Raw genomic sequence first — 72,089 nt, 5'->3', positions numbered from 1 at the left:
TTTTAACCCAATCTCTGCAGACAGAAAAGGTTTCCTTGTATGTTGAATATTACATTGTCTATGCTGAGTGACAGCTGGACACATACATCAGCCCCATGAGAGAGAAAAAGAGAATTTCAGGGCTAGATAAAACCCCTTGTTGTGTCACTTTAAGTAGGCGAAACTAATAATTTGGGAGGATTTCAGATCTACAGTGGACTAATTTCCAACTTTTTGGAAATACAGAAGGGTCTATAAAAGTCTAAAATATTAAGAATGAATATGGTATTTTTTTAGAGTAATATTGTTTTACTGATGAAAATGGGTGTTATCACAGAATATTTTCCTTTCTACAGAAATGTGCTGGTTTTCATTGAAACAGAAACCCTAACTATTCTCAATTTTCAATTAAAAGATCAATTATAAGAAAATAATTTACTAAGAACATAGTTTTTAACAATTCCTTTACTGTGTGAATTTACTTTTGAGTTGATTTACTAAATAAAATGCATTTAACAACATAAGTTCCAAAATTTCATCTGAAATAGATTTGAATGTTTAGATTAACCTAAGCAAGGATAGCTTTTACTGCTTCTTTTGCAGTATTGATTGCTTAAATTTACTCATCTGCAGCAAAATATTAAAGATATAATACTTCCCTCTCTGGGAAAAGGGTAGGATGTTGCTGGCTGCTGTATCTACAAACCATGTAGCCTCCTAATCCTCTAAACCTTCTGGTGGACCTTACTTAATTTTGAGTAGAGAAGTAGATGACTATGTACTGTTTTAAAGACAAGGTACAAAAGCACAGACATCAGCACAGCTACCATGGAAGGCACACACCAATAATGAAAAAAAACTATTGTCCATGCTTGCTTGATATAAAACAGGGAACCTGTGGGAGAAGGAAATAAGTCATTTCCCACGCCACAGGACTGCTGGCTGGGCTGACAGCTTTGATCTGTTCGTGAATGGTGTGGGCAAATGTTTCTTTATATTGAACCTCAGTAAGTGAAAGTAAATGTGGCACCTCTTTGGGCTGGGCTCCGCTTCTCGGCAATCTTATTCTGCTTTTTAATGTTCTTCAAGATGTTTTTTCAGAACCCGCGAACCACTGCTTCTTTTTGTACAAAGATGAGCAGAATTCTTTTTTTAACTAGGAATGACCATAAACTAGCACAGTGAGGTAACTGAATTAGTTCACTATCATTGACATGATTTCACAGTTTTCTCAAAAGTAAATCATCCTCTCCTGCCTAATACTGTTCCAAAGCACAACAAAACAGAGGGGTCTTATAGCTTGCTTTGGAGCTTATCAGGCAACATTCCCCCAAAGCATCAATCTGAAATTGAGAAAGCTCCCCCCATAGTTTGCTCAACCTCCGGTTGGGGATACAACCCTCTAGATCTCTGGAAGAGAGATGCCGTATAAATCTTGACTTTGTAAATCTATCTTCTCCCTATCAGTGCTGGATTGAAGGTCATGACAAAACCATAAAGCTGTGTGTGAACTGTCAGAAGTCTGTTTTCTTTTCCTGACCCTGAATTGATAGAATTATTATCACGATGTCAAGAGTGCCTGGAAATATGTCAGGGTCCTTGCACAGCACTCCCTCAAAATTTTGTGGTCTATATGTGCAAGAAGGACAAATGTAGAATCATTAAACAGTTTGCATTGGAAGGGACCTCTAAAGAACATCTAGCCCAATCTCCCTGCCATTGGCAGGGACATCTTCAACTAGATCAGATTGATCAGAGCCGTGTCTAACATGGCCTTGAATGTTTCCAGGGATGGGACATCCACAATTTCTTTCTTATATCTAGTCCAAATCTACCAATTTAGTTTACCCCTTGTCCTATCACTAAAGGCCCTGCTAAAAATTCTGTCCCCATCTTTCTTGTAAGCCCCATTTAGGTACTGGATGGCTGCAGTAAGGGTCTCCCCAGACCCTTCTCTTCTTCAGGCTGAACAGCCCAGCTGTCAGCCTGTCTTCATAGGAGAGGTGTTCCAGCCCTCTGATCATCTGTATGGCCTCCTCAGGACTCACTCCAACATGTCCATGTCCTTCTTGTGTTGGGGGCCCAGAGGTGGATGCAGCACTCCAGGTCGGGCCTCAGGAGAGTGGAGTAGAGGGGGAGAATCCCCTTCCCTGACCTGCTGGCCATGCTTCCTCTTATGCAGCCTGGGAATGTAGGCAGAGAAATGGAGAAATCGTTTGTCTGGGGCTACACAACAGTTTAAATGGCAAAGGTGGGAATTCCTACACAACCCTTCTACAAGGAACTAGCAAAAAGTGCAAGATGGGGAGTAAGGGGAGTGCTGTAACTGTAGTGTCTCCTAAATGGGCAGCAAGAATGGCTGCATATAAAATTTCCCACTATTGACTGCTGAGGTTATAGGACAGGGCTCAGGCACACACTGCTACAGGAAGATATATACAAACACACGTGTATATATATGCTTGTGACTTTATTGTTACTCTATGGACTCTTTCACATACTTTATTTACTTCATTTTAAAATTCTAGCTTATATGTTTCTCAGAGCAGGGATTTATTGTATATTTATAATAGTAAAAATAAGTTTTTCTCTGCAGCCACAAATTATTTTCCTATTTTGGTGCCTTGCCAGAGGTCGTCTCATCTTTTACCACCTATTGGTTGACAGTAGCTGTCAAACTGATTTTTGCAACTTAGTGTGAAATAAATTAAAAATGCTGGGCTTCTAAAATTTACCTGGCACTGCAAAATAAAGCTTGAATCTGATTTAGCTTCAATATCTCCAAGATGCAGAGTGCTTGCTGTCAGATGCAAATGAATGCACTTTGTCTAATGTGCAAGCTTTTCTTGAATGCAAATTTGATTGAAGAGATGGTTAAATTCTTGATTAAAAGACTAGAAGGACCATTAAAAAACCCTATAAAAGCAATGAAATGCACACATATTCATCACTGAGCTCTTAGGAATTTATTTAAGCTATTTTTCAGCAGCAGGAAGGAAACAATGGTTTGTGGAGTGGGATTCTATATACACTTGGGGATTTGCAGGTTGTAATTGAAATTACAAAGCATGTTACAAGAGCCAATTTATTCCTTCAGTAATTTAAGAAACCTCTTTGTGCTGTTGCCTTGCATTTAACAGTTTGGCATCTAAGAGAATGCCAATGAAATACTCTTTAAACTTACCAGAGAATGAATCTCTGACATATAAAGAGAGACCTTATAGTGTCTATTCTTCTATGGCATTATCTTTCCTCTCAGGAAATGAATTGAGCTACAGTTATAAACTTTCATTGTAGTGATTTTCAAATCACATACCTTGAGAATTCTTGGTGTTGTGCAGCTGTATGTCTCCTGGGTTATTAAATTTTACAGAGACTATATACTACCCATTCATGTAGACTGTTAATTTAAATTCATCATGACACAAGAAGCCTAACAGAACACGGGTCATAAGTCTTGATTGGGACTCCTCTATACAACAAACAGTGGCAAGAAAAACTGTAACTGCTGCAGAAGAGTCTGAAGCCAACTGGATCACAGATAGAATCATAGAGTCATGTAGATTGAAAAGAACCTCTAAGATCATCGAGTCCAACTTTAGCCTGCCAAGTACACCACTAAACCATGTCCCTACGTACCACATCTGCATGTGTTTCAAATACCTTAAGGGATGGTGAGTCAACCACTTCCCTGGGCAGCCTGTTCCAGTGCTTGACAGCCCTCTTGGTGAGTAAATTTTTCCCAATTTCCAATCTAAACCTCCCATGGAGCAACTTGAGGCCATTTCCTCTTGTCCTGTCATTTGTTACTTGATAGGTCATTGTAGAAAGTAAGAAGGTCCCCCCGAGCCTCTTTTTCTCCAGGCTAAACACCCCCAGCTTCCTCAGGTACTCCTCTTAAGACTTGTGCTCCAGACACTTCACCAGCTCTGTTGCCTTTCTCTGGACACGCTCCAGCACCTCAATGTCTTTCTTGGAGTGAGGGTCCCAAAACTGAACACAGGATTCGAGGTGCGGCCTTACCAGTGTTCAGTAAAGAGGGACAATCACTGCCCTGCTCCTTCTGGGATTTGAAGGCACCATAGGGATGATTGTGCCAGCTTTCCCCATTATACACTTGATGTTTAATCTACAAGGATTCACAAAAGTCTGTTCCAGACGCAGCAGACCCAGAACCCTTTTGTTCACCTCTAACAAGACCTAAGGTTACAGACAGAATGCCACAGATGATCGCATGCTACAATAAAATCGCATATCCCTGCAATGGGAGAACAATCCTCCCTGGTGTTAAAAATCTTTATTACTGCAGCCTGTCCCACACAGCAAAGCTCAAATGTGTTTTTTAAAATATAAGTAGAGGTAATGCCATTGTGCTAATTCCATATTTTCTCATACACATTACAGATGGACAGATATGCAGAGGGTTCTTGTTCATGGTCATATAGACAGTGATGGAGCTGGGAACAGGGTCTGTATGTCCTGGCTGTCCGTCCCTTGCTTACTCTGTCATCTATCACTAGGCTGCCTTTGTCACAGTTAACTTCCTTGACATGCTTTCACATTGTTATTCTTCAGCAGTGAGAGACTTCACTGTTATCCAGACAAAAACCATCTGCAGCTGTGCAATTGAAGCCTTAATCAGATCTCTGGACCTCTTTTCTGGCTTTGGCTAGTTTTAAGTGGTAATGATGATGGTTTATACTTTCACCTCTTAAAATGAAAAATGAGGATGGAGATAAACACACTTCAGTCAATAAATTCTCCTGTCCTCTCTAATATAAAAGCTGTCTTTTAGTTTTTGAGGTTGTTTTCCTCCCATCTTATTACAGATATCCTAATTAGTACATTAACCCTGTAGCGCACGTGCATGATCCTCACTGTCCAAAGTCTGGAAGTGACATGGGCAGAACGGCAAAGACAATGCATTGTTTAACACCTTAATTTATACTGAAGAGAATCAATTTATAGTGATACACAAGCATATAATGTTCATATAATTTTATTTTTTTCATAGGCATAGGCTTTTAGCTTCCTCCCATAGAAGGCAGCATAGGTCTTACAGTTGGCTTCAATAGGACTTAAATACTGCTATAGTCCAGATATAAATTTGAGTTATATTCTCATTTTAAATGAGAAAATAGTTCTATATACAGAGCAAGAGTACATTTTTACATCTAGCATGATAATACTATTTTTGAGTAGCATCATACATATCTAAACAGAAGGTTCTGAAATCAAAAAAGAGGTGGCTAATCTTTTCCCTTTGAAGTCAGTTTGTTATCTGAAGAAGAAAAACTGACCTTCCAAAAAAAAAAAAAAAAGCATGCTTTGTGGTATAAAAGCAGTCAAGGAGGTGATCAAAGACTCAGCCACATGAACAAGAGCTGTTATACAAGTTATTGAGGGGTAAAATTACTGATCCACCCATGCACATCCTCACTCACTGCTGCTGTGAAGGCAGTTTGAGGTGGGTTAACTACAAGTGAAAGTACACTGCAGTGATCTATGTTACCTTCAGCCTGACTGAGGCAAGCGTACAGACAGTTGGGTTAACCTGCTTCTGAATAGCTCACATTTGTCATGGCATGGGGATATGTACATGGACAGCTGATATGCAGGAAGTTTAACAATTCATGGCCACTAAAGTTTAAGAGTCCTTCCTGGCTTTAAAGCACTAAAATATTTATCTTCATAAGAGAGTTTGGTCAGAGGAGGTTTAAACAGCGACTTGCTACCACAAAAGTGAGCATAACAAGTTTCTGAATAATCTTTTTTGATTGTGCAAAATTGCAATTAGCATTTGATCAATTCAATAGTTTCAGACTAATATAAGGAAAACATTTTTTCTGATTAGGGTGGTGAAACACAGAACAGGTTATCCAGAAAGGTGGTGGATGCCCCATCCCTGGAAGCATTCAAGGTCAGTTTGGACACATCTCTGAGGAACCTGATCTAGTTGAAGATGCCCCTGATCACTGCAGAAGGGTTGGACTAGATGGCCTTTGAAGGTTTCTTCCAATCCAAACTGTTCTATGATTCTATGATTCTAATTATTTTAGGTCATGTTTTGACATTCCTAAGTCTTCTAGGGCAGTACAAATCAATATGATGAAAGGACAAAACAGTGTGAGAAACTTTTAATGAGAGATGATAATTTATACATCATAAACATATTCATTTGCTTTTTTTGACAATGTGATTTTTAAATTTGTGACTTTGACAACGTGATTTTTACTTGTGTGTGTGTAAAGGTGAGGTTTAAAAAAAGCTGGTTTTCAACATTGCAAGATGAGAAAACAATACCAGGCTGTACATAAGTGAACATTGTGAAAATGCCTGCAGAGCCAGGTAAACCTGGATATGGTAAAAGAGTAAATATCATGAAGAAGCCTGTATGGTGGAATGCAAAGTACTTCTTCACTCTTTTGTACAACAAAGCAGTTGTCATCCCTTCATTTTTGGAGTCTCATTCCTAGAAGACAAGTCTTACTAATGTTAGGTGGAGCACTCTCCAAGTGCTATATTTATGTATTAATCTTTATACTCAACCCTATCCCAAAGGATGTCTTCCTCATTCGGCAAGTCTCCAGTATGAAATGTAGTAAGACTAAGGACTGGGAGAATTCACCCATTGAAGATTTCTCAGGCTCTTAGAGAAACCGGTGCTGGTATTTCTTAGAAATCTGCTTTAACTTGACTGGCCTCTGTATAATTGTGTTAGCTCTACCAGTAACAATCAAGAGCTGGCAATCATGGCCACCTGGTACAATTATCTAATTAGTGCTTTATCCAAAAGCATGCCTCCTTTAAACTCTTTGGGAAAGGGAAAACACCAGCACAAAATTTCTGAGTGATAACCAGTTCACAGAGGGCAGGAGCCTCTTAGTGACCTCTGCTGTGCATTCAGTTACACATGACAGAGCTCTTCAGACATCTATTGATGAAATACAGGACTGATAAGGAAAGTAAACAACTGAAAGTGAGAAGTAGCTTGAAAGGTCGGTTGCACCACCGCTGAACAGGTACGGATGTGCTCAGCTGCTGGCACACTCTTGTACCTGGAGCAGAGCTCTCTGTCTTGCTGCCATTTAGAAAAATGTTTGTAAAGTCAGCATAAATGTTTTGCAGAGTCCTGTGCAATTATAAAATAAATTTAAAAAAATGAGAGGCTTCTAAATCATGTGGCATAAAAGCCTACTATTTACATAAGTAGAGCAGAAATGTTTGCTGGTTTTCTCATTAAGTGCTATTTTTTGGCAATACAAAAGTTAGCAAAAAAAAAAAAATCTGTTTATCAAGTCTTCAATCAATTCTATAACCTTCAAAACAATCTTCCCAAAAGCCTTTGAGTCTGATTTTAGGAGACTTTAAGACTCTTATGCATCTTAAAATAAATGAGGACTAACATTTTTGAAGTCAATGGGCCTATATTTTTGACTGATATAAATCATCATAGTCTTTTTGACATCAGTGTTTCTCTTATTTATACACCAGCAGAAGCTTAGCAGCCTTGTATTACTAACTTGGTCACTTCATTCCAAACACAGCATTTTTCCTGAGTGCTTGTAGTTAAAAATACGTATTTATTGTGGAGGCAAGAAAATCACAAAAATAGGAAATGAACACTTCAAAAGGCCATTTAATAAAAGTACAGGAAAACTTGCACTGCTAAAAGTCAATTAATCTATATAGTTGGCTGAGAAATCTCTCTCAGATACTATAGTCATACAATAGTTTAGGTAATACAGTTTATGTCATGGAACCTGCATGCATGGGACAACTGTAGAAATTTTAATCAATATGTTCATTTTCTAATCACAGCTGTTGCCTATCATTAAAAATCATGGCCTGCCAAGCTCCAGCTGAAGCTCAGCTTTGCACTGAGGCTGCTGGGAACTGGGCAGATACGTGCTTCTGCTGACTCCGCTCTGAGAAATTAACTTTTGGCAAAGGAGGTGGATAGCAGCTGGCTCTGCTGATGTTGTAAACTTCTGCAGCACAAGTTGCCAGCCCTATGTGTCAGGGAGACTTTTTTGTTGGTTTTTGTTTCTTTGTTTTTAAGGCGGGGGGGGGGGAGAAAACAGCAATCATAACACTGACCCAGGCAGAAATGAGTTTGTGTTGGGGTTTTTTTGCAAATAGGCATTCTTTAGGTCACAGTGGGGAATTCTGACATTGCAAAGGGGATGAAAAAATTAGCAAGCAAAGTAAGAACAGTCTCTACTTGTAGCTGTAATGTGCAAACGCTGCCAGTGCATCCATATAGGCTACTGGATACATGCAGAAGTCTAGGAGGCTTCCAAAAGCTTTTTAGTCCATAGAAAATGCCACATGTGAAAGTTCATGCTTTATGAATTGCCATATACAACAAGGGGAAAACATAGATTATTGTAATGGTGAACTGTGCAAAATGGCTAATTTATGCCATAATGAATCTTAAATGATAAACTACTTTGTGTTACTTCTAGATTAGGAGGGAAGAAAGCCATAGGCCCATCCCTAGGGAGCTCAGACTAACTCTACTAACACCTATTGGCATGTGCAATGCTGATGAATAAGCTCATTCTCCAGGGCTGAGTGGAGACAATCCATCACTGATAGACAGAAATCTGCAAGCAGCAGAGATTGCAGTGAGCCATTCTTAAATGAGGAATCACTTGCCTGGAATCACAAAAAGCAATCTGATAACAAAATAACTTCGTGTCCAAAACTCATATCAAAATCAATGTAAAACTCTATATCTGTATCCCAACATCACTACAGAGAGCAATGGAAAGAATAGGAGGAGAGAAAGGTAGAGACATTCCAGGTTCAAAGTGAACTGACAAATTATAGATAATCTCTAAAATCTGAAGACTGTTAAAATCAAAACATTTCCCCAGGATACATCCTGCATCTAGCAGCAGTATGTGGGTGGACAGTATGCAGTAGTGAATATTTCACTGAAATGGAGCTGTGAATGTCAACATGGCCAACTCCTAAGTACCCTCCTCTCCTTCGACATTTGATTAGCAGAATATATAAGAGTTCAGCACAGGGAGCAACTGAGGGTTGGTGTAACAGATTCTCAAAACTGAACCGCCATAATAAAACTGAGGAAATTGATATCACCTCTTTATCACAAGGCAAACTATCACTTGCTTAAGTGTAAAATTGCCAATGTGGTATAATAAAAAAATGTATAACATAACAAAATGAATGAAGGATCTTTGAAGCCCAGAATCATACAAAATGCTCCTAAGAGATTAGATATTGCCAGACTGCTGAAAACAGGATGGATAATCTAAGACAGGTCAGCAGAGTCTAATCTTGAGTCTAGTCTTGAGCAAGCAAAGGTGTTTCCAGAGGCTACTTTCTCCCACCCTAAGTGAAGGGTAGAGTGGGCTGTGAATCGCCAGCTGGGAAGTGCCTGACTCTTCTCATCTTAAAGAATGGAGGTGTATCTTCAAGCTACTGTCTAATATTTAAACAGGCAAAATAAATTAACCCTTAGAGACCACCTGTGACAAGTCTGGTTTGTGTGCCTTGTTCACTACAGTTTATACACTGAGTTACAGCAACAATTATTTTCCTCTTGCTAAAGCTGGCTGCCTCTGTTATTAAGTATCCACATCAGTATTCCCTGGGAAAAGCTAAGCTTTTTCTGCCATGAGAGAAAGGTCTCTGCTGACAGCTAGCTCCTGGTTGGATGCTGTATCTCTATCAGAGAGATCTTGATAACTGAAAGACTAAATCTGAAAAAGAAGGTCTACGTATGTGCTGGAAGGAGGGTGGAAGAGAAGACGAAGTACAGAAGCAAAATTCCTTTGGAGTACTGAATGTGCTGGAGCCTCTGGTATGACAGTCTGTGTACCAACATCCATAACTAAAGAGCAGCCGTATCCTTGCAGCCTGCCAGGTTTCTCCCCTGTTCCAGTACACAAGAGATCTTCCCCTTCCCACTCACATTTTCTAAAACCTGGACACTTATTGACACTTGGCTGCATTTCAGAGCCTATGTGAGTCATTGAACAAGAGTTTATTACTCATTGCTGAGCAATAGCTCAGGAATTAGGAGCTCTGGGGTTCATGTGTTGGTGGTCACTGTATACATGATATTAAATAGGGTAGGTTTGTCTGGGAACCCTCCGAGTCATCACTCTCTTCCTTTTATTTATTTATTTAGTTTTCAACAGGGTTCAGGGACAGGGTGTTCCTGCTTTCTGGGTTATTTTGTTACCCTAGAGTGAACAAGCAGACAAACTGTGCAAGAAAATGGATTTTATTCATTGTGGGAAAGTAGTGTATACAGGGGAAAAAAATGTGTTCTACATTCTCTCCACATGATGAATTTAAGATTCATGTGGAGATAAACCAAAAATACCCATGAAAGGGTTTTGGTTTTTGCATTTCATTTCCACAGGAGATTCCCAGAGTTGTTTGTTTGAAATAAACAATATAAAAGACCCTCTGCCCACTCTCTGATGCGAAGTAATTAATAGCTGGATCAGCATTTCCACTCTTAATTCTTCTTTTCATATGGTTTGTTTTAAAAATTTGCTCCAGTCATGAACTTAACATGTAATAATACTTTTTGTTTAGAAAAGTCTTTCATCTGAGCAGCACAAAGTGCTTTGAAAATATTAGTCAATTAGGATTCACAATAGCATGTGAAATGAGAAATACAGGCTTTTTTTTCAAAGAGAAAGGGAGGCATTCAGGGTGAGACACCCGGTGACATTTTGCCTGGTGATATGACAGTATTAAAAACCCAGATTTCTGTTCATTAATTCTGATAATCACTTGAACCCATCACTGTTTCTGTGACCTACTTAAAAATGGTCTTTTTATTTTTTCACACTGAGAAGAAATGTGAAACAGTTACTTCAGTAATTTTTTTCTACATAGCTAGATGCACCTTTAGGATATGAGATATTAATAAAAATTAGATTTTAATAAATATAAACATTAGTATAATTATGATTTATAAATATAAATGTATAATCATCATGAATTATAATTATAAGACCTCACTAATGAAACAGGGATTCACCTGCTGCTGATCTGCAGTCATCTTTTGGGTGTTGATCATCAAATATTAACACACATTATATCTGCACTGCAGCTGAGCTTAAAACTGATAATGTAGAAGGGATGAGGAACTATAAATTATACTTACCTGAGATGGAATTGCCCTTCAGTCTCATACTCACTGAGTGCATGGATGGGATTTAGTCTGGGTAATTTAGGCAACTGACTTACTCTAAATTTCCAAAACTGAGTGTAACAGTTCTTGTCCATTATAGGCTGGTTGTCCTGTATAGTTCAACTGCTGTTGAAGACTGCCAGAGTGAAATCCCTATTAGGCTTTCCAGCTTAGGAAAAATTGCAAGTTTAGATGACAATTAATTTCCAAAGGTACTGGAGGTTTCCAAAGGCACTTCCCTCTTTTCATTGACTGCACAGAGCATGTGGGTTCTGACTTTTAAAAGATTGCTTCTTAGATGGATACCACTAAGGTGCTTCCATTAGGTAGATTGGATGCATGTCTCTTTCTGAGGTTCTGCAAAAATTGCAATGGAGTCTACGATGTTCAAGTGTCCCCCACTGCCCACGGCATCATTTCAGCACTCACTGCAGCATTTAGGGCTTGCTTAAGGATCTCTCAGTCCAGTATTTGGAGTTGACCTTCTCCATGAGAACATGTAAGTTCACAACACAATACAGCCAAACTACAGGTGAAAATCTTATTTTTTACAGCACAAGAAGCAAATCTAAAAGTCTTAATTTTTTTTGTTCTTGCTTGTTTTGCTTAGGTAGAACAGCTGCTAAGATGCTTTGCACTGTGGCAGGGAAGATTACCCAATCCTACTCTGCATGAGGTGATATCCAGCCTTAGCCTGTGGGTGCTCTGGGTATTATGGGAATGATCTATGGAGAACCAAGTCAGAAATTATCCTTGCCCCCTTCCAACCTTGTGCCCTGACTTACGGAAGCTTGCAGAAAGTGGTTGTATCATGCAATCAGAAGGAAGAGAAGAAAGAAAAGAGATTTTATAGGAGTCCACAGGACTACATAGCTCTAATGAATGCACAATCAAGCAGTTTCAAGTCAAATAGTTACGAAAGAGTGAATTACATGAAGTAGGCATAAAATCAATGAAAAGGAGATGAGATGCCTCTCCTGACCATCTGCCCAGCTGCAAGCTTGAACAGCTTGGCACAAAAAGTAGTGGCAGGTGTGGGAAAGCTAATAGACACACTGGAGGAGCTGGAGCTGAACTATTAAGGTCCTAATAATCTCTTGAGTCACAGAATTCACAAAATTAAGCCAGTGTGGACAGTGGTGCTCTGATATCATACTTGGTTTGTGACATTCAATTTGCCCTCCATATCCTATTTTGGAACAAGACAATTCTTCGTTGAGAAACTAGAGCCCTGGAAAGGAAACCACGGGAGGCTCCATTTGTGGTACTGCAAAGAGAACCATGGAGGGACGATGTAAGTCCTCATTAGTCCTGTTTATCTCTATTTCTCTTTTTGAACACGTTTTTTTTCCCATCAATTACAATAATCGATCAAATGTCAGTAGTCAAACGTCACCACATCTGCTCCTTTCATGGTCTAATCTCCAATGCAGAGATTAATTACCCATGACAATACACTTAATGGCATAACTATTAGTATATTAGTAAGTTTCCCTCCAAACAAATAAATTTAAATTTGTATTAACCATAGAACCATAAAATATCAGGTTGGCAGGGACCTCAAGTATCATCTGGTCCAATCTGTTCAAATCCTCTGAAAAGTCTGCATATGAACTGGTTCCCTGACCTTTATCAGGAGAAAATGTATTTCACCTTTAACTCTGTAGAGACAAGAATAAGGAACATATGTGATTGCTAGTAAGCTATGCAGCACATAACATGCTGGAAAGATTGCAGAGTCGTGCATTACCCTAATGACTCTGAGAGGGAGTGACAATCTTGCTCCACAGTATATTGATCACTAGAGGAACTGCCAAACAAAACATCAGTGAAATATTAAATATACCTTGAACTTGTCCCTTTTTCACAGTATCTTGTTCCAGGGTTTGTAATTGAACAACTTGCAGGCATGAAATGGTCCTGTTTGCATTAGCTGTGTATTCCTTCTGGGGAGCTCTCTCTAACTATGGTGTCAAAATCCTTCCCCTCTTCAGCCTGGTAGTTCTTGCTCCAGCCTCCTGTGATTCCCATTTTTCAGCAAGTGACCTGCACCATACCTGAACAGGGACTTTTTTAGGATTACATGGAAGTCTGTGTCAAAACAGAGGAGTTTCACCTGTCCAGCACAGTGTCCTAAGAGCAAAGCCATCTTCCCCACCCACATTTTTAATCTGTTCTGAGGTATAATCCTTTTTTCCGCCAAGCTGTTACAATGCTGAGTGCCATAGGTCTTCTGATTGCAAGTGCAGGAGATACAAATAGAAATAATCCTTTCCCACTAAACAAGAAGTTGGGGGAAATTGCACACAGTAACAAGAGGTGACTCTAACCTGATGTATAGCACAGAGCATGGTAGCAGCAAGGGGACTGATGTATGGATTGCAAACAAGAAGATACATCCCTGCAGCATGCAGGGTTTAGACTTTGGTTTGTGAGGAAGCTTGTGATGTTGCAGCTTCTTTTTCTTCTTCCTTTTTTTTTTTTAATTATTATTATTAATCTAGAGCCATTGTTGGTGGTATAAAACCCTTTTAGCAGAGTGCTTAGGGCATGGCCCACTGTGGTCAAGGGCAGCACATTCAGTCCCCGTCATTAAACAGTGCTGCCTTCAATGCCCGGAGGTGAATGACGTTATGTCTTTTTACAATGTGGCAAATGCATCTGGCAATGTTCAGATATGGGCTATGAGAAAGTGTTTTTTACAGGCACACATGCAAACATATAAAGCTGTTCTGAGCAAGGTGAGAATAATTCACAATACATATTTTGGCTCAGCTTGAAGATCATCTGCAAAACCTGCATACCAAAAATAGCAGGCAAGACTAATAAAAAAATTAATAGTTTATTATGATTTGGTTTAATAGCCCTTTCATCTGCTCTTTCCTCATGCCAAAAAATGTTGGTCATTACCTGCCCATGAACCTTTGTTTAACTTGACATGAACCACACCTCAGGGAAGACACTACAAAAAAGCTGGAGAGGAACTTTCTAAAAAGGCATGTAGTGATAGGACAAGGGGGAATGGCTTTAAACTGAAAGAGGGCAGGTTTAGATTAGATATTGGGAAGAAAGTCTTTATTGTGAGGGTGGTGAGTCACTGGCACAGGCTGCTTAGAGAAGTTGTGGATGCCCCATCCCTGGAAGTGTTCAAGGCCAGGTTGGATGGGGCTTTGAACAACCTGGTCTAGTGGACGGTGTCCCTGCTCATGTGTAAAGACTTAAAGAGCACAGTTGCCTGACTCAAACACTGTTAAGGCCACAGAAGGATTTTGGCATGAGATAAGCACAGAAGGGAGTGACGATATGGCACTAAATCCGGGCCTGGCAGAGGAGAGATCTGGTTAACACATCCTGAGTAACGCAAAAGATCACCCCAAGTTATGGGACAGATGGCATCTGTGACTACCAAAGACCACCAAAGCCTTCCCAAAATTTGTCTCCATGGATACCTGGAACTTGGACTGCAAGTTAAGCCACCACAGCAGGAACTTGAGATGAAATAAAGATGGTACCCTTGTCTGGGCATTACCTCAGACCTAGGAGGATGTTAACAAAGCTGGGGGAGAAGAATATGTCACTGATAATGGACACAAGGAACTTTGGTGTATGGTCTCATTTGCACCTTAATTTGGGCAGAGGCATTTCTCACTAATTGGATCTTAAACACCATGGCAGAGAGGTTGGAGCTAGATGATCTTTAAGATCCCAACCCAAAACCATTGTATGATTCTATATGGGAAACATGTTTATGTAGGCATTCAATGGGGTGGAAGGACCAAAGCCAGATCTGCTATTTTATGTCCACACCCAGAACAATTACATTGGAGTCACTTCTCTATGTCAAAAGTTAGTTTCAAAATACAGTTTTGTTTATAAACTATTCCTTTTTAAGGCTAATTACAGAACATTAGATGCCTTTGGATTGTTTTACCTATTATTCAAGGTTATTTTGTTTCTCTGATAAAAGTCCTGCTTGAATATTTGAGATTTATCCCGGAGAGCACAATAACAGGATATGGTCACAACAACAACTGACTGGGAGGTTCACTAGCCGTGAACTTATAAAACCTCAGCTATTTTGTGGAAACATCCCTTTGCATGCTTCATCCCCAGGTGCCAGGGAACAAGCTCCCTGGATCATGTCACATTTACCATGGAGTATGCTCCAGCAGTTACCGGGATGCTCCAGCAGTTACTGGATGCTCTGTGAACTCACACCCAACTAACCCCTCAACAACATCTTCATGGGCCTAAGCCCAAGACACTTTCTGCTGCAACATACAATAACAGGGACTTTTTAGCAGCAGATAGAGAATATTCTTGTCATGTGAACGATTTTGGATGTTAACAGAGGGTGGGAGCAACTGCTTTGCCAATGAGTGAGTTTTGAGACAAGCTTTGAAGGAAAAGAAGGGAGGATTCTTGGAGTGCAGAAAGCCTGAAAAGCTAGATTTTTTTTTTCCCCTCCAAATAAGCTGTGACTACAGAGTCTGCCCATCCTGAGTCCTTGGGATACTGGACGGAGATGATGAGTGATTAGAAACAGCTGAAATATTGCTTTAAACCTCTATTAATTAATCCTGTAGCAATCTCACTGTCTTCAGGACTTCCTTCAACAGGAAATTTTCCTTCCACTGTCTGAATGCTGAAGACCATTCTTTTCTTATTATTATATGTGAAAAACTTGTTTTGGAATGAGTTTGTCAGATTGCCCTTAGTGATGCTGTACCTACCAAATTACCCTGCAAACGTGAAAAGCCACCACAAAGCACTAAACAACTCGCTCCATCTATAGGAAACAGCCTGTAGTGCATAATCATCCCCCTGGGCACGATCACATCTGCATTCCCAGGGCCAGGTATCCAGCTTGGCAGGACAATAATGTTACGCTTCTGAAAAGAAACCTGCGACTGCAGCAGGAGGTAGTCACTGGCCTCTCTCACAACCAGTTTTAGCTGCCTTCCGAAGTTGGGGCTGGGAAGCAGCCTTTGAAGAGGTGCCAACAAGGAGAATGGTCCTAACTAAAGAGCAAGTCTGCACCTCAGGATGTGTGTGTTTATGGATCCTATTAGTACCAGTGCACAGGTAGGATACCCAGGAATGTGAGTGCTGAAAACCCCAACAATTCAAAACCCTCATCTGCAAGATAAGGAGACAGGAACACACATGAATAGGTGTTAATCGTGTTGTTCTTGTTCTGCACAACACTGACTCATTCCTTCCATTTTGACAAGCTATATCCGGAAAAACAACACTGGTGGTGGCTGGTGCTGCCTGCAATCCTGGCAGAGATACAGCAAGACAGATCACACCTCTTTTTATAGGTGTAAAAAGGCCAATGGCGAGAAACAAGATGGAAGAAGGCATTTTTGTTTACTTCTCAAAGCTGTTTGAGAAGGGGATACATGCCATCCTGTCCTCTCCATCTTTTTGTCTGTGTCACTTTGTCACTGGGACAGGTTCTCATCTCCCCTACATGGAGATAAAAACCTGGGGTCAGTGTAAGTAACCTAGTCTTGCATCTGTGAGCTCAGCTTGCACTGAGCTTGCTTTGCTCCTGAGTGTCTCTTAAGTGTGTGTCATCTGGGAGAGCCAGTGGATTTCTTTGAGGCTCTGACACAAAACTCACATGGGAATAATTCCTTAAAGCAGAGCCACATCCTCTTAAGAGACCTCTACGTAGAGAGGAGAGGAGTGGTGGGAAGGTTTAGAAGTGCTGAGATCAGGAGCAGTAACTGAAGGATGTAGCTGCTAACAGGAGAAGGGAGGAAGGTCCCAAGAAGCTTGAGAAAGTGAACCTCAGCTACCAAAAGAACTTGCTGCTGTCCCATTTTGAGGATAACCGAGATCAAATGCCTGAGATAAGACTGGCAGTTAAGCTTGGTGCTGCAAAAAAATATGTTGCAAGGTCCTCTGAAAGCTTATGGGGTATAAAGAGAAACAGGCAGTGTGTGGGAGAAGGATGCTTCCCTTCCCATTATACAGTGATTCACCCATGAGCATGTAGGAAGCTGTGGCAGAGCAGGACCTTGCACACGGGTTTGTGGAGCCCCAACAGTTGCTGCTGGTTGCTGATGTTGCTTTTCTCTCATTAACTGAACAAAGCCTGAATGCCACAAATGTCCAAAAGGCAAGTGTGCTAAACTGGTATTATCTTATGTAAGGAAACAAAAAGAAGCACAAGCACAGAATCATCCAAATCCACAGGATTATGAGCATTTATAAGAAAATGAAAATAACCCAAACCCATGAACATACTCAGTCCACTCAGTCCTAACTCCCTCTGGAGCGTGGAACAATGTGTTCACCTTTACCCACAGGGAAGGGATGGGAGAACAAATACCAAATGCCAGATGTTCTATACATTGCATAATGTATTACTGGAAAATAGTATAGGGATGAACAAATAAATCAAGGGTGAATAATACAAAATAAGTAATAACAAAATTCACTCTCATGCAAGAAGCACTACTAGGCTGAGAAAGTGTTATCTGTAGGAACCAGAGGAGACTCCATCCCTTGTCAGAGTTTCAGCTAGACTTGGCAGAGCAATAAAATACACTGATCAGGAATATTCCTGGGAAACTGGCAAATCATATTATCAATCACTTTCCCATCTCTAGAAAAATATCAGACTATAGAAAATTCTGGTTTAATACATTCAATGGAAAGAGGGCATATAATGATAGTCCCAATTATATATTTTCACATACAAATGGGCTGTTTTTTTACCTGGTAAGATAACTTGTCAGAAGCAGACTTGTTCTTTATTCCCTTGAAGATTTTCCTATGTTAGGTACGAATTAAGAAAAGATCTCTTTTACCTCATTCAGGAAAAAAATATTTACTCCAATAGTGACTGCTCCCCTTCTTCCAAACACTGGAACTCCTTGTAAAACAGGACTATGATTAATGTAAAGCTACACACGTTTGCCCAGGCCACCAACTCCTACCAGATGGAACCTGAACTCTGAGTCACACAGTTCCATGATACCAACAGCTACCAGGGACTCTCCTGTATTTCAGTGTCTGCTTTCTCTGGGGTACAGCTCTGAGCTACATGTTCATTCATGCAGTGAAATTCTAAGTAACTATAGCTTGAAGGCAACATCTGTTCTAAGAGACTTGAGAGTAAAGGGACCAGCAGGTACTGAGATTGTGTTTCAACAGATGGTTTCCTAGGTTCATATGCCACTTACCTCAAAGAAGCAAGGTGCAATGCATGCTTTAAACCCTAAGATATGATTTACACAAAGGCAAATAGCTTGGTCCAGCATTTGGCAGAACTGTTGAAAGCCACTGGTAGTCTTCCTTTACTTTTCTCCATGCCTTTCTTCTTTTTACTGTTTCCTGGCTCCAACATGACTATTTGAATACACAGTGAAACAACACACTGAGCCTGAGCCTATTTGCTAGAGAAATGCTTGTGATACCTACTGAGAAAGGGTACAGCAACAAGAGGATGGTGACAGATGTCAAGAAGAAGGCATGGAGAGGGAAAAAAAGAAAGGTAAGTGTACAGAAAGTAAGTTTCTATATATTGCCCTGATAAATCCAGTAGAAACACCTAAAAAAGGAGTAGGGCATTGAAAGTGATGATATAGAGCCAGCACAAGCAAGCGGATGAAGACCAGTCAATTGTCATATATCAAGCAGCTTCATCCTAATGCTAGGGAAAGAGCAGGGAAAGGGAAGGACAAATTTAGACAATGGTATTACTAAGGGCTCTATCATCTGGGCATCCTTGCACAGAGGCTAAAATCCATGGTTTCACACTAGAACAGAACTGAAGAATTGAACTTTAGGGTTTGTGAGGGAACATGGGGCTGCCATTTCACGCATTTCCAACCAAGAGTGTAGGAATGCAAGAAGAGGGCTGCGTTGCTGCAGCTTAATGAATGTCCATCAGCTCTACACAGCTGATGTAACATAAAACAACTTCATCTGTCATACCTGCAAGCCAAAATGTGTGAACTGGACCTAACATGAGGGTGGATTCCTTCCAAGGCACGATGAGAGTAGTTTCAGAAAATGCATGTTGATTGCTATTCAGACAGACAAACCTGAGTTGCATTTTATCAGACAGATGGCAAAGTCACAGTAACCACATTGCTTGTATTTAGATAGTCATATAAATTACCGTGGTTTTGGCACTGATAGTCTACAGTCAGTTTTTCCCCCATACATTCCATGGATTTTCCTTATAAGACACACTGAAAAACTGCCCAAAGTAACTTTTCCTTTCTTGAATCCTGTGTTTGTAAGAAATATGAATATTATGAAACTGCCGTGGGAACAAGAGAAAGGATTGAGTTTCATACCAATAGCTACAGCCTTTTGGTTTAACCCAAGCCCAGATCACAAGGCATCCCTTGTGTGATATAAAACACACCATGTAAATAAATCATAAGCCTCTTAAGTGGAGGAGGAGTCAGGGACTGCTAACCTTTCCCTTTAAGGTCTGTGCTCTGAGTAGTTTAGAAACTTCCCTTTTTCCATTGGTCCAGGCATATATTTGAGTTCAGCTAAGCCATTCCAGCAGATGTTTCCTAACATTCATGTATCTCATGGATACCCTTCATCCCAAGCAAGCAGTCATCAGCATTGCTGGTGTATGGTGAGATCACTCACCCACTCTTAGTAAGGGACTAGTAAAAGTGTGTGGGATCTTACTGAGCCAGGAATGCAGCTGAGTGGCACTAGGCCTTTTTTTAACCTGTTCATCCAGATTATGATGGAGAGATATTTTAAAAATCATCATTGCATTGTTCCTCAATTTAGGGAAGCACCAAAGCTGCAGTATACCCAGTAGTAATACTTCTTATGGGTAAATCAAAGTTTGGGTTTACACAGCATTTTCTGGTGTGAAAAAGGCTCTGTCATTCTGTTTTCTACTTTTAAGCAGTTTGATCCTCACATATTCAAATACCAGTGGGTTCCAGTTCAAACCGGACTGTTGGATACAAAAGTAAATATGGCCAAATGCAATAGAGGACACGTAAACACTACACACACAAACACGCTCACAGATGTGTGGGAAATGTACATGTAAATAGTGCATCTGAGGCATATGTATCCTTAAATAGTGTGTTCATGTGCCCTGAATACTGTACCCTTGGATGAACTTTCTCTCAGAGTAAAAGTGTAGTTTTTCATCTTGTGCTCATAATTTTTTCCCCATAAAAATATTTTAATGATTTGAGTCCCACAAGCCCAAGAGCTCCAGATGCATAGTTTAGTTATTTGTCATAAGAACTATCCAACACAAAAAATGACCACCCTTTTAGCCAGAATGAGTTTGCAAAACGTTTAAAGTGAGCTAGAAGAGTTTTTCATTATAGTGAAAAAAATTCTTATAAAATTTTCATTTGTGAAGCTTTAAAAACCAGCAATGGTAAATTCAGATTTTTAATTTTTTTTTTTTTCATCTGAAATGCTTTAAAAGGAAATAGGTCTATAGAAGGTGAATTCCAGTTCTTGTCAAAGGCAGCAATAACCTTCCAATTGATTTCAGTGGTGCTCAGGTTTTACACAGAGATACAGCTTTTAGCTTTTTCACTTTTTGACTTTCTGGAACCTTGAATTATTACCGTCCACTACTGGTAATTCTTTTGGGAAGAATTGTGTACCTATCATATTAACCAAACTCTTCTGCAAGGGTGAGTTAATAAAAGTCATACATATTTTTTTAAGCCATCCTAATAGATTAATGAAATGAAGCACTGATTTTCCAGAGGACCACACAAACACATTGCTCACCTGCCTGTGACTGTTGCTAAATCAAGGCAAGGCACAGACCTATCTATTTGGCTTCATATTTCTTCTCCTCAGAGCATCCATCCACTTTGTCAGGGCTTGGATGTGGATGCAGCAGAGGAACCAAACAGAATTGCATGTATGGATGGAAATAGATGCATGTGCTTCAGAGTAAGCTGGAATTGCACTGATTTCAGGAGGCAAAATTCACTATCATCTCCCAAGGAACGGTATTTGGATGCATCCCTTAGGGTCTTTTCTTCCAAACATGCCTATCTCTACATTTTGGTGGAAAGTGCTTGCAGAGGGATGTGCCAGAGGGAGCAGTCTGTTTCAAGTTAACATGGTTAATCAACTATCCACTTCTCATCTCCATATAAGACAGCGTCATTAGTTTTCCAATTCTTTTTCAAACTGCCTACTTTTCACTCTTGGTTAATGATTTTCCCATAAGCAACACTATTTGTTTCTGGAATTATTTGGGTGATGCCCACTTAATTGCCCTCTGCTCTTTTCACCTTGGGATGAACTCAGATTTACCTGAAAGGGAAAGTTCTTGCAGTCTTCAGTTAAATATTTACCTAATGCCTTTTTTTTTGTTTGCCTTGTCTTTGGTATTCCCAAGTCCTCTGAGACATCAGTATCAATTCCTGCTGCCCCTATAGACACTCCTCTCCTCAAGCAGGATTACTCAATACTCTTTTGGATGCATTTTCTACTATTTAACTTGACTGCAAATATTTTCATATTTGTGTCACAAAGGTCAACAGTGACCTTGTGGACAGTTTCCTCCTGTTCTTAGAAAAATACATGCAAGTGTGGTTAGGATACAGACATTTCAAACTGAGTTCAGAGTGGACTGCAGGACCAGACTGCATAACCTATATAACTCAGAGTGATTAAGAAATTACTGAGCAAAAGACTTATGTAGCCCTTCCCTCACCAAAGCATTTTTACTGAATAACAGTAAAATGCATACCAGTGCTGAGGTACTTTGAAACATATTGGCTTGTCATAAGATAATGCAACAGACATGTACTGGAAACTAGGGGAATATCATGAGGACAAAAACCGAAAAAAATTAAGATTAGATTCAAGATAGATGTGGCTCAGCATTTATGAAGCTATTCCTCATACTCCTAGTAGCAGCATTTATTTACTAGACTGCCCTTTTCTGAATAGGGAGCATTTTGAGGCTGTGAGAAGGAAGAAGGTAGTACGTTGAATGGGGAATGTGGTTTAATCCCCTGTGGTTGAATGTACGTTGAATCCCCTGTGGTTTGGGGATTCCCTTGACATCTGCTATGTTTTTATTCAAAGAACAATCTCCTCACAGCAGGGACTTGCTCTCCAGCTGCCGTTACCTTTGGTGACTTGCTGAGTATCATCTATGTTGTTATTAAACTGGTAATAAGCTCACTTACTTCCCATATTTTATTAAGTAAAAAAATATTGTTAAGGTCAGATAGAATTGTTTGAGCCAATGTAGAGTACGATAAGTTGTACAAAGTGGAAGTCGCTACAAAAGTCTGGAGCGATTGAAGGAAGCCCCTGCCCCAAGGACACCACTCACCTGGAATTTGAATGAATTCAGACAAAGAGTTTAAACAGGAGCTTCTCCCCTGCCCCAGCTGAGTGATGCTGAAGCGCTACATGTAAGGGGCCTCACATGTGAAACAGAGGCATTTCCCATATGTCTTGTCCTGTCCAGTTTTCATACTAGACAAAGAAGTAGATATGCTCTGAGCCCTGGGAAGAAGAGAGGAACGTTCACCCTAAGGAGCCTACCAGAACTTTGTCTTTAGTAAAGACCCTGAGCAATGGGGTGGTGACAGCCTGTTGAAAGCTTTATTCATATACAAAATATTTCCTCTTAAGCATTAATGAGGACTTTTCCTTTAGTATTATGCAGCTGCTGACATGCCTCCCAGGCTGCCAGTGGTATCCTGGCATGATGGACTTGTTTACCTAAATTTTGGTGGTTGAAGTCCATTATGAACCTGGACTTTAAAGTCTGCACTCCAGAAAACCAATTTTTGCATACTCCTAACTAAACAGAGAAGCTTTTCCGTGTTTCCCACTCTTTCCTAACAAGGATCCCTCCCTTTCCAGTCAGTTGTAGTGGACACTCAGGACCTCTGCATGGGCTGGAGTTCAGTAGGAACTGGTCGCTCAGTCAGCTTTCTGCCAGGGACTTCGCCTCCCTAGAACATTTAGCGTTACCAGAATTCCTCATTGGGAAGGGTAACACCCCTGCTTTCTGAAATGCAATGTGCATAAATTCTGCTTGTCCCTTGTCTAGAACTGACATTTATATGGCAAACACACAACATTGAAACAAAACAGAAATATTACAGAGTTGTTTCTAAGACATTTATGAACTTTCTCCTGTGTATTAAGTACTGCATTTCTACCAAACTCAGCCATGGATGTTTTTATCTCAGTATTTGATTTTACAAACCACAGTGATGCTAGTTTGCCTTTTTTCCTCTTACTGACTGACCATTGACCCTGAGGTGTCCTTCTGCCCAGTCTGTACCCACAGATTTCCAGTTTCAGTGGCCTTCAACAGCTGAAACAAGAGAGAATAAAGAGTACTGGCAAGAACCAGAGTCCTCAAGTCAAGGCTTTCCAGCAGCCAAATTCTTTATACAAGTGGCACTCAAGAGCAAAGAAGTTTTCCTTGCCTCTGTGAAAATATCTGTGTGCTGTCAGTCTGAAGACTTGTTCAGGATGTTCAGGGTGGTGGCTGGCTGAGGCAATCCAAACCCTCCCATTTTGTTACTCACATAAAAGCACCTCAGGTTAGAAGGTTTTTGTGTTTATCTTGAAGATGACTGATCAGATTCAAGCCAATATGTCTTGAACAAGCCTTGAACATGCCCACAGGGATGGAAGGTATTTGGGAGGGACAGTGCTAAGCCTTCTTTGTGAATGCTTAATCTTAGCTGCTGATAAGGTTTGAATAGTGTGTCAAAAACCTCATTGCACAGTATGTACTTTGACACAGTACCAAGTCCTTGGTGGAAATGTTGTTTTCTTCCCCTGACGGGGATCAGACTACTATCTACATATTATGTGCTTCCTTCAAAGGTGCCTGGTGATGCTTTCCACAGTTTGCTTAACTGGTCCATGGAGCTTGTTATTAAAAAATCCCACTGTCTGCAGCTGTACTACTAAATGCAACAGACCAGTGACTGTTGCCTGGCATGAAGCCAAAGGGCATGTTATGATTCATACTCACATGACTAAACTCTTTTCCCCCTAAAAACAGGGTGGCCACACCCAGCCTACTTATTGGGAATGGTCCCAAGAATGTGCTGTTCTCTACACTGTGCTAACAGGTATTGTCTGCTAGCTGATGCTAATCCATGTCAAGGGACCGTGAAACAACATAGACAAGTGTGGAGCAGTGTTAGAACTGGTGTCATGGCCCTGTTTATTTTACTGGTCTAGACACAGCCATTAATATCAAGAGTTTAGCAGGATTCTTGAAAGGGCCAGTGCATTTTTTACGACCAGTGAGAATATCCAGAGGAACAGGAAAAATATTTCAAAAGCAAAGAAAACCCCAGATCAGGTATTTTTGAACTGATAAAGTATTAAGTTCCTCTGGGATCAGATTGCACAGAGTTTCTGGTATTCCCCTGGCAACATCTGGTGCTGCAGGTTTTTGAGAAGAGGATGCTGGACAAGACAGCCCTCTGTCCTATTTATGGCAGTCCTGGTGCTAATTGCCATGCAATATTACACTTCTGGTAAAATCTATGGAAAAACTGTGAAAATACCTCTCAGGATCTCTGATTTCCTCGGCTCATTCTCTGATCTAAACAGAGAAAAGCCTGCAGTTGGAAGCTGGCAGCTGGCTTCTGCCCATTACAGCACTGAGATTGGCTGGCCTGAGTATATTGGCCACAAAGCTGCCAAGTGAAGCTGTTCTGCTTCACACCTGGGATGGTACATTGAAACAAATGTGGATTTAGTTTGTAAGGCAGTTTTACTGCCTGATATCTTTATACTTGTGGGAAATATGTCTAAGCTGTGTCTGTCATGATCTTTGCACTGAATTCTTCAGCTGATCCCCAGCTTAAGCTTTTTCTCATGTTTTCTTATTTAAACCTAACTAAACAAAGACATTTAGTCTCTCCCATGCACACATACCATGGCTTGCCTCCTGTGTCCCTTCTCTTACCTCCAGGATTCATCTCGTTATCTTGTTCCAAACATACCTGTGGTGTGATGAGTTGGGGAGTTTTAACTTCCACTTGACCTTCCTTTTGTGGAAGTCCGTGAGAACCAGCAGCTTAGAAGAAAGGGCTGAAGCATCTGTGTAGAAATGGCACCATGGGCAGACCCAGACACTCATTCTTACACCAGCCAACCCGTACGATTGCCCTGGCTGGAAATACCAATAGATTATGGGAAGTTCAGAATAGCTGTGAAAGTTGTCTGTGCCCTCTTTCCTGAGGGCAGAATCTGAGACACAAACATAACCATTTTATGAAAAAATAGTGATGCCTAAGTGAAGAACCAGTCTTGGCAACTCAGCCAAAGTCCCAATAGTGTCTGTAGCAGGATGCCAGGGGACTGCATACATGGGTCAGTTTGCATGGCCATGGTACAGGCACAATGCCTCTTAGTGTGGGAAAGAAGACATGGATTGTGTAGTCCACAGGGGAGACCTTGAGCCAAAATTACTCATGTCCCACTGTTTCCTTTAGAGGAGTGGCACTACCTTTGATCGGTGGTAGTTGTTGTGCAGATATTTTATGTGCAGGGTCCCTTTACACGGAAGAAATATTATTACAGATAATGTATCTGTATGCCCCTTCCATTACAAAGGCAGGTTTTCGGTATGACTTAAAATGTGAAGCCACATCCTATATCTCATGCTGACTCCAAATTCTCACCAAAAGAGGACTGCAGAAATACAGAATCACACACAAAATCAGGCAAAGTTTAAATGCCGTTTGTCCCTGTTCTTTCTTGTGGGTGATATTCCTTCCATTACTGATCCTTGGCACAAAGTGTAGCCAACATTTAAACCCTTAGCGGGATGTTTAAGTGGTGTCTAGGCTTTGTGCTGGGTGTCTGCACTACTGTGAATTTTTACGAATGAGAAGAAGGGTTGCTTTGTTCATATCAAAAAGTACACAGCCAGCCTTCTCTGTAGTATGCCTCTTAATTTAGTTTTGATTTAATCCTTTGCGTTGAGGGAATCCTGATTGCCCTAAATGAATAAAAGCTGCCACTCTGAGGCATGTGCCTTTTGCTACTCATGCAATCCAAAAAGTTTACATTCAAATCAAAGCAAAGCACTTCAAGGGCCAAATCTAGAGCTGTTTTTTCTAACTGGCATGTAAAATTAATTTTGTTAATATTTTAAGGCAAAATAAAAGCAGTATTTTAAATGCTGAGGATTAAGCAGTTTCCTCAGACGTGTGAGTACTTCCACACCTCTTACTTTATACAATCTGCCACTAGCAGCTTTTTGGATGATGGTACATCAGATGCAGCTATTGTCCTTGCATCGTGGGTTTCTAGTGAAAGACTCAAGGATCTGAGCTGTAAAATAGCTATCAAGTAAAAAGAGGAGCCGAAAAGCTCTGAAAAACTGTCTGCTGGAATACAAAAACAAAGTTTTGGTTCAGTGGCTTGGTAAATATTCCAGGAACTACTCTTCTTTCTATGGCATTAGAGGGGAAATCCTCCCTCCTTTTCCCTGTCTCTTTGTGGAGCCTGAAGTATCTGGTACTCATTAGGGGGTGGTTGCAGCAGCCGGATCAAATGAGCTCATATTATAGTTATGAGCTACTATAGTCTCCTAGTTCAGGCAGGGGGCTGTGACTCAGACAAGCTGACCTGCATTCCTGAGATTGACTCACAGTCAGGCTATGGACAAGTCCCAGGTACCCAGATTCCTTTTTACCTGTTTATTGGGTACACATAGCACTCTCCAGCTGTGTGTAGAGGCAGGGAGATGCTTTGGTGAGAAGGACTATAAATGCAAAGCTGCTGGCACACAGGTGATGAGAGAGAAGTATTGTAGTGAGCAGACCTAAACATACCATGGTCAGGAAGAGGAAGGTGGAAACAACAGTCGCCAACTGGTCAAGAGGCTGCATTTGTCAGAAGAGAATGATGAGGATCCCTGACCCAGGTAACTGGTAACAGCTGAAAACACAAACAAGCCAGACTTGCTTGGCTCTGGAAGGTCCCAAGTACAGGGCTGTGAGCACAGCGTGGACTTAATGACTGAGCTTAAATCTATAAATATACAGACACTTTCAAAGAGCACCAAAATGAGGTTCTCTTGAGTTCCTTTGAAGTATTTAGCTTATATAGACTTACCTTGATAACGTATGTGTTGGGCTGTCCCTCTCCCCTGATGAGTAGGATCATCACATAGCTAGAGGATGGAAAGAGTTAACCCTGTCCCTCACATAGCTGTGTTGTCCCAGCACATCTCTGCTAACTTCAGAAACTTACCTCATACATCTAAGGGTACGCCTCCACTAATAAATTAAACAAGCCAGAAATGTTGCAGAGCACTGGACTTGAACTGCTGCTGTCAGAAGGGCCCTTGACATTGATGTAGTGGAAGGCACTAGCCATGTTCAAACAGTCCCTTGAACAGACCTGGGGGCCCACTAGCTCCCAGCTGGTGGTCCCTACAGAGACACCTTGGTTAGGAGAGCAGGAAGATTTACTCTCCTGGATAGCAGTTGCATGGTGCCATCTGGCCTCAGGGTCAGAGCTTGGACACATTTAACTTCCTAATACAGACCAGGTTTAAGATATGGAAAGATAAAGACACTTTCAGAGTCTGAGCCAGTCCAGTCAGGATCCGAATCACTCCTGAAGGTGTCTGTCTACCTCTCTGCACTGGGAGACTTAGGTGTTATCCTCCTCAGCAGCTGCCCCAACTGCAGGTGTACAGTCAGAGCAGAGGAATTTGGGCAAGTAAGGGTAGCCAAGATATATGAAATTAGACCAGAGGAGTGTATTTTCTCTTGTACTCTGCTGGATGATAAATTAATTAAATTATTAATTTTGGTTTTAACACTTCTATCCTGGTTCTCCAATCACTGTAATAATAAAATGTAGCACTTTGCAAGCTAATCTGGATGGTTTGGGAATAAGAATTTATTACTTGCATCCAGCCAGGGTCACTACAATTTCTAAATTGTAGTTAATTTTCATAACATTCTCAAGAGGACTCTCAGTAGTAGTGTCCCTGCTCAATGAATGTGTAGACTGAAGTACAGATAGATGAAAGCATTATTTGTCCTTTCCCCCCCTATAGAGCTAGACAGATGAAGCTGGAAGTGCAGGCCCTGGGACTCAGTTCCTACTCTTCCAAACCAGCCAGCCAAGGAAGTGTCTTCCTTTGTTTTAATGAAGTTCAGTTTGCTGTTTCATTTTACAGACTGTTAGGCCAGAATAATGGGAAATAGTTACCCTTATGGACAACAGGAAGCCTTTATAATTTGTCAAAGTACAATTAATAGCTGGCAAGTTCAAGACCAGCTCTCTGTCAGTATATACCATTTGGGCCAGAGTCACTTAAAGGTTTCTGTGCTTGTGCCTCCAAGTTGGCAGGGTCAACTGCAGCTCAGGCTGAAATCTAAATCCCTAAGTGCAGAAGTGATCCTGATCCTGCATAGCCTTCTTAGAAAATATATCCCAGGCCTCCAAGACCATGAGTCTTTTACATCTGGTCAGAATAAAGGCAGAGAGAGAGTCAGCAAAGGGCAAGGTCTGATTTGTGCTTTTTAATGGAGTTGTTTTCTCCTCGAGCTCTTCTCCAAGATGGATTTTCTTGCCAGACATTATCAGCTTCAGTGGTTTGGCTTCAATTTTTGCTCCAGATTCTTTTGTCCTCTTGACTTTTGGATCAACTCTGCACTGGCTCTATTTTGAAAGTTGCTTTACCCATATTAATGTTTAACTTAAGCAAGTATTAAATCATAAGTTTAACATGGAAATGTTTTAGTCTCTGGACAGTTCCTTTCCTTGCTGCTTTCATACTGTACATGAATGCAGCTTCACTTGGCAGAATTTCTTCTATCTGGTGCTGATCTCATGACACTGTTATTACTGTGGCCTAAATGCAGTGGAAAACAATGGAAAAAGACTATGGTATTGTAGGCAATACTGTGGGCTCCTGTGAGTCAGAGTGGCTGAAGGTGGGAGCCTTGAGTGAAGCCTGAAACTCATTTATTTCACATTATATCCATGAGTCTCCATGGGAAGTGTTTTAGGGCTGGGAACTTGGTGGTGAATCTAGAGGCCCTATGAGGAAGGAAAATGTATCTTACTGTTGTCATATACCTCTTTACAACTCATCAGTCCTGGTTTGGCTATTAGATACCAATAACAATAAATGGGAATGAAAAACAGATATTAGGTGTAACAGGACAGTTATCCTTATGAAGAGTATCTTAACTTTCCATACTGATCCTACTTTGTGCACACTTTCCAGGGAACATGGTGATGGAGTTGTTGTGGTTCTCATTGCCCTGAGCTGCCTTCAAGATCTCACAGAACCATAGAATATCATGACTTGGAAGGAACCCACAAGGATGATTGCATCCATCTCCTGGCCCTGCACAGGACCATCCCCAAGAGTCACACCATGTGCCTGAGAGCATTGTCCAAGCACTTCTTGAACTCTGTCAGGCTTGGTGCTGCTACCACCTTCCCTGGGGAGCCTGTTCCAGTGCCCAACCGCTCTCTGGGTGAAGAACCTTTTTCTAATATCCAACCTAAACCTCCCCTGACAGAAGTTCATGCTGTTTCCTCAAGTCTTGGCATTGGTCACAGGAGTGAAGAGATCGGTGCCTGCCTCTCCACTTACCCTTGTGAGGAAGTTATAGACCATAATGATGTCTCCTCTTCTCCAGGCTGAACAAGCCAAGGGACCTCAGCTGCTCCTCATATGCCTTCCCCTCAAGGCCCTTCACCACCTTTGTTGCCCTCCTTTGGATGCTCTCTAATAACTTAATATCTTTCTTATATTGTGGTGTCCAAAACTGCACACAGGAGTCAAGGTGAGGCTGCACAAGCACAGAGTAGAGTGGGACAATCACCTCCCTCAATCTCAAAGAAAGGCTCCTAAAGGCTTAATACGCCGAACAGCATAGGCCTGCAGCTTTCCTTTTCTTTTGCCAGCTACTTTGTCTCGTATCCTATCTTTGTCTGTACCAGCCTCTGCAGAAGATTAATGTATAGCAGAGTTAAAAGCCATCTTGTCAAGATTTGAGAGCCATGGCAGAACAGTGGAAATAAGAGCTAGGGCCTCTCCAAATGCCTATAGTCCTTATTTAACCCCCCCCTTTTTTTTTTTGAGAAAGGTTTTTAGAGAAAGATTGACTTATTTTATCTTTATGTCCAGCACACTCATCAGCAAACAACCCTTGGGGTTGTTTTTTTTTTGGGGTAAATGACATCTAATGATGATAGCCATATTCTGTCTGGTACTTTCAAGTTTCTTGCCTTTGCTCCTGCAGGTAAGGGTGACATCAGCTCACATTGCTTCAGCTCCCTCAGCTGCCATATCTCCACTGGGACACATTTTGAAGGAAATGCTGTCATGCTCAGTGAGGGAAAGGTAGAGCAGCCTAGAAGTGAGAAGAGGAGCTCCACACATTAATCTCAGGTTATTTTCTTGCTTTTCTATCTCCTTCTAAAGCCCAAGCAGACAGCTCTGCCTTTGTAGAAAGATATTCTTTCAGCATCTGAGTGAACTCTCTAGACCCTTCTACTGTCTCTGTACGTCATGTCCTACCTGACCATTCACATCCATGGCAGAGTCTTTGATACTGCACATAAAGCACATCAAGCCCTATAAGCCATGGGTAACTGAGGCTCATGACCACCTCTTTGGGCACAAAGACAGTGCAGGTGCCTAATGTTCAGATGAACTGGTGGACAATCAAAGGCCCCAGATCTGTGCTTCCCCTCTTGGCATTCTCCAGAGCAGTGAGCAAGCTGCTCGTGGCCTGATGATGTTGGGGCTATCTGGATTCTTCAAGCCCTCTTCCTCACATTTCAGGTTCTGGATGGATATGCTCATAGTTTTCAGTAAGCTTGCAATTTATTGTGTGACATTCTCAAATCATTTTATAAATCTAATACTTAAAGCGTGCTCTGCTTAGCACTGAAATACTCTCATCTAGGTTGGTGCTTAGCAAAGCAGTGCTCTAACAGCATTGATATTGCCACCAAGGTCAGAGACTGAAAGATGTGTCCTACTGCTACTGTCAAAGCATTGCAAAAAAGTACATTGTACTAGGCTGGAATTTGTCTAAGACTCAGAACTGAACAGCTTTGTCTTGTGAAAAGATTTCGGAGTCTCTAGGGAGCGTGGGCTGTTTGGTCTTCAGATGTATATCCCCTGCTCTTCTGGCAGTACGTGGGCAGTACGTGGGTAGTACGTGGGCCATAACGTGGAATGGGATGTTTGCCTGCTGTTTAGTGAAATAAAAGTCATTCTCTGTGATGACTGTGAGGGTCTTTTGGAGCCTGTCTACTCCCTCCTGACTTCTGCTGCTGCTTACAGGAGAAATTTCAGCCTGAGGGTAACTTTGGCATCTCCAGCCTGTTTCATAAAACAGATACCAACAGTATGAGTAAGGCAGGATCCCATGTGACTGTATAACCACTGGTTTGTATGGAAAGATATTTCTCACATTAGAAAGTCCAGAGAGTGGGAGGGGGGAAATCTATAGCAGTGGTTTGTCTTGTGACTGTGGAAAAGATATGTGATGCAAGCTAAACTACTGACCCCTGTCACCTTTACTTGGCATGGGAAAACCTTTTCTTTCCAATTCCCAACTAGCAAAGACTGTGCAAATGGTTATCTACTAGAAGGTTCTGTACTTCTGTGTTCTTCACCGAGTTTTATATTTTACTGAATGAAAAAAGCTCAAAAACTTTGGCTCTCTCGTGGCTAGAAATAAAGTCTGGTCAGAATCATTCCTCCAACAGATCCCCCCAGAAAATGAGGAGGAAGTTCGTTCAGTGAAGCTAAAGGGGTGGTAAGTGGAGCTGTGCACATCATTCCTGGCTCCATCCAACTTTCTGAGACAGCTTGCCAACCTCGCTCATCAATGATAATGTATTCCATTTTCCTCCCTATGACATGTGAAGTTCAAATTAATCCGAACAGAGAGACAGAATCTCTATTGACTGGTTTTGGCTGGAAGTACATTTTCTGATTTGCAACCAAATTTTTCATGGAGGTTAAGATCATTTTATGAAACAACCATGTCTCCCTGCTTTTTTGAGAACACAGCTGGATTCTACAAAACAGGTGTGAGTCCCTGACCCTAATGTTTTAGTCTATATTAAAATAATAAAGGGAATAGAACAAAGGGATTAGATCCATCTGAAACCTCAAACTTCCATTCCACAGGAAATGCTGACATTTTAGTGCCACTTCTATTATGGTAGGAACAAAGAATGCTATTGTGACTTTAGCTTTTTGGAGTATTAATATAATGTAGGATAGAACAAAATATGTTTGGAGAAAACAAGTTGTTGTGAAATGAAAAATTAGTCAAAGAATTCAATCCAAAATATCATCAAAGTCAGCACTGTTATAGAGGAAGTTTTGAGTGTAGATGAAACAGGAAAAAATGCTGTCAGAATATTTTCAGGCAGTCGTAGATGCTTTAATTATAGTTACAGTATCAGTAGGTAGACAAAGATGAAATAAATGCACAGGTCTTTTCCTGGTGAAATCTAGATACTAAGTCAAAATGTCCTTTGACTTGCTTTTATTCAGTGTCAGCCCAGTCTAGTGGGCTATATAACCTATATATATGTGTGTGTGTACAAACACACTTGGTGTTTGGTAAAATCCAACAAATAGGGGGATAAAAATTTTCCACAGTGACCCGTTTCCAGGGACAGTGCAAAATGACTTCCAGTAAGGAAGTCTTATGCTTTGAGGAGACATCAGCATTAATATCTATGATGGAATAAGCTATCTTTTTGCAGTGAGGATTTACCTAGGGGTGACTGTGGAGGCAGCTGCTCTCCTCATTAGCACTGCCCACAGCTTGTCCTCAGCTCCGGATGAGACAAGCTGCGTATCTGTTTCCCCACTTGCTATTTAGCCAAGTATGTAAGTTCAGCCTTGTGTTGCAGCAGGTTCACAGAAGCATATACATAGGGCATAGGACCAGTTGAGATGCCAGGTTTTGAATCACCTGTTTTCACCACAGGGATATTTTCAGGCTGCCTGACCCAGAAAAGATAATGTATCCCCGAGCCACGGAGCAAGAGAAATGCTGACATTTTAGAACAGTTGGCATGAACCCCTGCCTGGCCACTGGCTCCTTGTCCTTGAGACATTCAAGTTCACATGTGATTTTGATTCGACTGCTGTATCCCAGTAACTTTTCTTTGCCTTCCAGCTGCTCCCTGCACTGCACTGGACCCTGATGGACTCTGTCAAATTGCATCTCTCAGCTGCAGGTAACTTGGTCCAAATTCCTTTATGGCAGTGTTGTGCATCATTCCTAATTTGTGTGGCTTCTTTTCTCCATATGAAGATCTGGATCCCACAGTGGGAAGATCAGAGATGGAAGAAATAAAGGATCAGCACAATTACCTGTACATAGCTTGCCTTTACATTTTCTTATTGCCATTCCCTTTCTTCTGCTGGCAGACAGGAGCAGTGTCCAATTCTGTAACTCCACAGAGCATTTGAACTTGAATGCATTCAACTTCTCAGAAGAATCTCTTCTGGAAAAATTATCTTCTGACCACAGAGTAATCACTGAGTGAAAAAGGCTTTGCAGTCATTCCCAGTTAAGTCCTAAAAGACCTTGGAAATCCCTTGAAAATATAAGTGCAGAATTAAAGTGGCAACTACCTCCTTCTCCACTATTCTAACTCCCAGAGGGCTATTTGAGACCGTGTCTAGCAAGCCCACCACCCAGATAATGAGAAGGCTGTAGGAACTACCCAATGCAGTTAGGCATGGAACTGTGTACTTCCTATCCATTGCATTGAAACCACAGTCTAATAAAATAATTAACTGCTTCTATCCCTGCACATAAGTTTTCATTTGCTGTAAATTAATATAATTGAATATGCAAAGTGATTGGTCAGGGTAGTTTCTGAAACACTTTAAGGAAAAGCTTAAATATAAGCTTTCAGATTTCTTTATGCTATGGCTCTGATTGTAGTATCCCTTCAAATAATTGTTTGCAAAGCAGCTTTCAAAGTGAATTTTTATTCCAGGTTACTATTTGCTGTAACAGTGGAGAATGATATTGCCTGCAGCTGGGCATTGAAATGATTATGGGCTTCTTGGCAGCACAGGCAAAAGCTCCCTCTTCTGAAGGCTCCAGGGCTGAGGAAGGAAGGCCAGAAGGAGACATGAAGGACTGGGGAAGAAAAAAAAGTCATCAGGCATTCGAAGGAAAGTCTAATTAAGAGTAAAGCAACTTGGAGATGTCAGTACAAGTATAACTCCCTCTGTTTATCCCACCCCTCTCTCTTAGTACCTTCTACTCCAGCCCACCCCTTCATGAAACCCACAGCTTTAAATTCTTGTTGGGACTGTGCTTTAACAGACTTTGGGGCTTCTAATACTTTAAAGTACTGAAATGCCTACTTTTAGAGCAGAAAACCTGTCCTGCTTCTACTCTTAGTGTTTAATCAATCACAGTTTCCTAAGTTGCCCTGTTTTCCTCCAGAAATGCAATGCTTGCAGCAGAAATTGAATGTGAGACTAACAAAATGAGAACTAAATACTGACTGATATTTGCAGACACAAGTGATTTTTCAGCTAAGTGTGTCAGGAACTTGTCTTCTTGGCAGTGTCTTCATAATTTCAGTTTTATCATTAATTTTGGCAAGTGACCAAGAGGGAAAAAATTTTTCTAGCAGAATGCAGGGGGAATAAACTGTGACAAAGGAAAATGGACAGTGTAGGCTGGGTTCCTGATGAGGGATCTGTGAGGCTGAAGAATAATCCTCCAAGGGAAACGTGTCATGGAGAATTGTAAAGAAACTTACTTTGTAAAGGACCTCTGGAGATACCTGGTCATCCTGCCCATTAGAGCTCTCCTTTACACTGAGCCCAGCCTTCTTCCCATCTTCTCTGTATTTCCTGAAGAGAGAGTATACACAGACCTACAGTTCCTCCGATTTGTTTCCCAGGCAGTGTATTAGTGTTCAGGAACTTCCCAGGATGTCCTCTGCCTCTGAGGAGCATAAGAGCCTTCCCAGGGCCCTGTCTCATCTGTCATTTCATCTACATCCACAGACAAACCCACTTTAAAGTCTTGCTCAATGGTTTAGAAAATAATCAGAGGAACATTATGACTGAGCCAGACAATGGCACATGGAGCATTCCCCTTTTGTCAGGCATTCAAATCAGGACCGAGGCAGCAGCAACCAGAGTTACTGCCAGCTGGCAATTTGGAGACACAGGCTTGTAATCTAAATTCATCTTCCAAAAGCAGCACTTTTTTACATATTTATCAGTTGTCTCAGCAGAAAGGCCAGAGGCTGAGTGAGTGAGGAAGACCCAAGGGTCTGCTTGCTTCCACATGGACACTGACACGTGCTAAAGGAGCAGGGCACTGGTGCACAAGGGGTCTGATGCTGCAGCACACCAGTGATTCCCAAGGGAAATCACAGAAGTTTTTTCCTAAACTGAGAGTCTCTCTTTAATTCCCACACTCCATGATCTCTGTCAAACTATGACATAAATTAACCACCATGAAGAAACAAACAGCTCCTCAGATAACTTCTAAAAGTAAAACAGTTTAACCTCAAAAGTTGCTGTTTTCCAGCTCCATATTTCTTTTGTTTTCTGTTCCTCAGACATTTCTCGGAGGAAAGAAAATCATTTCCACAAATTTATTGTTATCTCCTCAAGCATATTAGAGACAAATTAAAAGTCTTGTCCTTCACTGAATGACACATGGGGTTGTATTACGGAATCTCCGTCAGTCTCCTGAAACTACTCAGAGGAATACAGAATATGAAAGAGCATGAAATTCAAAAATGAGTTAAGTCCTAAGGTTAGGGATGTAGCTGAGAAACCCAATTAAATTAGAGTAATATTAACTACTGGAAGGGTGTTCTGGGATGCTTGCTTTATTCCAGGTTGTGCCAGAAACACAGTGTGAAAACTTAGACAAATAGACCATTTTTTCATCTCTTGAATGCAAAATAGGGTGAGAAAGTAGCTTTTATTTTTCATTTTTATAATGTATAGCACAGTGCTGTTCCAAATGGAGTTAGGACTTGTGGATTCCAGAGAAATACTAATAATATTTGTAGCAATACAATACAATACAATACTGTTCTTAATCAGACAGAGCTCCCATTTATTTCAATGAGAATATTGCCTGCAGGATCAGGCCATCGACTCCTAATCAGAGCTCAGTCAGCTGTCAGCTTTCCCTGACAAATTCAGTGCAGGGGATTCAACTTCATCTCACTCTCCTTCTGCTACTCGCCTGCCCTCACAACAGAAACTCCGCATTCACATTCAGAATAAGAGCATTCACGACACACTGCCAGGCCCGGCATTTCCCTCTCTTTGTTAACGTCTGTGCTTGCTTCGGTGCCGTCCTTTATTGTAAGCCTAATAAGTACATAAAGGCTGAGGAATGGGGATCCGAGCAGACTCACAGCAATGGGCTTCGAGGAGCTTGTTTGCCCGGGCAGACAGACTGGGTAAACAATTAGCTCCAGCTCCAACATTCAGGTCCTGCAGAAGAATTGGATGCCTGGCATTGGCCACTCTCCACGACATTCAAAATTTGGCTTTTCTCCAATCAAATATTTAACATTCGCAATCGTTTGTCCAGCCCCACAGCCTCAGTTAGGAATTTCTGCTCCATTCTATTTATGTAAATGGACATTTGGCAATTATTTACTAAGAACTTTGAAAAAAAAATGTACTTAGCTTTGTAGCAAGGGTAAAAGAGAGTTTGTTTGAAAATCATATAATGGAACAGGTCATCAGCTACCAATACCTACTACCAATACTATAAGCAGTGTACACTTAAACAAAGTATAACTTGGAGTGTTGCTGTCACAGACCTTTCTGTGTTCATTGCTGGTAGCAAACAGCTGGCTTTTAATGAAACATAATAGAGAAATTGTTATTTTAAAGCTGCCTTTCCATTTATAATCATGCCTGTTGCAGTACAATGGTGAATTGTATCCTTATTCCTTCATGCTGGCAATGCAGGAAATATTTAACAAGTGCTTATGAAGTATTTATTTTCAAATACGTTAATGGTGTGTCTCCAAATCAGTAAAGTTAGTGTACTTTGAGGCACACATACAGGTTGTACCTTTTGTATCAGGACATCATGTTTATTATAATCCACACCCTTTATAGTTTCAGATTGATGCAACGAAAGTTGCACAGTATTATCTAAGTCAATCTCCTGTGCATCACAAACTCTTATATTTCACCCTGTTTCACTTTATCCAACCCATCTCTTCAGTGTGAGTAAAGAACTTAAGCTCTCAGGAAATTAACCTGTTGTATGCCACAGATATTCCAAGTCAGCTTTGACATGGTAAATAAATAAATAAAATATGCTAAACAACATATGAAAAACTGCAAGAAAATATTTTTTGAGATGTTAAAGAAAATGAGAAAAAACGGTTGCTTGTTTTCATGTCAGGCTGGACATGAGCCAGCAATGTGTGCTTGCTGTCTGGAAAGCCAGTTGTATCCTGGGCTGCATCAGAAGCAGTGTGATGAGCAGGTTAAGGCAGGCAATTCTGCCCCTCTGTTCTGCTCTCATGTGACACCACCTGGAGTGCTGCATTCAGGTTTGGGGCCTCCAGCACAAGAAAAACGTGAATCTGTTGGAGAGCCACAAAGATGATTAGAGGGAAGGATCACCTCTCCTATGAGAGAAAGCAAAGAGAGTTGTGGTTGTTTAGCCTAGAGAAGTGAAGGGTCTGGGGTGACCTTATTGCAGCCTTGCAGTACCTAAAGGACTCTGCAAGAAAGCTGGAGAGGTACTGTTTACAAGGGCATGTAGCGATAGGACAAAGGGGAATGGCTTCAAAGTGAAAGTGAGTAGGTTTAGATTAGATATTAGGAAGAAATTATTTACTGTGAAGGTGGTGAGTCACTGGAACAGGTTTCCCAGAGAAGCTTTGGATGCCTCATCCCTCAAAGTGTTCAAGGCCAGCTTTGATGGGGCTCTCAGCAACCTGGCCTAGTGGAAGGTGTCCCTGCTCATGGCAGGGGGGTTGGAACTAGATGATCTTTAGGGTCCCTTCCAACCCAAACCATCCTGTGATTCTTTTTGTTTTTCTGATTGTTTTTCACTTGTCTTTGAGAACAGAATCAAGCTTGTATTATTATGTGCAAGAATTGTTCTTACACACAACCTCTAAACATGCTATTAATTGTTTCCTTCAGTCACATATGCACAAAATGTTTAGAAAAGAACAGAAGGTATGGTGAAGATCACTGTGGAAGTCTTAACCTGTGAGGCTGTACACGTTTCTATAAAGAAGTCACAACCTGTTCAAAGTCAGTGGATGGTCCTTGTTGGATATTCTGCAAGAGGGGGGCTTTCTTGAACTTAAAAGGGGAATCTAAGGCTCAGCTTTGGACTTGGTCTTGCTTTTAGGAGGCTGGACTAGCAGATGTCCAGAGGCAACCTGAAGTACTCTATGGCTCTCTAAACAGATTTAATGACTGCTGATGGTCTAAATGCATACTAAGGACAAGTCACCCCATGTACTACTGAGAGCAGAGATCTCAGCAGGGAGCCACTAAGAAGAATGTTCAGGTGATCTGGAAGAACTGGTAAGGTGCTAGGCAGAATCTAGGTAAGAGCAAGGTAAATAACTGAAGTTTAACCTTTGAGAAATATTGGCCTACTTTTCCCAGGGAAATTTACAGTTGTATGGGCTCCAAATCAAGAAAAAGACATACGGACTTCTCTGGGATCAGGCTGAGGCATTAAACTGATGGAAAAAGAGAAAGTGAAAATGTAGAGCAAAAGCACACTCATTAGCTTAAATTTAAAACATCATGAAGGGAATCAGCAAAGCAACCAGGAGACTTGCAAGGAAGAAAATATCTGATTTTCCTTAAGCTAATACTCAGCCTGGAAAATAAACAAAAAGAATTTGCCTGGTCATTATTAAACATCAATTTGGCCTAACTGATATTACCAATTCAGTGGAATGATTTCTTTGACCAGACAGTTTAAATCCCTTACTATAACTAAACCAGCAAGCAGTGATCTCAAAATAGCAGAAACTGTACGTCAAAAATGGCATCAGCTCTTTCTGTCACTGGTAAGGGAAACCATTGATCTCAACTGTTTTTGAACCACAGGATAAGTACCTACGTAAAACATCTCTCTGTACTGTATAGAGAAAGTGACTTAGGCTGACTGATCTATTCTGGATTTCCCACAGTAACAGTGGAACTGTCTAAAAATTACCTACAACAGTTTCCTAGACTGAAAATCAACACAGAAAATATATATTTGCCTTGCCAGTTAACAAAGGTATAGTTCCAAGAGTTAAATATAATTGCTTACAGCTCTTTCTAAAATTTTAAAATCAGGAGTTTAAAGAAACTTTTCAAGAAGATCTCTTGACCATTACTGTCAATTTTCAATTAATCCTAAAATAGAAGGAAAACTGTAAAAGTCTGGAAGAAAGTGAGGGTGATATGAGTATTTGAATAGGATATATGGAGTTACCCAGATAAATGTGGGCTTTTCTATTTGATTTCAATCTCAGATCACATAATCAGATTGGCAATATATTTCACAAAGGATCAAAGTAGCATAATAAAGATTTATGGAAACAGATTTTGTCAAAGAATAATACTGCTTTTGATGAAAGCCCAAGTTTTAGAATAACAGCATTGATATATTTTACATATATTATATTTACTGATACAGTACACTTGGACTTTTAAGGCCTTTGACCATAAGATATCTTGCTAAACAGCTGAAGTATAAATAGAAATAACTAGACAGTGATGAACCAAAGGCTGTAACATATACCTACACTGTGGTAATTTTTAGTTCAAGACTGGCTGTTCTTTAAAATGGCTTTCTAGCTCAAACAAGACAAGTGGCCGGAGCAGAGAACTCCATGGGTAATGCAGGATGTCAGGATGGATCACAGTGCTTCCTTCCAGCTATAAACCCCTCTTTGTGTGGGTAACAACTATCAAGTGAAATACCGAAGTGTTTTGCAGAACCTAAGGTAATTCTGGACAGGGCCTTTCCTCGTGGCCTAGGTCCGCAACTCCAATCAGTAGTAATATAGGATCTTCCTACTAATAAACTAGGATGAGGGCAGTGTAAGTACATTTACTTCTTCTGAGAGCAGCTGAACTATCATTCAGGGAGTATCTGTGTAGATGTCTGGTTTGAGTGCACTGCTCGCTCCTTTCCTGTCCCAGGAAGTCTTCTACCAAGGTGTCCATGGAATGTTGCCATGGAGTTATACAGGATACCTCTCAGACCTACTACCTTGGGCTGTTGATAAATGCAGGCAGATACCTATACCCTGCTTGTCTTAGATCAATGAGGATTAGAAAGTTATGTTAAATTCTAAATGCACTGAAAGGCACACTGTGTCACAAATAAGTTATAAGAAATCCAGACTTGCTATAAATATTCCTTATGGGACATGTCTCTGCAAGACATATCATCAAATATAAACTTTCCTTATCTTCTAGGCTTTGAACTGTAGATTGCAGCAATTAGTGCTGGGAAAGATCTATTGGATTACCTAAACTGCTACGTGATATTCAGGATAGTTTCCCCTTCCTAATGTTTTGCCTCACACAGTTTATATTTCTTGGGGGGAAGGGCGGGTGGAAACGTCCTGGGATACTATTTCACAACCGGTTCGCAGAGTCAGAAATTTTTCTGGTGACATTTAGCCCTAATATGTCTTTTCTAATCTCACTGCATTAAGCTCTTGTCATTATATTCTTTAGTGCCATTTGAAATAATTCCTCATTAGGGTCCTATATACTCTAAACTGCAAGTGTAGACTGTTAGATTCATCCTGTGATAAACTATGCAAGTTTTCTTCATTCACCTTTAATGTATTTTTTTTTCTAATTTACCTCCAATTTGTCTATGTCTGATATGGAGCTAGGTAGCCAGAATCAAGTGCAGTCCTGCAGCTGCAGTCACAGCTAAGAAGCATAAAATTGCAATTAGTAGCTTGCAAATGAAAGATGTCATCTGTCATATGGGAATCATAAGTTAGTGAAACATGTTGCCTATTTGGGAGAAGAAGCATCACTGTTTTCATAGTTGGATACACCAGATTTGGAAAACAACCCAAGCTTATCTTGACAAGATGTGAACAAGAGCAATTCTCTGGTGAGGAGCACTTAACTCTGAATTGCTGTCTAACTTTAAGAGCCAAATATCCTCTCCACATGAGCTGTCTAGCCTGCCTCTATTGATGCCCAAGAGAGAATAATTTCAGACTGCAGTTCATTCCATAATAACATCAGCATCTAACACGGGTGGGCTGGATTGCCCTCTGGAGATGCCTCCTCTCCTCTGCTTAAAGATGGCCTTCCTTAGGCTACTGGCACCATTTTTAGATGGCTAAAATTAGCCAAGGTTAATCTTGCTTACATGTTTCCAAGCTAATCATAACTGACCTCACCTGGCTCTTCGTGTTTCAGACCGGAGGCCCCTATCAGATGGTCCCACATGCTGGCTGTCATGGCTAAACAGCCATCCTGTGCACCCTGGCCCCCCATCTTCATTCTGCTTAGAAGCACTGATTCAAAGGGGGTTATATAGACTCGGAGAAATTCTACCAGCAAAGGCTTACTTGACCAAGAAATTAAGATAGAACAGCTCAATAAAGTAGTCCCAATCCCTGACTGGTTTTCCTTTTTCTTTGCCTCCTTAAGATGGGGAGATAGACCTGTTTTTGAAGTCCCCGCAGGGTCTACATCCATTGCAAGATGATCTTGCCAAGAACACCACCTTCAACCATTCCTCTCCCTCAGGGAGGTTTTAACTGCACAGGCTCTGTCTGAGCAGATGTACCATAGCTAGAACATAGTCTGAAGTTTTATGTGGTCTCTCACTCACAAGTCACACTATTAACTTCAGGGTACCTTTATGCTGGTGCAAGATGACCAGGCATCAAACTTAGTCTGAGCTCAAGCATCTCATTAGAAATGCCACCAATTCTGGCTGTACAAGGGGACTAGGAAAGGCCCTCTCCAGCATTAGCCAAGCAAAATCATTGCAGAGGCTGACAGGCAGATGTTGAACAGTTTGACCAAGCGCTGTGCCCAACTCATCTGCTCTGCAGGGGGCCTCTCACTGTGGGGACAACCTTCTCTTTTGCTGTGTGCCTTGAATACAGGATTCTCTATAAACAAGCTGGGCATGAGGTATGATCTCTGATGGGAGCTGAAAAGACATCTACTAATATCCTCAATGACCTCATAAGTATGCAGGAACTTCATGGTCACATACAGCACTTATAAAGCTCACTATTCCTAGATGAGTACATGATGGATTCAAAACCGCCAGACAGAACCATGAAACTTATAGCAGCATCTACACCCATCAGATAGGCACAGTCTGACATGGAAACAAAAACAGTACTGATTAATTCAATCCAATTTTGTGTAACACTGAAGATTCCCTTTTTCAGGAAACTCACGAAGTTCTCAGGGAATGCAGTTGCAGTGGATGTTTTATTTTTAAGGTGTTATTTTGGAATTACTTCACTGTTTTGATATGCTGTTTATCCAAATGGTGAAGATGCAGTGTATTACAAGAATCTCAGTCTTGCTGGAGCAAGTCCAGATGCCTGTTTTATTTCAACAAGTTTTCACTATTATGAAATTAAAGAGGCACTGTTAGTTTAAATATCACTCGTTAGAAATGTTTTCAGTAATATGAATAGTAGGAATTCCCAAGATCTGTATAGTTTAGAGCATATATATGATATATATATAGCTGCAAATTTTGAACCAAGATGAATTCAAAATATTAATCTTTTTCTTCCTTCTATGTCCCATGCCATGTCTGACAGATAATCCCATTAAGCCTTTAAATAGAGAATTCAGAGCGGGGAGGGAGGTGATAGTAGTGGGAGGGGGGGAGATAAGGGGGAACCAACCACCACAAAACTATTACTAAACATACTGTGTATTCAGTTCAGTGTTACCTCTTGTGTTTCCCATATAGTAGTAGATTAGTTTTCCAATAGTTTTAGAAACTTTCTGTAAAGCTTGAGTTGTCTCAAGCAAAGCTGTTTATTTGCAGTTAAGTCTGCAGGTGGAACTGTGCAGTAGAAAACCTCCTGTTTGAGAGAATTGCAACTAAGTGCTCAAGTATCCCTATTTACCTAGGAAGATGATGGACACACTGAGTGGGGGTCATTTCATGTAACTGTAGACATCAAAAAGTTAGATTTAACCTTTCCTAAAAGACAGCAGAAGGAAATGAGTGCTTTTAAGGAACGATTCTTTGGCCTAGCTTATATCCCATTTTAGGATGTAATAAGTCACCCTCTGAGAAAGCCCCTAAAGACCTGCAAAAGGAACCTAGAGTGGTCATGACTGGCTTTTACTTGTCTTTATTTGTGCAGAGGAATCGTCTCCTAGGCTAGAGTCCTCCATGCTGCTCCATTGTGTCACACTTGCTGATGACAAAATTTTTGCCAACACAGGAAGGACATTGTATATATTTAGCTGTCAGTTTTCCCACTTGGCAATCTTTTTCATAAACCAAACAACTCAGATCCTCAGTCCTCGCATGCTTCCTTTAAGAACTTGACAGTAAAAGCCTCTTGCTTCTGCGAACTAGGAATAAGTGCCACACCCACCACCCTTGCAATCACAGTCTGGGAGAACCTGAGAAAGAGAGTTCCTTCTCTCTGAGTGGTATCATCTTATAATGCAGCACTTATGAGGCAAATGTCTGCCCTTCCCCTTCCAGTCAGCACAGCATTTAGTCATGGGAGAGTCACAACTGTAACTATCATCATAACACTGCATTGAGGTTGGACATGCTCTCACACTTTTTGCACAGATTTGGGAACCACAGCAGCAGAGCCTCCCTGAAGTCCTGAACTGAAGTAGGGGCAGGGATGATGATAGGACTTGCTTCTCCAAAGTGCCGGTCTGCATCATCCTTGCCTTCAAAAAAAAACTTTTTTCAAAGGGATAGAGTGTTCTCACCTTTAACTTCTTTCTCCTGCAGTTCAAAAGCACTTCGGGAAACAGCATTGATGAGCAGGGGTCTGTGTCGCAGGGCAAGTAGAGGGAGCCAGCTGGAGAACTGTCATTGCAGTGGGGAACTCCAAGGACTTTTCTGCTGCATTGCATCAGCAGTGAGCAATGGGGGGACTCACTTGAGCCAACTGTGGGATGTCATTCTTCCTTCCAGACGCAGTGGCCTCTGAAATCGCTCCATTGTCTGCAGCGGAATCTGGCACAGGCCCATAATGCCAGGTTACTTCACTTCCCTGCAGAATAAAAGATTTCTTCAACCATGAGAAATTATCTCCTGACAGTGCCATTCATTAAGGCTCCCACCTGTAGACTGTTTCATTTTCAGCTTACTCACAAGGTGCTGAAAAGTCAGCCTGTGTGTTATCACTTGACAATATAGTACAGCTAATACCTCTTCACCCTTACTTACATTGCCACTTACTGCTCTTTGCCTCAACAATGGCTCACAGTAACATTCAGATCTTGGACTGCACTTTCTTTTAAAAAAATCTTGTGCAGCGCAATTTCATCAGAGCTCTTGTTTCTTAATAATTATACATACAGGGGGAAAAAAAAATCTATATTTGGTATTTTTTCTCTCTTTTCAATTAGAAAGTTAAAACAGCAGATTTTGTCTGTAGCTACCGGATAGAACTGGGCAATGTTTCATTTTCTCTTAAGGCAGACATGAAGACAGGTCAGATGAACTGTCTTTTCTGAGCTTATGGTTTAATGTATGCCCTAAAAATAATAAAACCCAGAAGTTTTTATGGCAACCAAATGTCTCATAACTAAATTTCAAACTAAACATTCTTCTCCACTCCTTTTGTTTTGAAAAAAAATTTTGCCCAACACTTTGTTTAATTTTTCATTCTCAGGAGGGGTACTGTAGACACCAAGCCTTATGGTTCCTATTCATCCATTTGTGTTGTACATAGAGACACACTTCATAGAATCACATAATCATAGAATGGCTTGGGTTGAATGGGACCTCAAAGACCTTCCAGTTCCAACCCCCCTGCCATGGGCAAGGACACCTTCCACTGGACTAGGCTGAACAAAGCCCAGTCCAACCTGGCCTTGAAGAGTGTAACAGGAATACAGGTGCTGTACAACAACCAGGTGGCAGGTGCTGTACAAACATAACACAAAAAGATTGTCCTTTCCCCTAATGAGAAATACAGAGACAGCAGTCAGTCACAGGATGAAAGAGACACTCCAGGAAACTATGAGAAGTCTGGTGGAAGGTCTCTAACTGTGGACATTTACATAGACACTCCTTTTGGATGAGGTACCTTCATGTTTTCCAGCGCTGCCTTCCAGCTGCTGCTCCAGGTGGGGTAGGTTTGTAGTCCCATATTGTATCACGGATAGCCCAGGGAGTCCCAAACCCCTATAGTTAGGTAAAGGGCAATCCCACTATATATATATTAGCAGTGTCTTGTATCTCTGTTCCCCTGACTGCTGCAAACACTTCTATCAGCATCATATCTTCTAGGATTGTGTCTATTTGAATTTGCCTCTGGAGATCAAACAGTCATTCCTTAGTCAGTCGGAATTTATTCAAAGTTGCTGCAAATAAAAAATTGGGGGAAATAGACATAGAAGGAAACAACCATGCTAAAATTCATTCTTTCTTCCCTTTGAGATTCTTGGAAACAACAGTGTGATCCAGGAAGGCTGATACATTTGAGATAAAGCAGAAAAGGGACATACAGAGAATTGTTCAGCAGACGGTTTGCAGTCATCTAGAAGTGACTGCTAGGCAATCTGTACCTTGCCAGAAAAGTGATCAAAAGGCCTCATTTGGTGTGCTGACCTACTGCAGTCAGGAAGACTTTGAAAGCTGGGAAGGCCCTGGAGCACATATGATAGTTGTGACACAAGAGGCTGCCATGCCCATGGAAAGTAAAACCCCCCTGGCCCACTGCTGCACCCCTGAGTCCCACTCTAACCAAACCCCTCAACATTTTCACCTCCTAAGCGGCATGGGCTAACCCCTCCATACATACAAAACAACAGATGTGTGTGTACAGGGCAAAGTTTCTGAGCAGTGCCTGCGCATCTAGCTGGGAGGTCAGTAGACACAGAGTCCAGAACAGGAAGGGACCTGTGTTTAGTATGGTACTGCAGCCAGAGCCTGACTTGTCAGCTGCTTGCTGATACTCCAGATATCTTTCTCACTGTTGCATGGTCATTCCGTCATGGGCCAAGAGCAGCTGCACTGGTTTTACCATCCTTTCCTCAATCCCAGTTGTATTCTCTAGATGTGTTTCTGCTGGAAAAGCTTCTCTTCTACGTCTCGGGACCTCTCCCTCACACTGCAGTTCTTCTCTAGTCATTCACAGTTGAGAAAGACTCATCTGAGTAGTTATGATTTTGGTAGCACATGCTTTTTCCACTCATTTGGTAAAATCTGCAGACCCAGACAGGAGCTGGTGCTAGGCCCAAGTAAATGCAAATTAGAAAAATAATGTCTGAGAATGTAAGATCTGGTCATATTTCAGCTCCTCACAGAGGGTTGATGGGTGAGGCAGAGGTTTTGCCATGCTTCAGGCCCTTCTCATCCTTTGTAAGGGCAGCAGCAGGGTGCAGAGGTCAGCAGAAGGCTGCAAATAAATTGAGTCCTGTGAAATTTATATTTCCTTTCTGGGGTAATGGTGATCAGCTGGGAATTTTGGCAAAACTTTTTGTGGATTTTTCTTGTAGAGTTAGAACATTGCAGGATTTTTGCCTTCTTGGCTCTGGTTTCCTCTTTTCTTGCCAGATGTCATTATAAGAATTCAAGAAGGATGAGTAATTAAAACCCGTGCAAAGAATGTGTTTGACAATTAAACTCAAATATCTGCCTGATAAGGCAACGTGGGTGACTGACCGCAGAGCTCTCGGAGCTGATGTCCTGTGATGGCAGGAGGGACCCAGGGGGCTCGCACCACTCCTGGGGACCCTCCGAGAAGGGGCCTGGGGACCTGGACACTGGGGACAAAGAGCCTGGCACCGTCGGGGCCGCAGAGGTACCACGGCCGCACCCCGAAACCTCCCACCCTGAACCGAGGTGAGGGTACAGCAGCCCCTGAGCAACCTGCAGTGCCAGGGCACTGCGAACGAAAACAAGGATGAAGAAAAAAAGAATATGGTTTACTTCGGGAAACACACGAAAACAGCAGTAAAATAACAGACAGGGCGGTGACGCCCCACAGGGTGCCCCGGGGCGGCGGCCCGCGGGGGAAGCTGCGCGAAAGGACGGGCCCGGGGCCGGCCCAGCCGGGGAGGGGCGGCGCGGCGGGGCCCCCGTGGCCGCGGGCGGGCAGGGGCGGCGGCGGCACCGCCGGGAGCGCTGCGGAGCGGAGCGAGGCGAGCACGGAGCGAGGCGAACACGGAACGGCGGGACCCCGCGGCAGGATCCACCTGCGGGAGGCGCCGCTCCGCCCCGCCCCGCCCCGCTCGGAGCGCGCCGCCGAGGGCCGGCGCCCGGCGGGAGGGAGGGGAGGCGGCCCCGGGCCCCGCGGAGGCGGCGGGAGGGATGGGACCGGCACGGGCCCCGCCACCTGCCTGAGCCGCTCCCGGAGACGCCGCCGCCGCCGCGGGGAGCTGGTAGGTAGCGGGTCCCCACGGCCGGGAGGGCGCCGCGGGGTGCGGGTCGCCCCGGGGGACAAAGGGGCGGCGGGGAGGATGGCGAGCGCTGCTCTCGCCCCGCCGTGCCCCGGCCGGCCCCTCACCTGGCCGGCGGGCGCGGGGCCGGGGGCACCCGGCGGTGCGGGGACCGAGCTGCTGTCCCGGCCGGGGCGAGCCTTCCCTCCCCGCGGGGCTTAATGTTTAGCCCCGCTCACATCCACCGGAGCGCACCCGGCGCCACCTCCCCGGCGGCTGCGGCCACAAAAGGGAGACCGCGGCTCTCCCCGCCGGTCCCCGCCGCGGGTCCGCCGGCGCCGCTGCCGGGGACCAACTCTCCCGGCGAGTGAGGGAGCAGCTGGTAAAAAATTCGCCTTTGCTGCCTTTCACGCTTCGGAGGCGTCAGGAGTAGTGAGTGCCCTGTTGCGATCCTCTACTTCGCTTCGCCGCGCCGTGACTGAGAACATTAGTGTTTTGGTGTGGGGTTTTTTTGAAAGAAATACATGACACGAGCTCTTTATTGAAGCGGTTGCTGGAGCTTGGGGCAGTTGTTCGCCTCCTGACCCGAGAGGGGTCCGAGGTGTCGGTGAGATCCCGCCAGGACCCCGTTTGCGCGGTTGCCCCGTCACTCCGGTGGTTTGGTAGTCCTGGGGATGCAGGTCCTTCCTGCAGCTTATCCCGTTATTCCAAGTGACCGCCACTGTCCGTCTGTAACGCAGTTCGCTCTTGTACCATGAAACCGAAGCTGCTTGACATGCAGGGAAAGAGAGAGAAGAAAGAAAGGAGGGTGAAAGGAGGCAGTCAGATTATTCTATAGGAATTGGACTGAGAAACACGTACTGTTCTCCCTTTCCACTGTGTCCATGTCACTGACACACGTGTCAAAACACCTGCTGTGCCCGGTGTATATGTTAATAGACACACCCTTGGCCTTCCAGTATCGAAGTCTGTTTCACGTTTTCCTAGACATCTGTTCCTACAGCCCTCAGTCAAGCAGGTGAAGCAGTATAACCCTCACACCACCCTCAGCATTGCAGGCAGGTTAATAGAGATGTTAGAAGGCAGTAAGGCTTCTGTAATTGTTAAAGCACGACTCAATTATTTTTGCTGTGTTTTAACAAGTTCTGTGACCAAGAAAAGTAGAAGAGGTATTTTGGCACAGCACTGACAGTGATTTAGTTCTCCTTTATAATTTGGTTTGAGGCAGGTTTTTCTCTCTCGCTGCCTTGGTTTCCTTTCTTCATTTTTTTGCTATGTTAATCATTCTGGCTTCTAGCACAGTGGAAAAACTTTCTTCATTTCAAAATGTAATGGAGACTGTTTGGTTCACAGGCTTTCATACTGGATGATTCAAGATTTATTGTTATTTAACCATCTGTTACAAGAACCACCCCTGAAGTAGTGAACTCTTGCAGAAAAATTACTTGCTTATTAGAAAATGATTCATGTCCATCATGAACAAGGCAGTTTTCTTTCACCAACATCCATCGCAGGGCATGAGTGCCCAGAGCAAGCAGGAAAATGTGTCTGTAAAGTATTTTAGTGGCATGGGGAGCCCTGGGGTAGCTGTCACTGTTTCCATTCTCTAAACAATTTTAATGCCATTAGCGAGTGTGATTATGTACAAACCGCTTCTAGGGGGTTCCTAGGCTGGATGTCAGAGCAGGGCTTTGTACTGAGTCAAAGGGTGGATTGAGTTTATGACACAGTTTAAATAGAAACAGAAGAGCAGTACTACAGTAGGGCAGCACATCGTAACTCATTCAGTATTGCTCTGTGATAGCCGTGCAGCGAAGTACTCACTTCATACCAGTTTGTTTGATTTGAGAACACCTTTTAGGGTCACCCACAAGTAAGTAGCTGAACACAGAGAGTTTTAACCCTAGATTTCTTTTCAGCTTTTTGGTTTTGTTTTAAACAAAAAGGAAAAGAGAAAGTAAAAGGAAAGAAGAGCCTTACTGAAAGGTCACTCTTTAAATATAGACTGCTTTTTCAATTCCTTCATTTTCTGCTTTACTGTTTTTAAAGACGAAGAATCTACACAGAAAGAGGTGCTTTGTACTAATTTGCATTTTGTTGTAAATAAGACATATTTATTCTATTTATTGCTGTCCAGAGCTGATTTAGTACTAGTTATGTCTCCAGATGAGATATAATTTGAAAGTTTTGGTAAATGCCTTGGTTTGTGAGTACTGTTTAGCTTCTGTATTCAGGTGTAAACCCACAACTCTATTTTATTGTTAGGTTTTAATAACATTTTAAATAAAAGTTCTGTAACTGATGTAAAGGCTTTTTTATCCCATATAGCTGCAATGTGATTATAGCACAGAAGCAGCAGGGGAGAGGTGTGGGAAGGTTTGCTCAGAGACATAAAGTGGAGTAAGTACCGCTTTACACACCACAGGACGGACACAAATACCATCTTCTGAAGCCTTTTTGGGGGACCATCTCTAGTCCCATCTCCTGTCGTGTTCTCTTCATAGGGCGGCTGCCCTCTGCTGTCTAAATCTGCCTTTCCAGTGCTGGCATTGCTGTGGTAGTGATAGTGGGGAGATGAGGGAGGGCAGGTTGCAGGGAGAGGTGGTGTCTCTTCTTGGCTCAGATGATAATCCTGGAGGAAGCAGAGAAGCTTTTGGGCACACAGTCTCTTTATCAGGTCGTTATGCTGACAGGCACTGCTTGTGCAATTAACAACTGACAAGATGCTTCTAACTTTCCCTTGCCAGCTAAATAAACCAGCCAAAGGCCAGCACTGACTCAATTAGCATGAATGAGGTTTAGACCCAAGAAGTGGTTTAAGTGGTGCAATTTAGAGAGATTCCATCTATCGGGAAAGCTTCAAATGTAAATTGTGGGGATAACTTTCATATGAAGCAGGTGAGAGCAAACTGCTTAGAAATATGTGCTCTTAATGACCGGATCATGTACCTGATGCACAGCATAACTGTAGTTCAGCTTGTTCTCAGCTTCTAACTGTGGAACCAGTAAACATGGCTGCATACAGCCCTTACTGACACAAGTAGAACAGTTAACAGTTGACTTATGCCAGTGTATATTGTTGTGGGGATGAAGTGGTATCGTTTGTCCCCTTTACTTTCTTTTTCTATGTTTTCCTAGTCACTGCTATGCAAGTATATTTGATAATAGAGCAGGTGTTCCGTGTACCATCCTTATACTGATGTCAAACTCTCTCATTTCATAACTTGCAAAATGCAGCCACATCTAATATTAATCTTTGCTGTGGAAGGAGTCAGAGGAGCTGGTGGTTTTCCTTGAATACCAAGTATTTTCCAATTTTGGGACATCCAAAATTACTCAATTCTGGTTCATGTTTAAAATGGCTTATATTTGCCAGCATGACTCACTTGTTAGGTATAATGCAACACATTCTATAAAGCTTAACCTAGAAAAAAATATGTTTCTTTAAAATTGTCCTTTTGTTAATGAAAAAGTTGCCAACAGAATGTGTGATCACTTCTGGAAGAGTCAGTACGTGCCTCTGTGGGTATCGGTAACATCAGCTCTGTTCATCTGCGTCTGTTTTTTGGAATGAAAATATTTTAGTATCCTGCATGAGTCAATTTGTATTTTGGACATTGTGTGCTTTAATGGTAGCCTCTATTCCCAAAGAGGATGCTACCAAAATTCTAAGATTCTAGGCCCACTATTTGAGTTGGACACCTTTGGACTTCAGCAGTCTGTAGCTTCTAAAAGTTTTTTTCGATTCAGCTTAGGAATGGAGTATTCCTACAAAAAGCATTGGAGAGAAGGATTTTTCTTTTTTATTCTTAGATAGCTGTGGTTATTTCCTGCATGATTTGCTTTGGTTTACTCATTTGAGGCATTTCAGGAATGATCCTGCAGTTGTGATCAGTGTAACCTCAGCAGGGTTTGAAATATGTGTAAGCTCAACATAATTGTGAAGTTTTGTTTGAATAATCTTTGTGTGAGGGAGATCCTGCCTGCCTTCTTGCCCAGGGCACAATGCCTCCTGCAGCGATTCAGCTGTATGGCTAATTTTCAAATAAACTAACGTTACACATTTTCTTGACACAGTACTGGTGCACGCTGTTCTCTGCAGTCTGAGTCGCTCTGCCTGTGGTTCATAAACACATTCACAGTCCCATTTGCCTCCCTGTGCTCAGAGGGGGTTGGTTTGCATTTCTAATTAATTGAGTTTATAAAGCAATAAGCCAGTATGTTAACTGAAAATTCCCTCAGGAATTGTAATCTTCCTTCATTAGCTGCCCCTGTGTAATTGAATCACCCTTTCTCATGTAAGCCTAGGGGAGAGTGAATGCTATGTGGAGCAGAAATGTTCCTCTAGTGTGAGTTGCAAGGGGAAGCAAGTGTCCCGTGTGGTCATGTTCTGCAACCCAGCCCCTGTCAGGTCACCTTCTTCGTCCACCCACGTGTCACTACCTTGATGTCTCTGACTAATACAGCAAATGGTGTGAAGAGATTTTAGGACCTCTTTCAGCAGAGTCAGAGAGTAGGGGGGAGCTTTCAGTGAATGCGCTAATCTAGCTGAAGGCAGACTCAGTTACTTTTTGCAGGAGCTCTGATTTCTGAGTGCAGGGATTTGCATGGAGTCTGAATTTTCCTTACACCATGTGAAGACAAATACTGTGACTTCCCCCCGATGTCAGCTGAGAGTTGGTGGCTCAGAGGGTTAAATGCCCTGTCTTTCAGTGTTAACCTGGGCACTTGTTTCAAGGTACAGGTTAAGGCATTAGTTTAACATTGAGAAATCTGAGCTACTTAATGTAAGTTAACTCCATTCAAATCGCTTGACCCTTATTATATTTATTCTCGGTTAGCAAGCCGTTACTTGGCAAGGTAGGTTAATCTTGCAATATGTTTGTGTGAATAACTGTACTTCCTTTTGCTTTCCACAGACCGGCGTTCAGAATGGCAGGCTTGTCCACTTTAATCCTCCTTTTGTGTGCTGCTAAAGATGTGATGCCCTCCAGTTCTCACTGGAAGCCAACTTGGCCGTCTTACAGAGTTCCTGTTATCCTGCCACAGTCTACCCTGAACTTGGACAAACCACAATTTGATGCTGAAGCCAGACTGGAAGTGGTATCTCCCTGTGGCCCAGCATGCCACAAAAGTTCTCCGCTGCCAACTTATGAAGAAGTGAAGCACTACCTGTCCTATGAAACCTTGTATGCTAATGGTAGCCTCACTGAAACTGAAGTGGGCATATATATTCTGAGCAACAGCGCTGATGGATCTCAAGGCAAATCTCGAACTAAGAGGCAGATCTATGGCTATGACAGCAGGTTTAGCATTTTTGGGAAGGACTTCTTGTTGAATTACCCATTCTCCACATCGGTGAAGCTGTCTACAGGTTGCACGGGGACTCTGGTGGCCGAAAAGCATGTTCTTACTGCTGCTCATTGTATCCATGATGGGAAGAGTTATGTCAAAGGCGCTCAGAAACTGCGGGTGGGGTTCCTAAAGCCCAAACATAAAGATGGCAGCAAAGGGGCCAATATCACCAACTCAGCAATGCCTGAGAAAATGAAATTCCAGTGGATTCGCGTGAAACGGACGCACGTCCCCAAAGGATGGATCAAAGGCAATGCCAATGACATTGGCATGGATTATGACTATGCCCTGCTGGAGCTGAAGAAGCCGCATAAAAGAAAGTTTATGAAGATAGGTGTGAGCCCACCAGCCAGACACTTGCCTGGAGGGAGGATTCACTTCTCTGGCTATGACAATGATCGTCCAGGAAACCTGGTTTACCGTTTCTGTGACGTCAAAGATGAAACATACGACCTGTTGTACCAGCAGTGCGATGCCCAGCCGGGTGCGAGTGGATCTGGGGTGTACGTGAGGATGTGGAAGAGGCAGAATCACAAGTGGGAGCGTAAAATTATTGGTATATTTTCAGGCCATCAGTGGGTGGACATGAATGGCACCCCACAGGATTTCAATGTAGCTGTTCGTATCACACCCCTCAAATACGCACAGATCTGTTACTGGATCAAAGGCAACTACCTTGACTGCAGGGAAGGATAAAGACAATGAAACTCCTTGAAAGCACTTAATGACTGGTTTTAATTACTCATCTGAGGAAAGATTAGACTTGAGCTGCAAATGTGTGTGATGTGATCATGTAACATTGGGAGGTGATATGTAGCTTTTCAAGCCAGCCACCTTGTTCTTAGGACAGGGACTGTGTGGTGCTATCATTACAGCTTGAAACTGGGGAGAAAAGACGTCTGCTGGGTGGGGAAGGAGCAGGTGGACTTGCTGAATTTGCAGCTGAGCAACTGAAGATTAATTAGAGGCGGATCAGTAAACAGTATGAAAACAGAACCGTCTCCAAAGAATCTTGTAAAAGGGACACTGTTGACTATCTCATGCCTACAATGTTTGTTTTAATAAATCCTAGGATTAGTAGAAATGCTTTGATCTGAACTTTTAAAAGAAAATATTTCTATGCTGTTGGGGGCTGAAGAGGGGCATTTAATGGTGTTTCCAACCCAAACATTAAAGCTTTGTGTTCCTGCATGAGAAAAGGGAGTGTGAAAAGGGCAAAGCATGCACCGTGGGAGATGAATGCCACACAAATAGCATGAAGGGTAAATAACCACATAACACTTCTAACTTCCTTTTGGCCTGAGTGGTTTGCGACTTTATTAGTAACATAGTTAAGAAAAATGGTTTTTGAGCAAACAGACCTTGATGTTGCAAGGATTTGACTGTGAAGATGATGTTGGTCATATGAACAGTGCCATTGCATCCTGCTTTGGGAAACACAAATTGCGCATGGGATTAAATCTACAGCAGCTGGGGCATAGCCTTACACCTAGCAGGATCCCTATGAATATACTATTATTATAGAAGTGTGTGGGGACAGAGGCTTTTCTGTTTATGACCTACTTAGATCCTTAAAGGAAAATCTCATGTCAGCAACTCAGATTTTCAGAGAGGAAGCCTGGTTTTAGTCTTGCTGGCTATCTGAATTGCTGCCTGCAGAGCACGTAAAGGAGAGAGCAGGACAAAAGGAGAGAGTTTTCCCCCTATTTGATGAAGATCCTTGCTGTTTTACCTAAAAATACATCAGGTAGAGGGACCATAGATTTTTAAGCGTCTCTCAGCCGTATCCCTTTGACATGTAATTTGTACAGCATCTTGATTTACATTTCTTGTGTTGTTTGGGGCAGGAATCTTCCTCCCCATGAAACTGTTGAGTTACAAATAATTCTTGGCAAATGCACAGTTCAGTAAATCTGCAGCTGGAACAGAGCCACACTGTAGGATGCAGCCGTAGTTTGCTGTGAAGTGATCCTCTGCTGTCTCTTATAGATAGCAATGACTTACATTTTTACTGTAGCAGAATTAGAATTTAAAACAAGAACTGTCTTTTATAGGTAAAATCAGTGCAGCCAAATACTGTAGCTCAGCAAACAGCATTGGGAAGTCAATGTGGTCTTTCCAAACAGCGTTTCTCTGGTGGATTGTGCCACTGTATTGCAGTAACCCAGTTAAGTACATGCTGCCCTGCCAATATTATTTTTTTAAACAGGAGGATAGACACTGGCTCCAGTTCCAGTTTCGCTTCCACCCATCTCTCACTTGTCTCCTGAAGCTTACCAAGTTGCCCATGGTGCTTAGTGTTGTGGGGCAAATGCAAGTCCTTGATATGAAATGGCAAAGCTGAGAAGGAAAGAATCTAAGCAGAGCTTCCCTATGCTATACAAATATAAGGAAGATCTTAATTCAGCAAAGCCTTTTTTAAACTCTACTAATTACTATGGCATTTGTAAACATATGCCTGATGGTGCTTTATCTTTGTGGTGGCTTTGGCTCTAGTTTTGAGAAACATTTTTGCTAGAGCTGCCTATGATTATTATTTTTATAGAAGCAGCATAAAAAATGTGGACCCTCCTGGGCTTTTGGTGCACTCAGATACAAGCAGTTACTAATGCTTTGAAATATGAATAATCACCATATGTATCTGATGGTCTTTTTCTGCCTTTTTATTTTAATTTCCTTTATTCTATGGCTGTTATCTGGAGCACTTTTGTTTGAATGTATCACAGTGAATAAAGAAAAGTTATGGAATTTCAATGCAGACATTCTTGTATTTGTACTATACTGGGTTGCACTTTCAATATCATTTCAGTGACTTACCTATAAAGACAGATACAGATTTATTAAAATCCTCAATGCTGTTTATTTTCCTTCAATTTTCTTTTGCTCCCATCTGTTAGAGGTTTTTGTTTTGGTGGGGGTTTTTTGTTTTGTTTTTTTGGTAGGCTTAATTACTTTGTGCCTTTGGATGGTAATAATCAATCTTAGCAGTTGCAGTTCCAGAGCCATTCGTGAGCTCTGATTAGTTAGAGCTGAAAATAACGTATTAGACTAAAAAGCCACATTGTTTTTATGAACTTTAGGGTAAATAAACTCTGGAGGAATTTGACCCAGTCAGCATAAGGTCATAAGTGAGGTCGGTCCATCTTCTTTTTCTTTTAGTTGATGCAGTATTAAAAAAGTTCCTCTGAGGCTAACAGTGAGACCCACAGTTTTTAGAGAAAAGCAGGATGCAGAAATTTTTTCTTTTTGAAATTGCTACCCATACAACTTTCCTGACGTCTGGGTGTGCACACTACACCATTTGGGCTTGAGAGCGTCAGTCCTGACTTATTGGACGTATTTCGCACCCACTGATCCTGCTCTGTTAGACTGTAGGCTGAGAACTTTTCATGGAATCACAGAACCATTTATGTTGGAAAAGATCTTAAAGATCATCAAGGCCAACTCTAAACAACGCCTGGTTGACCATGACGTGGTGTTCCTAAGTGCCACATCTACATGTCTTTTAAAAACCTCCAGGGATGGCGACTCCACTGCTTCCCTGGGCACTCTGTTCCAGTGCTTGATGACCCTTTCAGTGGAGAAATTTTTCTTCATATCTGATCTAAACCTCCCATGGCACAAATTAAGGCCATTTCCTCTAGAGTAATGTGACTAAGGTGGTTTGCTAGGCAGATTTGGAAATCGCATCCTGAGGATATTTGCTTTCATGGTGCAAAAAGGGCTCCTTTAAAACCAGAATTTCAAACTGTGAGAAAGATAGCCATGCAGTCAAAATAATGCTCATCAAGGAAACACAAGTAGCTAAATTGTCTACAGGCATGACACTTGAAATTTCATTGTCCAACTGGTGACTGCCAATGACCTGCAGAACTGAGTGAAATACCTCATTATTCTTGTATCTGAAGGCTAGACAGTAGATGGATATCGAGGGGCTGTTTTGGCTGTGAATGGAAAGGATTAAAATCTGCTCCTGCATCTCTAAGAGGCTGCCATAGGAAAAATTTTACTTAATTGGAGAACAGTGCTGGAAATGGAAGCTGAGGTCTCGAGAAAACACAGACCCTGCCGAGCTCTTCCCCAGCACACACTGAACTTAACCTACTGAAGAGTGCAGAATATCATCAAGTTTCTTTTTCAGAGGAAAGATATTTGCCTTGCATCTGTAATTGTTTTGCAACTGAATTCCCAGGCCTGCCTGTTTAGACGGCAGCCCTCGTCTTAAAGTTGCACGCTGAACCCCAAGCAAGTATAATACATGCTTGAAATTCTTTTCCGTGTTTCCACTTAATCTGCCATTTGTTAGCGGGCTTTGGTAGCATGCCAATGCAATATGTACAGGCCTTGAGAAGAGAAGCTTTCAATGAGTGGATAAAGTGTGTTGGGTAAAAACTTCTCTGCTTTCCAGGAGTAAAAAGGAAGCATGGACAGAGAAGAGCAGCAGAGAAGAGCAATGTGATTTGTATCAGAGGAGCAGGATTCCTACTGGATTGGTTGCTGTGTATATATGGACCTGTGTGGATGTGCATGTGTTTAGGGTTTTTATAAATAATAATGTTAATTTCCATTCCTTGTTCTACTAGGTACAGAACTAAAACTTAAGGGGTGAGGTAAATTAAGTCTCTCCAAATGAGTATGTCAGTGCCAACTCCAAAGCCAGTGTGCAACACAGATGAGAAGTTTAGACTGTGGCTTGTCTAATAGATACACAAGAGAAGAGTGACAGTGAAATAAGCATTAGGAACCTGCTCTTTTCCTCCCAGAAGATGATTCTCCCTGTCTCACATGGTGACTATTAGGCTCCACATGCTTTGTGCCTGCTGGCAAAGGTGGTGTGCGCTTTTATAGGTAAATGATTATACAAGGGAAGAGAAACATCTTAACATGCTCCAGACACTATTATTAACACTGATTATTCCCAGGATAAAATTATCGGTGATGCTTTTGATGTGGATTGATTTTTAAATAAGTGGGCATAGGTTGAACCATGAAGCAGGTTCATACTGCTTTTTTTAATCTGAAGATCTCTAACAGTAATTAAGTGCTCATGGCTCAAGGGCAGATGGTGTATGTTCATCTGCAAACTTTATGGACAATGTTTTTTTTTTTTACAATAAATTCCATTTAAAAGGTGTGTATGCATCAGCAGTTTAACAAGAAGTTAAACACTTCTATTAGTTCACCAAGCAAATGATCATAAAATAAAATACTCCATTTAAATGACATATGTAATGAAAATATCTGATACATGTTAACTGATGTTTGTTTATTTGCAGTCATTTCAGTTTTTGAAATTCGTGCTGATTTGGTGAGGACCAAATTCAATAAAAGAGTGTGTTCAAGACTTTGGGAGTCTGGAGGTTGTTAGTTCATACAGGAGTGACAGCAGTAATAAGTAGGAGTACTAAGCAGAAAAGTATAATAATTTTTTTCTGCTTATCCTAAACAACTTCCTCTAACTGTTTTATGTCACATTATCATAGATTTGGTGATTTTCCAGAGGTTTCGTGCATGAAAAAGTTAATCTAATGATGATTTAGATTATTTTTTGCATCCCTTTACCTTTGAAGCCAGATGTGTTTACTGCTATGGACAGGTCAGAAGAGCAGAAAAATGTTCACATTTGCAAAAGTTTGGTCAAGGCTCATCTAACATGAAGTCTGGCTTTTGAGCTGAAGTTGAGGAAGGGCAAGGAGAATTGGGATTGTTCATCCTGGAAAAGAGAAGGGTTTCAGGTGGCCTTATTGTGGCCTTCTAGTACCTGAAGGGAGCCTACACGAAAGATGGAGAGAGACTACAAGAACATTTAGGGATAAGACAAGGGGGAATGCCTTCAAACTAAAAGAGATTTGGTTTAGATTAGATATTAGGGAAATATTCTTTACTGTGAGGGTGATGAGGCACTGGAACAGGTTGCCCAGAGAAATTGTGGATGCCCCATCCCTGGAAGTCTTCAAGGACAGCTGGGCAAGCTGATCTAGTGGAAGATGTTCCTGCCCACGGTGGGAGGTTTGGAACTAGATGATTTTTAAGTTCTTTCCAACCCGAACTATTCTATGATTCTATGATGCTATATTTGTCATCGTACAGAAAGGAGTAGGTTTAAGTAGGGTGTTTTAGATGAGTTTGAACCTGAGATATTTAGAAAATGGTTCCTTTTAGCTGTTTTCCCAATTTCTCTATACTTTTTCTGTTCCTGCCCATCCTTGGAAAATAAAGTTTCCTGTGATGAAAAAGAATGGAAATCCTTAAAAATGAGGGGATAAGGTGCACTCAAGAAAACCTGTTCAACTGGTAAGTTTGTGCTTTCCTGCTGCAAAGAGGGAGCCTACCCAACAGCTTGACTGTTCTGATCATTCTGGGACAGGGAGGTCACACTTGCTTTGATCTTGACCAAAAATTTCCACCTGGGTCAAAGAATCCTTTCTGATAAAAACACTTTTGAAATCAGGATGTTTCAACAAAGGTTTGGTTTCTATTAATTGCCATTCATAGAAAAGTCTATTTTTCTAATGAATTTCCAATCACACCCTGCTTCAGTTAATATTTCCTCCTGTGTTCTGGTCTCCATGGAAATGAGGATGATGTCCCTGCTTGGAAGATGACCTTATATCTTATCAACAGCATTTAACAAAATTCTCTTGTCCAAAAGTCTTGTTTTTCCTGAGTTAATTGCAGGTTTGTTTGCTGTGAATGGAGGACACGGGGACTTGTTTCACTGTTGGTGGGCCAAGGAGGATGTGAGGAGGTTCTCACCGCTGCAGCAAAGGGTCAGACCACCGTGGGACTGGAGCTTACAGAAACAGGTGGAGCCACAGGGGTTTTCTGGCCTCCACTGTCTCACAAAAGCTTCACTCACCAAAGAAGCGTGGGGTGGAAGAAAATGTCACACTGGGCTTCATCCTGCACCCACCAAGGCTGCTATTGTGTTGGGTGGGAGCAGGATTGGTGCGCAAAGGGATTTGCCACATGGCTTAAATGTCACCATTCGTGTGGGAGCACTTCTCTCCAGCCAGCCCTTCTGAGGGATCATTGTGGGCAGTGAAAGGGCAGGAAAGACTTTTCCAGAGTGTGTGGGTGGCAGAAAAGCAACCCTTCATGCTGGGAACACATCAGATGTGCAAAAAACTCTGGAAAGTCATTTCCCTGAGGTAAAGAGCTCGATTTATTGAGCTCTACAGGTGGAAGGAGGACAGCTTTGCTCAGCAGGCCCCCTCCGCATGCCCAGAGATATCTCTGGCAACAGCCAAGCAGGAGAGAGATTGCCACACTCTCACCTTTATGGATGAACCACTCGATATCTGTCACCTGTCTCCTGCAGGAAGTAATTATTTAATTGGAAGACTGATGGAAACTGAGAGAAAAACTTGAAAGAAGCTGAGAGGTGTTCAGTCCCTGGTACCACTTAAATAACTGATTAAAACAGGTACCTAGAAATACTCATGTTTTTTCTAGGTAGCTGTGGCCATTGCTGTTCTTGCTAGCGCTAAAAACCTTGACTGCCTGGGCTGGACTGAAGCTTGTGGGTAGTGTGGAGACATCCACTTTAGAAATTCCCATTTACCAGGTCTCACAATAAAAACAGACTTTCTGTCTCCTTGTTTCCACCAGACCTCATTCAGGAAACACAATCCCCTTTTAAGTCCATGATCTTAAGCTCTGTATAATGAAATATCTTTAGGGTATTTCTCAGTAATCAGCTCCCTGAGTTCTTCCTGTGAGACATTATGCTGCTCTTCCCAGCTTTATGTCATCAGCAAATTTCATTAATGTGCTCCTTCTTCTTGGGCAAGTGTTGCTGGTGAAGGTATTTAATTCAGACAGGCTAAGAGTGATGCTTGAGAAGCTGTGCTTGTAACCTCTCTCTTCCCTGACGCTTCCCCTTTCAACACCTTTTGTCTCTGCTTCAGCCAGAAATTTTTGTTAATAATTCCCTATATGGCACCATTTTAATTGCTTTGCTGAAATCCAGTTAGATGAGGTCCACCAAAACCAATTAGTATAAATTAAATTTTTGCTTGAGCAATGCTAAGAATCTGCAATAAATTATGTGCAAAATAGATGACCTATTTCATCATGCTCACTCTAATCTTTATTTTAATGTTCACAAGAAAAAAACCCACAGCAATTAAGATTACAATTTTGGGGCATAGCTTTTAGTGTAATGCTATCAAAATAACTGAGGGTCATATCAGACAAAATTTCAAAATTATCTACGTTTCAAACCTAGGAAAAGATTGTATACATTCATTTTTCTTAAACTCTAATCCAGAGCATAAATACTGTGTTGCTTCTCTTTCTTCATAAAGCTGATCATTTAGAAGCTGAAAAACCACAGATAAAGCCTGAGGACATAAAAGGGATGTTTTTTGTTCTATAGCTGCCTTATTTGCATTGTTACTAATCTGAGCAGACGCAAGATCTTTAGCATCATCATGATGATAAAACAGCTTGTTCTTTTGATGTTAGATAAAACACAATTTTGATGTGATTCTGAAGCCAAGAAACATAAAATCTGCTGTCATAATATCTTCCTCTACACTTGAAGGGGCTGTGAGACATCTGGAAATGGAAGATTCTTTTCTTTTACCCCATAAAAAGAATAGTGTTGCCCTCTTTTTCTTCCCAGTTTTGACTCTTGCAATCTGGAAAGATTACAAAAACAACCTGTGAAGTCAGTTTATGGAAGACTTTCTTAGAAATCCTGTTTAGGGTGTGAAATATTTTGTTTATCTGAGTGGAAGAGTTGAATCAGAAATCAAATTTAGGATTACCGTCAGCACTAGGTCACACAATCCCCTACTCTTTCAAAGCTGTTGCTGATGAGAGGGTCACAGTTCCCTGTATCACCACCTTGCCTCTGCCACAGCCTTGGAGGGGTCTCCAGCACACAGGTGTGACCTGGAATGAGCCAGGGGCTGCCAGGACTCCTGTTTCCTCTGCCAAGGGGCAGAAGGAGCAACCTGGATAGTCTTGGCTGCTCAGCACCCAGCTGGGATTTGTGTTTTCCAACACCATCACAATGCAACAGCCAGTCATGTACCCATCTGACTTGAGAAAATCCTGTTTGATCGCTCTTAGGTTTGACTAAGGTACTTCCATGGCAAATTTTTGGGTTATTTTGGTTTGGGTTTTGTTTTGCTCATCTCTGTTGTTAGCTGCTCCCAAATTTCCGTAACGATGTTTTTTCTAATGATACAGTAAGAATTGCAGCATTGGGACTTAACGTGCAGGGAAACTTCTTGTTACACTGGTACCAAACACTTGCACCTTCACTTAATCATTTGCTTTCAAGTGCTTTATTTTTTTCCAGAAGTCCTGTTGCTGAGGTACAAGCCACAGGAAACCATATACCCAGTAACACACACTTGCTTTTGTGAAAGATCTGTAATTTGAAGGTGAAATGAAAACAGGCTACAGGATTTAATGAACTATTTCACATGATCAGTCTGAATTTAATACATATGGTGGCTTTGGGTCTCACAACACTTCACAGGAGACCAAGGGCCATTGCTACTACATTCTTTAATAAACAGGGAAATCAAAGTCTGCAAATGCTGAGTTCTCTGCATATTTTTGCTGCTTAGTGCTTATGTGCCTGCTAAATGTTCTTACCAAGGCAGAACATAGTATATTACAAGGCATGTCAAAGAGAAAGCATGGCTTGCTTTGATCTTGGGGGTTCCTGTGCTACTTGCCACTGAAGGTTTACATTTGCTTTTCATATACTATATGCAGTTTGTTTGGCTTTCAGTAAAAATGACAGGCAGAATTAATAACAGCCCTAATATCTCATCAGGAGATGCATTCCAAAAATATCTGTCTATCTACACAGTGAGTGTTTGAAAGCCTACATAGGATCCTTGTCAATAAAATTCTTCTACTTCACTCAAAGAGGGAAAATGCTTTTCCCATTTGTTTGGGAAAATGCTTTCCTCATTACAATGTCTTACTTTCACGCATCCAGAAGGATATTGAAGGTAACTGATTATTTCTTAATCAGTCTTTCACATTACTACAGCCCAAGTTTGCCTTTTGTTTATTAAAAAAATATTACAAGAATGTTTTGTGTAGCAAAGAATGAAGCTATGTTGTAATTCTCTGGGACACACTGGGGAAAGCACATGGAAGTGTTTAATTAAGATGTTTTATCAATGTATGTGAACCTTGACTTAAACCTGCATGGCCCAAGAGGATCCTCACATTCCTGAACTCCGAAAGAGTTCAGAGATTCCAAACTTAGACTGCTTTACAGGGATCCATCTGGTACCTACGCTAGTCAGCAGCACACGTGGAGCATGGTTTTATAGCACAGACACTCCATCCCTTGAGCACAAACTGCATCACTAGATGGTTTGGTATTTTGAGGATGGGCCAACTATGTGGCCAGGGACAGGAGTTCTCTTTGTTTTTATACTTCTCAGATATTTCCTGACAACAAAGGAATGGTAAAACTTAGGATTCTCAGATTCCCATCTCTGCCCTAATGAACAGAAATTCCTCTGCATATTTGCGTGCCAAGTTTTATCTTGTCTGCTGCACTCCTCATTTTTCCTCATCACTACCATCTGGTGCTGGAGACGTTCCACTTTGTGTTGTCTAAACTGGTTATCAGAGAGTTAATGAGTACCTGGATAATACAGAAGGGAGATATGCTTCTCCTTCCTGAACATCCTGTTAGTCAGTGGGATTTCCCCTCTCCTCGGCTTTATTTGTGATGCAGTAAAAATAGATCAACAGAGTTCCATGCAGTATTGTGAGCAGAGTTTACTTTTAATCAAGCTATGTGGTCTTTCTACAACATCAGCGACAAAGCTGCTATTAAATACCTTTGAAGTTCTTCATAGCCTCCAACTTCAAATGCTTCAGCAAAACAGATCCATTAAAGCTTTTAGCTAAGAGATAAAGAAGGTGAGTAATAGGAGCTTGGAAACAAAGCTGGCTCTGTTTCCTTTGGAGTGTTGAACAACTCTTCAAATACCAATGGGCATGAGCAAGCCCAGCCAAGGAAGGGAAGGAAGATAAGAATATGTTTGGATACCATCCATTCTCAAGAAGAGGCAAACGATGAGAGAGAAACCTTTTCACAAACAAAATCATAGTTTTGTGTCACACACAGTGTCAGGCCCAAGGACTGTTTTCATGTAAAAAATGGAATTATCCACCAGCTGCTGTGTGGTGTGAACACCAGCAAGTTGAAAACAGGACCCTGATCTCTTAAAATGCATGGGATTTATGTCTTATGGTATCCAACTTCTAGAGCATCACCTTCTATCCACAAAGTGATTGGTGACATTCAGCCCTTTCTCTTGATTGATGACTGTCCAAACACCAAGAGCTTCTCAGAGTAAGGTCAAAGTCAAGAGGTGTCTATAAAAAGTGCTAGACAAGGAGACAGGTAAGAGTTGGCCTCTGCCTGGAGACCGCCTGTCTACCATAGGGAGGAACTGTTCTATAAATCAATAAAAAGTCCATCCAGACAGAAAAAAAGAAAGCATTAGAGATTAAAATCATGAGGTCATGGTTCACAGGTTCACAGGTTTGTGCCATACCAGAACACTTCTCCACCCCTGCACTGTTTCAGTGGGAAGCACTCCTCCCCTACACATGTGAAACATTAACTGAAGTTAATGCTGCAAATTTCTTGGGCAGGACAGTGAACGCAAAAGCTCTCTGTAAGGCTCACTCACTAGTCTTCTCAGTCCAGGTCCCATCTTCTATCACAGCCAGTTACCCATTTACTGACTTTTTCTCCTCTTTTTAAGCTCATCCCTTCACCTGGGCTGGTTCCTATCACCTCTGGTCTGACCTGGCTCCTCATCTCCCTACAAAGATAGGAAAGGAGAATATCCTGGCCACTCATTCCCTTCTTCAGTCTCTATGTCACCTCTGTATTGACTACCTATCTACATCCTTGACTACCTGTCCTGAATCAGATTCTCCAAGTCAGAGTCTCACATGGAAATTTAGATCCTTCTCAATTTATCTGTCATTTCTTCTTTCTAATCCCAAATTTCCACCTACTCCTATCTTAAGCATTCCCATGTTGAATTAAAATGATGCTTTCTCAGTGCTCTTAGGAGCCCCAGTCACCCAGAGCAGAGCAGATCCTAACCCTTGGTTCCAACATGAGCCACTGCTCTTCATCATTGGGAAAGTCAATGTTTCTCCCTGCTGTCTTCAACTGGAGCAGTCACAGAGGTGTGGTGGTTTGATGCCTTTGCAGTCAGGTTAACACCAGGCCCTGGTTAGCAGCACACTCTCATGGGTGTAAATTGTTTGAGCACATGGCATAAAAATGAAAAGTTTGAGCATGTGCAGTAAGGACATTCTTCAAACACAGTAGTTATTTGCGCAGGAGAAGCTTCTGTAATGTAAACATAGGTTTGGGGTTTTTTGCTGAGAGCATAGAGGTTGGTCAGATTTGGGCAGACTTTTAGAAAACTGTAAGAGAGATATAAGGCTGAAAACACGTGGTCTGCTAAAATATGTTTCTCTCCCTAATCCAGCAGCACTGGAACAGTCTTTTTATACGTCTTTTTTTTTTTTTTTAACCTGCGCAACAATCTCTTTCATCTCCTTGTTTCAACCCAGGAATGAATGAAGTTTCAGAAGTACGTGAACAGAAGGCTGAACATCAGGAAGATCACCATCTTACAGCTTGAGTTTGCCAAGATCTTAGGACTTTTAATAGTATCTTCTAAAGGAAAGTAGCAGGGAACCTCAAAAATAGGCAGTCTGAGACTTGTAGTTGAGAGCTGACAGGAATTAGGGAGCAGAGGATCTAAGACAAGAGTTCAAGAGTTCTTGAGCTGCTTAAAATGTTTTGAAGGCAATGCCAGGAAGAGCTGTGTGTGTAGTCGGAGGACTGGAGAAGAAGGAATGTTATGGCAGCAAAAAGGATGTGAAAGATGGACTGGACATCTGTTTGTTCATTATGGCAATTGTGGTTCAATTCCATTTAGAAGTGCACAGAAAACCGTTTTCTACTTCCCCAGTGAAGAAGAGTTGCTCTACTCTTCTTCAGGGAGAGAAAATTGGCACGAAGGAAAAGAGACATACATGAAGGGAAGAGAAAGGCAAGATGACATTTTTCCCTGGGAAGTATTATGTTTTCGTTAAGTTAGAAGAGAAATTTACTGAACAAAATTAATAACTGAATGATATCATTACAAATAAATCCTATAAGCCATTTTCATTCCATTGTACAATTTCATCCAACTTACAGTAGACGATGACAACTCAAGCAGCTGTAGAGATTTCTGACAAGATTCAAATGTAAATAACTGAAGCAAAATAATCAGGACAGATGTGATTTTAGACAGATTTAGTGTGGTGAAAATTTGAGACAGAGTTAGGATTAAGTTTTAAATGAGAGACAATTTAGTTCTTAGCAAGAATTCTAACACAGAGGAAACAGTGAGATTCGATCTTCTGGGGGATATTTATGTTCTGTTGAACAGAAGAACTCAAACCATATTGGTCTGTTTGGAGAATTTAGTTGTAACTGAATATAACCAAATCATTCCCGTTTTATACCAGACCCAGAAGGAAGATAATGCGTGGAATTCAGACCTGGATTTACTTCCCCTGCCTGTGTAACCACACACAGATTTGGAAAACATTTAAACATCAAACTCCAATGAAATAAAGAGAATTAGTCTGGGCTTTAGTTTCTCTGGATGCAATGTGGGCTGAGTAAATGCAGATGTCTATAATGTGATAAACACTTCTTCACAGTCAATGGAGAGGAGAAGCCATTTTGTAGGTCACAATTCAAGTTTCCTTAAAGTTGATGTTTAAAATAGGTCAGATGAATCACTGAATAAAATTGTTTCTCTCTTTTGTCTCTAAAAGTAGCCGAGGGCTCTTAGCTCAATTACGGGAGAATGGAACTTTCCTGTTTTGGAAAGGTAGTTTACAGCTAAAACTGTTAAATTTGGAAGGTGTTCAGATGCTGGTCTAGCAACATCAAAGTACTATAGATTTGAAAGGTCAGCCTGGAACACACTTTGTTTCCTCTTAAAATTCAAAGAGATTTGAGTCAGATGTGATCTCCACAGCATGTCATTAGGGCTTCTACTCATCTCTGAGAATTGTTCTGATTTTCTGGGATCCAGTGAAACACTAGTCACCAGGCAGACCTGTGATGGACCCCAGCACAGTCACTCCTATCCTTTTGACACTTGACTTAGTGTGCCACAAGCCAAATAAATTAAGAAAACTCTAACTGGATGCAGTACAGAAAAAAAAATTAAAATTGAAATTGTGCCCAGTTGACCATGACTAACTCTGCACATTTACAGGGTTTCGTATCTATTAGTTGTATTTTATAAGGTTACTTTTGATTCCCCCTTTCAATACTTTCTCCCTTTCTTCTTTTCAAGGAGTGTTTGTTTTATGCTGCATACATCCTGCTGGGCACATGGTTCAGCATCACATCACCTGGTCTGGAAACCGTCTTGAAGTCAGGAAACCTGTGCTTCAAATCTTATTCCATATTTAGTATTGATCTGATCCTCTGACCACATCAAATGCAAGCAAAAACCCACCACATTCACAAGATGCCTACTTTCACCAAATCTCTTCTGTATTGCTTCAGGAACAGGAAAATTGATTCGACCTTCACCATTTGTAGGTTCCCTGCCCCTGTCCCCAATCCCTGTGACCTTTATAAAGGCATCTGTCCCTTCCTGTCTACTCATTTCCTCTCAAACGCTTTCTGCAGCATTTAGCTACTAAACACCTTTTCCCTTTATGTTTGACCTTTCCAAAGCCATGCAAGATTTTATAGCACAAATCTCAAAGCCATAGTATATTCTACCCTGTCAGCTCACAGCACTAAGTTCTCCCTCTGTGGCTTCTTCTCCTTTACCTTACACAGTTCAGTTTGCTTTTTGTCATACTGGCTCATCTGGTGCTGATGCAGTGTGCTGTTTGAACATGCTGTGAAGTCCCAGGTTCCACAGGGAAGTGGTCATAGTACTAAGCCAGTCTGAGTTCAAGAAGTTTCTGGTCAATGCTTTCAGGCATACGGTGTGATTCTTGGGGCGTCCTGCATAAGGCCAGGAGTTGGACATTATCATTCTGGTAGGTCCCTTCCAACTCAGCATATTGTATGATTCCATGATTAAAGGTGTGGATTCAGGATAGCACTGTAGCACCAAGCAAGATCTGATTCTGTGTTTGTGGGTGGAGAAATTTCCCCACCACTACCTTCAACAAAACCAAATCATGGTTGTTCACGGTACTTTTCACAGTGTTGCAAGATCATTGAGGGGAAATGCAGAGCTGTTCTTTTTTTTTTTTTTTTTGCAACTCTTCAACTTTCTTGAGGATCCTCATGTGCAGAAAAACTGTGATATCTGGGTGACTCTTGTTCCAGGAGTTTGGGCAATAGGATCCTGTTTGCCTCCACAGACACCACCTTCCCATCCAAGACTTTCAAAAGTCACTTATCTATTTTCACTTCTTTCTACAGGTTTGCACCTCTTGAGGTCTGAGGACAGCTCCACTCCCTCTCTTCCACTGTTTTCTCCATGTTTACACATCTCCCTTTGCCAAAAATTTCTTCTTGAAAGTTTCCTTCACACTCATTGAGCACTGTTGGCTGTAATTCACCTCTTCTTACCTGTTAAAAATCAAGACTTATTTCATCTTTTTGATTACCTCACTTATTGTAAGGAAGAAAGATGACAGTAAGATGCTCTGGTACATGCTGAATGAAAATTCCTACAAGCCAGAGAGAGAGCATAGAGCTTCAGAGGAGCCCCAGACTGTTTTTCTGTAATAAACTCACCAAAATGATCCAAAAGTCTTTTGAATGTAAGTTTTGTTAGAGCATGAACACCAGGCCATGAGAAAAGGCTCCTATGTCCCTGCTGGCACCTCGTGGCATATCTGGAAGAAAGGTGTCAGCTCACTCAGGGACTTTCTGAGCTGCAGCAAATGATACAGAGCCCTTGGTCATGCTTTCCTTTTCCTTCCTACTTCTGCCCCTCTCACCTGCCTCACAGTTTCTCTGTGGTTCTGCAGGACTTCTGTTCTGAGCTGGGACACTCTCCTTGTCCTACATCTCCTCCCCTTGCCATCTGGAGACACTCAGTTCCCTTCAGGCAATGGATAATTTTCCATCTACCTGCCCTGGTCACTGAAAATATGACATGAACAGAAGCAAGCAGACCAGAGCTATGATTTTGTCCTCTAAGTGGGAGATTTACCTTTCCAGCACCTTGGTTGCTCCTGTGAATGGCAGCTCCCAATGGTTGTGAATGGCAGCTCCCAAGAATTTTCTCCCTTTGCAGGCTGTCACTTGGTTATTCTGTCCTTTTTGTGGTGGTTTGGGGAATTCTAAAAACTCATGGAATTGCTATATAGTGTGAACTACACAGCGTGTGCCAGCAGGCCTGGCAGTGCCTTTGGCTTTTACAATTACTGGATTTTTTTGGTGGTTTTCTTCAACACAAGTCTTATAAGAGTCTGATAAGTCTCTCATGCTATCAGGTCCTTAGTAGCACTCGGATATCAGAGACAGTAATGGCAAAAAAAATTTATTCCACCATCTAGTTCATCCCTCTGCTGTTGCACAATTATTCCCGGGAGAGCACTTCAGGCTCCCATCCAAGAAGTTTTTATGTTTAGCTTCAATCTCAAAAGCAGCTCTGCGAGCATGATAGTGCAAGGCTCATTGTCTGCCTTTCAGCCATTTCAAAAATTAATTTGCCCAATGTACAAATAAAAGGTTATTTTTTCCCCTTCCAGCAATCAGACCCATAAACTATTTGAAACATCAAAGCCAAACTGCATTTCTTCTGGCTCTAACTTCATTAGCCAGAAAGCATCTGCAACTGGAAATGAATCTGCAGCTGTGTTGATAGTTTGCAATCCAGAGTTGAAAATCACTTCACTTTCCTATGGCTCTGTTAGCACTTTATTGCAGGCAGAAGGGGAAAGGAAAGAAATATTGTAATTAATATGGGTAATAATTTTAGAAGAGTGCTCTTTACTGAGCGATGTTTGTATGTATCAGTATTTCAAGGAACCTCATTTTTAAAAGGCTGCTTGACTCTGACAGTCACTTTAGGTAAGATATGAATCATAATTCACTAAGATCTAGTTTGATTAGAGGCACTGACTTCATTAGCGGTAAGAGGGAACAGGGACAGGTGATTAACACAAGTCGGTGAGTCAGCAGAGAGATTTCTTCTCTTGAGCTACCATGGGGGAAGAACCTACTTTTTCTTGTCTGTGCCTCTGTGACCCTTCTCTGGGGAAATACCATTTACTGATTTTTGTCTTTTGCCTTATAAATGACACAGGTCTTATGAGGCACCCACGGGGGCATAGGTAGCCCCCAAATCCTCATTTTGTTGAATACACAGAAAATGCACAGCACTGCCTGCATGCCAGGCACCCACCCTGTTCCTGAAATATGAGACATTTTATGGGATAGTCACCCACACTCAGTCACTGGGCTACTATGAGGATTAGTTCATCCATACTGAATGTGTTTTCGAGAGCTCCAGCCATGTAGTGACAAAGCTCACATGGCCAGAAATAGTAAAAACTACTGCAGATGCAATGTGTTTTTCAGACCCTTAAGACAGATTAACCTACAGATAAATAAATGCCATGTGGAGTCTTTCCCATTGCTTTGATCAAAGAACAGGTTTTTTTATTGCTTAATTAAAACCCACAGGTCTGTTATTCCTCTCATCCACCCATCATCACACACAGTTCAGCTAAAAAGGCACTGAACCTTGAAGGTCAGATTTCCCACTTTCCCTCTTTCCATTGCTTGCACCAAGCTTGTTGCTATGGGGGTCACCCTCATCAGAGGGTTTTAAGCTGGGAAAGTCCCTTGTTAAGGTTCAGCTTTTGGGTCATAGCTGGCATGGCAGGGCTGGGCATTTGTACCAAGGTTGGAAGATTTGGCTTGCATGGTGGGATTGCACAGAGAGGTTCACAATCCTGTGGTCCTGTTTGCTGTTAGACACATGATGTGGGCAGTTTGGGAGGCCTGGCTGCATCCTTGGGATACCTGTGTAGAATTTCTGTTGCAGAGGGAGAGGAGGAGAACCCAGATGGGGTCTTGGACTGCTCTGTCAAGGCTGATGCCCAAGCTGTGGGCTGCAGGCAGCTGCTGTTCACCTGCAAGCAGCTCTCAGTTCTGCTCAGGTCCTGACGATGCAGAAGATGGGAACCTGAGACTGAAAAACCAATTTTGTTCTAAAAGAGTCTGTGCCCCTCAGTATGTACTCTCTCCTTCTGGGCTGAGCATTTGCAAAATGTTACTTAATAGAGATATAATGTAAAATCCCAGCTCCAGATGCACATGGCTTTTGGTCCAAAAATAATCAAAATCTGAGGCTGGAACCATATGCCAGTTTTGCAACTGGCTCTGTGACAGCAGTTGAACTATAACCACAGAATCAATCAGCCTAGCTCTTTGGGAGGTTGAAATTCAGGCTAGGTTTTGAAATCTGGGACATCTCTTTAGTAATTTACAGCATACAAAAAGAAATTCAATAATAAGCCTGGTTTAGCTTCCCTAAAACCTTTGGACTGACAAAGAAGCACTTCCACATGTTCAGATCTATTGGGTCCCTCTGCTCTGTTTAAAGTGAAACCTTTGCATAGCATGAATTGACACAAGTTAGTATTTTCCAGACTTTTTGCATGGATTTTAAGCTAGTTCCCCTCCTTCTCTCTAAGTAGGGGGGTTTTGATGGGCAAAGAGGCAGCTCTATACACTAACTGCAGTGACACAGTGGAGTGAGTGACATTTCTTTGCTGATCTCATTGACGAGCTGTTTCATTCTGGATTTGTTTCTGCAGTAGTGGATCTCTCTCCTCGTCTGGGATTTCTGGGACCTTTGTTCTGCAAATATCTCAGAACTGTAAAAAGTTTGAAAAACAAGAGGGACTGCAGGATATTAAATGCTTGTTGCTTTTAAATAAGCAGATGAT

General features: G+C 41.8%; 1 protein-coding gene and 1 long non-coding RNA gene across 3 annotated transcripts; one reads left to right on the top strand and one right to left on the bottom strand.

The window, feature by feature from the left end:
* Window positions 1-34,212: 34,212 nt before the first annotated feature.
* LOC108499634 lies at window positions 34,213-47,043 on the bottom strand. Its single transcript, XR_001875610.1, has 4 exons — window positions 45,470-47,043; window positions 44,142-44,428; window positions 34,958-35,051; window positions 34,213-34,323 (listed from the first exon to the last, which is right to left on the bottom strand). It is a non-coding gene; the product is annotated as an uncharacterized LOC108499634 (long non-coding RNA).
* Window positions 47,044-47,053: 10 nt separating this feature from the next.
* Window positions 47,054-55,874, top strand: PRSS23 (protease, serine 23). 2 transcript variants are annotated; one of them, XM_017819725.1, is made up of 2 exons: window positions 47,054-47,229; window positions 52,685-55,874. In XM_017819725.1, the coding sequence occupies exons 1-2, from the start codon at window positions 47,069-47,071 to the stop codon at window positions 53,814-53,816; spliced, it is 1,293 nt and encodes a 430-aa protein (XP_017675214.1). In that variant the 5' UTR covers window positions 47,054-47,068; the 3' UTR covers window positions 53,817-55,874. The 2 variants fall into 2 exon arrangements, with proteins under 2 accessions (XP_017675214.1, XP_017675215.1); XM_017819726.1 differs by lacking the exon at window positions 47,054-47,229 and adding an exon at window positions 47,679-47,768.
* The last annotated feature ends 16,215 nt before the right edge of the window (window positions 55,875-72,089 follow it).

The sequence above is a fragment of the Lepidothrix coronata genome, unplaced genomic scaffold (genome assembly GCF_001604755.1).
Source record: "Lepidothrix coronata isolate B3197 unplaced genomic scaffold, Lepidothrix_coronata-1.0 Scaffold76, whole genome shotgun sequence".
NCBI classification, from domain to species: domain Eukaryota; kingdom Metazoa; phylum Chordata; class Aves; order Passeriformes; family Pipridae; genus Lepidothrix; species Lepidothrix coronata.
This window is presented reverse-complemented; position numbering and strand designations above follow the sequence as displayed.

Bases quoted from the DNA above. Each gene is read 5' to 3' on its own strand.
- PRSS23 (XM_017819725.1), top strand. From the start codon at position 47,069: ATGTCCTGTGATGGCAGGAGGGACCCAGGGGGCTCGCACCACTCCTGG. The intron at 47,230-52,684 runs GTGAGGGTACAG...TGCTTTCCACAG, and splicing joins ACCTCCCACCCTGAACCGAG to ACCGGCGTTCAGAATGGCAG.